The following is a 72,089-nucleotide window of genomic DNA, read 5'->3' as shown; positions in this document are numbered from 1 at the left end:
CTAAGTGTATCTGCTGTAAACTTTTGGTAGCTATTCCTCCGGCTGTTGTTTGTATTAATTGTCATGACAAACTTGTTAATGCAGATAATATTTCCTTTAGTAAAGTACCATTGCCTGTTGCAGTTCCTTCAACATCTAAGGTGCAGAATGTTCCTGATAACATAAGAGATTTTGTTTCTGAATCCATCAAGAAGGCTATGTCTGTTATTTCTCCTTCTAGTAAACATAAAAAATCTTTTAAAACTTCTCTCCCTACAGATGAATTTTTAAATGAACATCATCATTCTGATTCTGATGACTCTTCTGGTTCAGAGGATTCTGTCTCAGAGATTGATGCTGATAAATCTTCATATTTATTTAAAATGGAATTTATTCGTTCTTTACTTAAAGAAGTACTAATTGCTTTAGAAATAGAGGATTCTGGTCCTCTTGATACTAATTCTAAATGTTTAGATAAGGTATTTAAATCTCCTGTGGTTATTCCAGAAGTTTTTCCTGTTCCTAATGCTATTTCTGAAGTAATTTCCAAAGAATGGGATAAATTGGGTAATTCATTTACTCCTTCTAAACGTTTTAAGCAATTATATCCTGTCCCGTCTGACAGATTAGAATTTTGAGACAAAATCCCTAGAGTTGATGGGGCTATTTCTACCCTTGCTAAACGTACTACTATTCCTACGTCAGATGGTACTTCGTTTAAGGATCCTTTAGATAGGAAAATTGAATCCTTTCTAAGAAAAGCTTATCTGTGTTCAGGTAATCTTCTTAGACCTGCTATATCATTGGCTGATGTTGCTGCAGCTTCAACTTTTTGGTTGGAAACTTTAGCGCAACAAGTAACAGATCATGATTCTCATAATATTATTATTCTTCTTCAGCATGCTAATAATTTTATCTGTGATGCCATTTTTTATATTATTAGAGTTGATGTCAGGTTTATGTCTCTAGCTATTTTAGCTAGAAGAGCTTTATGGCTTAAGACTTGGAATGCTGATATGGCTTCTAAATCAACTCTACTTTCTATTTCTTTCCAGGGTAACAAATTATTTGGTTCTCAGTTGGATTCTATTATCTCAACTGTTACTGGTGGGAAAGGAACTTTTTTACCACAGGATAAAAAATCTAAGGGTAAAAACAGGGATAATAATCGTTTTCGTTCCTTTCGTTTCAACAAAGAACAAAAGCCTGATCCTTCATCCTCAGGAGCAGTTTCAGTTTGGAAACCATCTCCAGTCTGGAATAAATCCAAGCCTGCTAGAAAGGCAAAGCCTGCTTCTAAGTCCACATGAAGGTGCGGCCCTCATTCCAGCTCAGCTGGTAGGGGGCAGGTTACGTTTTTTCAAAGAAATTTGGATCAATTCTGTTCACAATCTTTGGATTCAGAACATTGTTTCAGAAGGGTACAGAATTGGTTTCAAGATGAGACCTCCTGCAAAGAGATTTTTTCTTTCCCGTGTCCCAGTAAATCCAGTGAAAGCTCAAGCATTTCTGAATTGTGTTTCAGATCTAGAGTTGGCTGGAGTAATTATGCCAGTTCCAGTTCCGGAACAGGGGATGGGGTTTTATTCAAATCTCTTCATTGTACCAAAGAAGGAGAATACCTTCAGACCAGTTCTGGATCTAAAAATATTGAATCGTTATGTAAGGATACCAACGTTCAAAATGGTAACTGTAAGGACTATCTTGCCTTTTGTTCAGCAAGGGCATTATATGTCCACAATAGATTTACAGGATGCATATCTGCATATTCCGATTCATGCAGATCATTATCAGTTCCTGAGATTCTCTTTTCTGGACAAGCATTACCAGTTTGTGGCTCTGCCGTTTGGCCTAGCTACAGCTCCAAGAATTTTTACAAAGGTTCTCGGTGCCCTTCTGTCTGTAATCAGAGAACAGGGTATTGTGGTATTTCCTTATTTGGACGATATCTTGGTACTTGCTCAGTCTTTACATTTAGCAGAATCTCATACGAATCGACTTGTGTTGTTTCTTCAAGATCATGGTTGGAGGATCAATTTACCAAAAAGTTCATTGATTCCTCAGACAAGGGTGACCTTTCTGGGTTTCCAGATAGATTCAGTGTCCATGACTCTGTCTTTAACAGACAAGAGACGTCTAAAATTGATTTCAGCTTGTCAAAACCTTCAGTCACAATCATTCCCTTCGGTAGCCTTATGCATGGAAATTCTAGGTCTTATGACTGCTGCATCGGACGCGATCCCCTTTGCTCGTTTTCACATGCGACCTCTTCAGCTCTGTATGCTGAATCAATGGTGCAAGGATTACACAAAGATATCTCAATTAATATCTTTAAAACCGATTGTACGACACTCTCTAATGTGGTGGACAGATCACCATCGTTTAATTCAGGGGGCTTCTTTTGTGCTTCCGACCTGGACTGTAATTTCAACAGATGCAAGTCTCACGGGTTGGGGAGCTGTGTGGGGATCTCTGACGGCACAAGGAGTTTGGGAATCTCAGGAGGTGAGATTACCGATCAATATTTTGGAACTCCGTGCAATTTTCAGAGCTCTTCAGTTTTGGCCTCTTCTGAAGAGAGAATCGTTCATTTGTTTTCAGACAGACAATGTCACAACTGTGGCATACATCAATCATCAAGGAGGGACTCACAGTCCTCTGGCTATGAAAGAAGTATCTCGAATTTTGGTTTGGGCGGAATCCAGCTCCTGTCTAATCTCTGCGGTTCATATCCCAGGTATAGACAATTGGGAAGCGGATTATCTCAGTCGCCAAACATTGCATCCGGGCGAATGGTCTCTTCACCCAGAGGTATTTCTTCAGATTGTTCAAATGTGGGAACTTCCAGAAATAGATCTGATGGCGTCTCATCTAAACAAGAAACTTCCCAGGTATCTGTCCAGATCCCGGGATCCTCAGGCGGAGGCAGTGGATGCATTATCACTTCCTTGGAAGTATCATCCTGCCTATATCTTTCCGCCTCTAGTTCTTCTTCCAAGAGTAATCTCCAAGATTCTGAAGGAATGCTCGTTTGTTCTGCTGGTAGCTCCGGCATGGCCTCACAGGTTTTGGTATGCGGATCTGGTCCGGATGGCCTCTTGCCAACCGTGGACTCTTCCGTTAAGATCAGACCTTCTGTCGCAAGGTCCTTTTTTCCATCAGGATCTGAAATCCTTAAATTTAAAGGTATGGAGATTGAACGCTTGATTCTTGGTCAAAGAGGTTTCTCTGACTCTGTGATTAATACTATGTTACAGGCGCGTAAATCTGTATCTAGAGAGATATATTATAGAGTCTGGAAGACTTATATTTCTTGGTGTCTTTCTCATCATTTTTCTTGGCATTCTTTTAGAATACCGAGAATTTTACAGTTTCTTCAGGATGGTTTAGATAAGGGTTTGTCCGCAAGTTCCTTGAAAGGTCAAATCTCTGCTCTTTCTGTTCTTTTTCACAGAAAGATTGCTATTCTTCCTGATATTCATTGTTTTGTACAAGCTTTGGTTCGTATAAAACCTGTCATTAAGTCAATTTCTCCTCCTTGGAGTTTAAATTTGGTTCTGGGGGCTCTTCAAGCTCCTCCGTTTGAACCTATGCATTCATTGGACATTAAATTACTTTCTTGGAAAGTTTTGTTCCTTTTGGCAATCTCTTCTGCCAGAAGAGTTTCTGAATTATCTGCTCTTTCTTGTGAGTCTCCTTTTCTGATTTTTCATCAGGATAAGGCGGTGTTGCGAACTTCTTTTGAATTTTTACCTAAAGTTGTGAATTCCAACAACATTAGTAGAGAAATTGTGGTTCCTTCATTATGTCCTAATCCTAAGAATTCTAAGGAGAAATCGTTGCATTCTTTGGATGTTGTTAGAGCTTTGAAATATTATGTTGAAGCTACTTAGTCTTTCCGAAAGACTTCTAGTCTATTTGTTATCTTTTCTGGTTCTAGAAAAGGCCAGAAAGCTTCTGCCATTTCTTTGGCATCTTGGTTGAAATCTTTAATTCATCTTGCCTATGTTGAGTCGGGTAAAACTCCGCCTCAGAGGATTACAGCTCATTCTTCTAGGTCAGTTTCTACTTCCTGGGCGTTTAGGAATGAAGCTTCAATTGATCAGATTTGCAAAGCAGCAACTTGGTCCTCTTTGCATACTTTTACTAAATTCTACCATTTTGATGTATTTTCTTCTTCTGAAGCAGTTTTTGGTAGAAAAGGCAGCGGTTTCAGTTTGAATCTTCTGCTTATGTTTTTCATTAAACTTTATTTTGGGTGTGGATTATTTTCAGCAGGAATTGGCTGTCTTTATTTTATCCCTCCCTCTCTAGTGACTCTTGTGTGGAAAGATCCACATCTTGGGTAATCATTATCCCATACGTCACTAGCTCATGGACTCTTGCTAATTACATGAAAGAAAACATAATTTATGTAAGAACTTACCTGATAAATTCATTTCTTTCATATTAGCAAGAGTCCATGAGGCCCGCCCTTTTTTTGTGGTGGTTATGATTTTTTTATAAAGCACAATTATTCCAATTCCTTATTTTATATGCTTTCGCACTTTTTTATCACCCCACTTCTTGGCTATTCGTTAAACTGAATTGTGGGTGTGGTGAGGGGTGTATTTATAGGCATTTTGAGGTTTGGGAAACTTTGCCCCTCCTGGTAGGAATGTATATCCCATACGTCACTAGCTCATGGACTCTTGCTAATATGAAAGAAATGAATTTATCAGGTAAGTTCTTACATAAATTATGTTTTTTAGTGCAGCCCCAGTTCCTGCTGCAGAAATCCTGCCTTCCTTGGTGCTCCTGCGAGAAAAAAACAACTTGTTTTTCCAAGATGACATTTTGTTTTCCTGAGATAATAAATTTGTTTTCCTGAGATAACAAACTTGTTTTCTAGACATGTGGTTTTGTGACGGAACAGGAATATTTGTTTTTCCATTAAACAAATATCCGAACAAATTAACCCAAAAATTAAAAATAAAACAAATAAATACTGATGAAATTCATTAGTATTCATTTCCTTTAAATGGTTACAATACTTCTATTAGTGTACGCCTGGAGAACCGCCATGCTAAGCATCCCATTAGTGCCTCCGGGGCTCTGTGAAGAAGAGGACCGGGTTAGCACAGCTCTTCATCACACTTAAAGGGACAGTATAGACCAATTTTAATTTAACTGCATGTAATAGACACTACTATAAAGAATAATATGCACAGATACTGATATAAAAATCGAGTATAATTTTTTTTTAAACTTACTCAGAAGCTCCCAATTTAGCACTGTTGATATAATTAGTCATGAACACCTGCTGAAAGGGGCTGAGAGCAGACCCTCCCCTGCATATGGATAGACTCATTATACAAAGAGAAGCAATGTGAAGTCTGTATATACATCAGTATACATCTACAACTTTGGGGCTTGGTTAGGAGTCTGAAAATCAGCACAATGTTATTTAAAAATAAGCAAAACTATACATTGTTACAAAAATACACCCATATAGGCTATATAAATGGATCATCTACAACACACTTATGCAAAGAAAAATCTAGTGTACAATGTCCCTTTAAGAAATGTATAAAGCTACATACTGTATGAACTGTTTCACCTGTAACTTTGGAAAATTTAGATTTGTTTTAAGAAAAATTAATGTAAATGTTTTAAGAATTTTTAGTATTAGTTTTGTTTAAAACAAAACAAATACTGAATAGTACAGCCAAGGAATATTTTTGGGGAAACTAATTTCCCTGAATATTTGTTCTGAAAAAAAATTCAACAAACTTGTTTTCACAAGAATACAAAATGTTTTTCAAAGAAAATTGAGACTTGTTTACCTGAGATAACATTTTTTTTCCTTAGATTAAAACTTGCTTACCTTAGATAACAGGTTGTTTCACAAAGTTATGTTGCTTTGTTGTGATAACAAACTTGTTTTCTTGAGATAAACTTTTTTTTCAAGATAATAAGCTCAGTGTTTTCACTAGAACCTTTTAAGCGGGTGCACCTTCCGGCTGATTTTACTGATCAAACGGATACAATTTTAGCTAATAGACGGCTAGATTTAGAGTTCTGCGGCCAAAGGGGTGCGTTAGCTACGCTGGCTTTTTTTCTCCCGCACCTTTTAAATACCGCTGGTATTTAGAGTTAACAGAAGGGCTGCGTTAGGCTCCAAAAAGGGAGCGTAGAGCATATTTACTGCCACTGCAACTCTAAATTCCAGCGGTGCTTACGGACGCGGCCAGCTTCAAAAACGTGCTCGTGCACGATTCCCCCATAGGAAACAATGGGACTGTTTGAGCTGAAAAAAAACCTAACACCTGCAAAAAAGCAGTGTTCAGCTCCTAACGCAGCTACATTGTTTCCTATGGGGAACACTTCCTATGTCTGCACCTAACACCCTAACATGTACCCCGAGTCTAAACACCCCTAACCTTACACTTATTAACCCCTAATCTGCCGCCCTCACTATTGCTGACCCCTGCATATTATTATTAACCCCTAATCTGCCGCTCCGTACACCGCCGCCACCTACATTATCCCTATTTACCCCTAATCTCCTGCCCCTAACACCGCCGACCCCTATATTATATTTATTAACCCCTAATCTGCCGCCCCCAACGTCGCCTCCACCTACCTACACTTATTAACCCCTAATCTGCCGACCGGATCTTGCCGCTACTATTGGATGATCGGAACAGCCAATAGAATGCGATCTCAATCTGATTGGCTGATTGGATCAGCTAATCAGATTGAACTTGAATCTGATTGGCTGATTCCATCAGCCAATCAGAATTTTCCTACCTTAATTCCGATTGGCTGATAGAATCCTATCATTCGTCGGGAAGTCGTCGGTGAATATGGATGGATCCGCGCTGGAGGTCTTGAAGATCAGCCGGTCGTCATCGAATTGAAGAACATAGAAGATGCGGCTTGGATGAAGATGTTTGCTGGTCCGGATGTCTTCTTCTGCCTGCTTGGATCAAGACTTCAGCCGGAGGATGGACGTCACTCTTCAGCCCCCGCTTGGGCTTGGATCAAGATTTCGGAGGCCTGGATCAAGACTTCGGTGGACGGATCGGTGAACCTGGCATGGTAAAGATAAGGTAGGAAGATCTTCAGGGGCTTAGTGTTAGGTTAGATTAGGGGTATGTGGGTGGTGGGTTGTATGGGGGTATTGTATGTTTTTTTACATTCAAAAGAGCTGAATTATTTTGGCATGCCCCGCAAATGGCCCTTTTCAGGGCTGGTAAGGTAAAAGAGCTTTGAACTTTTTAATTTAGAATAGGGTAGGGCATTTTTTTATTTTGGGGGTCTTTGTTATTTTATTAGGGGGCTTAGAGTAGGTGTAATTAGTTTAAAATTGTTGTAATACTTTTCTAATGTTTGTAAATATTTTTTTATTTTTTGTAACTTAGTTCTTTTTTATTTTTTGTACTTTAGTTAGTTTATTTAATTGTATTTATTTGTAGGTATTGTATTTAATTAATTTATTGATAGTGTAGTGTTAGGTTTAATTGTAACTTAGGTTAGGATTTATTTTACAGGTAATTTTGTAATTATTTTAACTATTTTAGCTATTAAATAGTTATTAACTATTTAATAGCTATTGTACCTGGTTAAAATAAATACAAAGTTGCCTGTAAAATAAGATTAGGGGTTAATAAATATAATATAGGGGTCGGCGGTGTTGGGGGCAGCAGATTAGGTGTACATAGGGATAATGTAGGTTGCGGCAGTGTACGGAGCGGCATATTGGGGGTTAAAAAAAATATGCAGGGGTCAGCGATAGCGGGGTCGGCAGATTAGGGGTTAATAAGTGTAAGGTTAGGGGTGTTTAGACTCGGGGTACATGTTAGGGTGTTAGGTGCAGACTTAGGAAGTGTTTCCCCATAGGAAACAATGTAGCTGCGTTAGGAGCTGAACGCTGCTTTTTTGCAGGTGTTAGGTTTTTTTTTCAGCTCAAACAGCCCCATTGTTTCCTATGGGGGAATCGTGCACGAGCACGTTTTTGAAGCTGGCCGCGTCCGTAAGCAACGCTGGTATTGAGAGTTGCAGTGGTGGTAAATTATGCTCTACGCTCCCTTTTTGGAGCCTAACGCAGCCATTCTGTGAACTTTAAATACCAGCGGTATTTAAAAGGTGCGGGAGAAAAAAAGCACGCGTAGCTAACATACCCCTTTGGCCACAGAACTCTAAATCTAGCCGTATGTTTATAACTCCAACTAAGTGCCCCATGTATTAAGCGGCATGCAAATAAGCTTTTCAACTTGAGAATATGGGGCCGAATTATCAAGCTCCGAATGGAGTTTGATGCCCCTGTCTCCGCGGGAGCCTTTAGGCTTGACGGAAACAGCAGTTATTAAGCAGCGGTCTTAAGACCGCTGCTCCATAACCGGTCCGTATGCTCTGAGGCTGAGGACATCAATCTGCCCGATCCTATACGATCGGGCTGATTGACACCCCCTGCTAGTGGCCCCTTAGCTGCAAATCTGCAGGGGGCGGCATTGCACAAGCAGTTCTGGTGAACTGCTTGTGCAATGATAAATGCAGACAGCGTATGCTGTCAGCATTCATCAATGTCTGTCAGACAGATCATGTCGGACAGACCAATGATAAATTGGCCCCTTTTCTGTATACAGGCAGTGGATCTGTGTCCACTGGCCTGTATGCATCATTACATACTCCAATGAATGTGTAATGCCCGCCCCTTCTCTTAGGCAACCAATTGCATGAGAGAAGGGCCTGTCAATCACCCCGAGCGGGGGTTTAAATTAAAAAAAATGTCACCCACAAAAGAAGGAGCAATGCCCCACTTGCAATATATATTTTAAAGCTACAATACAACTATTAAAAAAATTAAACTAGTAAAGAAAATTTATAAATCCCTGGTTCTCAGAGTGAAATAAAAAGAATGTATAGTTGCACTGCACTGCACGAAGAAATCTCATTCTGCACACAAAGGGGTAGATTTACCAATGTCTGTCCGACATAATGCGCTGTAGCGTATCATATACAACAGACAACGCTGAATGTCGACAGATTATGCTGTCTGTTTCTATAATTGCACAAGCAGTTCACCAGAACTGCTTGTGCAATGCCGCCCCCTGCAGATTTGCCAGTTGTAGGGGGTGTCAATCAGCCTGATCGTATAGGATAGGGTGGATTGAAGACTGCAGCCTCAGAGGCAGCGGATCAGTTATGGAGCAGCGGTCTTTAGACCGCTGCTTCATAACTGTTGTTTCCAGTGAGCAAGGTCCATTTGGCCCTTATTAAATTGACCCCAAAGGGTTTGTTTCCAACAAAAAAAACAACAACAAAAAACAGCTGACAGAGACACACACAATGGCACTGTTCAAAAGCTAAAAGTGATTAAAGGGCCATAATACACAAATGTTTAAACACTTGAAAGTGATGCAGCATAGCTGTAAAAAGCTGACTAGAAAATATCACCTGAACATCTCTATGTAAAAAAGAAAGATATTTTACCTCAAAAGTTCCTCAGTAGCCACATCTCATTGTAATGGACTTCTAAGCAGCAAATCAGTATGTCTGTCCCGGGACAGCAGAAGGAGCGAGCTTTCGTGCACACTCATGTTATTTCCCTATTCAGTGTAAGAAAGTTTACAATGACATCTCATGAGAGTTAAGTGAAATCTCATGAGATCCCAGTAAAAGAGTTCATGACCTCAGCACTGCTGATGCTGTTTGGCTGGTATTCATTTCTTCATTTTTTAATTTTTTTTTTTACCTGCAGCTGGGAGCAGCTGAGTAAAGTTTTTACACAGAACTTACTCTGCCGAGCTGAGGAGATTGTGAGGTAAAATATCTTCCATTTTACATAGGGATGCTCAGGTGATATTTTCCTGTCAGATTTTTACAGTTATACTGCATCAGTTTCAAGTGATTTAGCATATGAGTATTATGTCCCTTTAAAGATGGCCGATGTTCACTAAGACTACCGCCTCCCTATCCTAGGTTAAAAAATGGATTGGACATGCCCGATTGGCATTTAATGACTGACTTGATGGCCCTGAAATCAATAATTTATTATTGCTCTGTCAGGATTGGATAAGGGAAATTCTACACATGAATGGTCAGGCCCCCTCACATCACTGCAAATAAAAAAGCTGATTTGTTAAACAATCTCAGCTCCTTCCTCCCTCCCTGTGTTCTCTGACTGTTTTTTTGGCACAGAAAGTGGCGAATGAAAAAAATTGAGATGGAACAAACAAAAATGAAAAATATTGTTAGTCTCCCATTTCAGTCCCTGGTCTATTCGTCTTTTTAAAAAGTTGGACGAATACATATTCTCCTGAAGCTGAATTCACATCTTTTACCTATGACAATATTGCAAAATTAAATGGAAATGAAACCCAATATTTCTCTTTCATGATTTAGACACAAGAATTCAACTTTACACAACTTTCCAATTTGCTTCTGTTACTTATGTGCCTCATTCTCTTGGTATCCTTTGTCGCTGAAGCAGCAATGCACTACTGGAAGTTAGCTGAATGCATTGGGTGAGCCAACAACTTGAGGCAAATATGTGCAGCCACCCATCAGCAGCTCAAGTCTACCTAGATTTATTTTTCAACAAAGGATATTAATAGAACAAAACTAATTAGATAAAAGAAGTTAAGTTATTTAAAATCACATGCCCTATCTGAATCATGAAAAATGTGGGGTTTTTATGTCCCTTTAACAGTCACTATCACAAAAATCTGTTTTATAAAAAAAAATAGTATTGACCATTACTCCTGTTAACAACCATTGGAGGTGTATGATTTTTAGATTGTGATCCTGTTGTAAAAAAATCAAATTTAATTGCCAACTTTTAAAACCAATATCTTCTGAAAAAGAGAGCTGTATTGTAATCAAGTCCATAGTTACAGACATTGTTTTCAGAGCTATAGTTAGAGGCAAAGATAGGGCCGGTTCAAGGTATTGTGCAGCCTTGGTCATAAAACTACACCCCCAACTCCCCTTCCACTAGAAATAAAACCCCAAGCACAACAATGCATTATATAACAAAGCACAAAGACAAAGTAGACATAAGTTGATGGCAATGAAATAAAAATTTAGTTTAAATGAAATAGCAAAATACAACAGCTTATACTAACATTTTATGCCTATATGGATAAAAGATTTACTTTTATTTTTATTTCAGAGGCACTACTCTCACACTGGTTCCTACAAAGGAATCAAGGGCCACAACCCAAAAAGCTGCTCTTTGACTCGGTCTGCTGTGAGCACCTCAATGATGGACAGCTGACACAGATGTGGAGGACAGTTGTGTACAGCTGCTGCCACAAGGAGTTCCAGCTACCTTCAACTCCTGCTCTTTTGCCCCCTCCTTAAACTACAACTGTGCCTTTGTATCTCACTCACTCTTAGGACTAGCCTCTCCTGGCACATTATCAAGCTACTATTATGGATTGCCAACTTGCCTTTAATTCTTGGATCACATATGGTGGGTAAGACATACTCTGGGGTGCTGTCCTGCATTTCTTCCATGCAACCTTTCAATTCCTCCTTTGGGCTCTTCACGAGTTTAGCCATCTCTGCATACACTCTCTCACCAGGTAAAGGCTTGATGTTGTCCAGAAAACCATCTCTTTTTTTTTTGTATAAGGTTAGTGAATAAAGTTTTTACCTGAATAGTTTAAAGACTGTCATTATCTGGCCTGTTGCTGTCAATTCCTCTATACCCAGTGGGCATGTCACCCCTATTTTCTGTAATGAGGACAGGAAGTGTTATACTCTCTGCTGCTCAAAGATACACTCCATCAGCTACAAGTTTTAGTTTCACCAAATCACAACATCTTGTTGGAGATGGTGCTGGGGTTGGCCTTCCTTGCTGCTCCCTCAGGATGAGAGCTACTGAAATTCTATTGGCTGTTCAAATCAGCCAATCAGAATTAAGGTATAAAAAATCATTTTGGCTGATGCAATTGGAACAGCCAATAGAATGTGAGCTCAATCAGGATCAGCCAATAGAATTGAACTTCAATCATTTTGGCTGATTGCATCAGCCAATAGGATTTTTTCTACCTTAATTCCAATTGGCTGATAGAATTCTATCAGCCAATCAGAATCTAAGGGACGCCATCTTTGATGACGTCACTTAAAGGTACCTTCATTCAGTAAGAAGACTCATGATGAAGAGGATGCTCCGCGTCAGATGTCTTAAAGATGGACCACTCCACTTCGGATGGATGAAGATAGAAGATGCCGTCTGGATGAAGACTTCTGCCCGTCTGGAGGACCACTTCTCCCAGCTTCATTGAGGACTTTGGCCCGGATTGGATGAAGACGTCTCCCGGTAAGTCGATCTTCTGGGGTTAGTGTTAGGTTTTTTTAAGGTTGTATTGGGTGGGTTTTATTTTTAGGTTAGGGACTTTGGGCTGCAATAGAGCTAACTGCCCTTTTAAGGGCAATGCCCATCCAAATGCCATTTTCAGGGCAATGGGGAGCTTAGGTTTTTTTAGATAGTTTTTTATTTGGGGGGTTGGTTGTGTGGGTGGTGGGTTTTACTGTTGGGGGGGTTGTTTGTATTTTTCTTTCAGGTAAAAGAGCTGATTACTTTGGGGCAATGCCCCACAAAAGGCCCTTTTAAGGGCTATTGGTAGTTTAGTTTAGGCTAGGGTTTTTTATTTTGGGTTTTTTATTTTATTTTTATAGAGCTATTAGATTAGGTGTAATTAGTTTAAATATCTGTAATTTGTTTATTTTCTTTAGCTAATTTAATTTAATTGAGGTAATTGCATTTGATTTAGTTAATTCATTTAATTATAGTGTAGTGTTAGGTGTTCATGTAACTTAGGTTAGGTTTTATTTTACAGGTACTTTTGTATTTATTTTAGCTAGGTAGTTATTAAATAGTTAATAACTATTTAGTAACTATTCTACCTAGTTAAAATAAATACAAACTTGCCTGTAAAATAAAAAATAAACCGTAAGCTAGATACAATGTAACTATTAGTTATATTGTAGCTAGCTTAGGGTTCATTTTATAGGTAAGTATTTAGTTTTAAATAGGAATTATTTAGCTAATGATAGCAATTTTATTTTGATTTATTTTAATTATATTTAAGTTAGGGGGTGTTAGGGTTAGGGTTAGACTTAGGTTTAGGGGTTTATAACTTTAATATAGTAGCGGTGACGTTGGGGGCGGCAGATTAGGGGTTCATAAATGTAGGTATGTTGCGGCGACATTGGGGGCGGCAGATTATGGGTTAATAAATAGTATGTAGGTGTTTGCGATGTTGGGGCAGCAGATTAGGAGCTAATACATATAATGTAGGTGGCGGCGGTGTCCGGAGTGGCAGATTCGGGTTTAATAATTATAATGTAGGTGTCGGCGATGTCGGGGGCGGCAGGTTAGAGGTTAATAAGTGTAAGATTAGGGGTGTTAGGTGTAGACATAAATTAGGGGTGTTAGGTGTAGACATAAATTTTATTTCCCCATCGGAATCAATGGGTCTGCGTTAAGGAGTTTTACGCTGCTTTTTTGCAGGTGTTAGACTTTTTTTCAGCCGGCTCTCCCCGTTGATTCCTATGGGGAAATCATGCAGGAGCATGTACAACCAGCTCACTGCTGACTTAAGCAGCGCTGGTATTGTAATGCGGTATAGGAGCAAAATTTTGCTCAATGCTCACTTCTTGTCTTTTAACGACGAGTTTCTGAAAACTCGCAATACCAGCGCTGGTGGTAAGTGAGCGGTGAGGGAAAACTGCTCGTTAGCACCGCATAGCCTCTAACGCAAAACTCGTACTCTAAGTGTTAGTTTTTTAAATTAATGGTTATTTTAATTTTAGTATAATAGTTTAGTATAATAGTTATGTTAGGTTAATTGTTAGTTTAAACTTATTTTTTTTTAATTTCACAGTTAAGTTTTTACTTATTTTAAGATAAGGATATTGTAATTTTAATATAAAGTTAGGGGGTTGTTAGGTTTAGGGGTTAATAGTTTAATTTCTTTTTTACGATGTGGGGGGCTGGCGGTTTAGTGGTTAATAGGTTTATTTAGTGGCGGTGATGTGGGAGGCCAGAGGTTTAGGGGTTAATACATTTATTATAGTGGCGGCGTTGTTGGGGAGCAGCGGAATAGGGGCTAATAACTTTTATTAGTGGTGGCGATGTCGGGAGCAGCAGATTAGGGGTTAATAACCTTTATTTAGGTGTCGGCGATGTCAGGGGCAGCAGACTAGGGGTGTTTAGACTTGGGGTTTATGTTAGGGTGTTAGGTTTAAACATAACTTTTTTTCCCCATAGACATCAATGGGGTTGCGTTACAGAGAATTTTCATTCCGTGTTTTTTTTCTAACACTCTTTCCCCATCGATGTCTATGGGGAAAGCGTACACGAGCACGTATTCTCAGCCCTTGGATTTTGTGCAGCTTAACGCCACCATATCACATGCTAAGGAGAGTTTTCCGAAACTTGTAATAGCAGCGCTATGGGGGTGAAATAACGCAACTTTTGTTGTGTTCATTTCACACCCGCTATAGCGCAAAACTCGTAATCCAAGCGATAGAGAGCAGTTTAAATTTAGTTTGTTAATCCTCCCTGCAGTAAAAACCATTGTAAGTATGATATATACAGTGAAATACAGCACCAGTCCTCACAACTGTCTCTATTTGAGAGGGACAGTCCCTGATTCTGAGCTCTGTCCCGCTGGAAAAAGCCATATGTCTCTTTTTACGGAAATTTCACTTAGCCCCACCCACATAACAACCAGAAACACCCACAAACTGCCATGACACAACACAGACCACCCAGAAACATCCATTACCCCACCCACTAACAACCCATGATCCTTCCCAACATGGCTCCACCCACAAAATGGTGATGGCTCCTATTAACCTCCTGTATGCGGTACATTTAGTAGATTTATAAGACAAGACATGTTTTCACCCTATTTAGCTTATTTAGAGTAGGCTACAACTAGTACTTCTGACATTTTTATCTTAAAATTACTTTTCTCAACCCTACAAATGCCTCTATTTTCAAACTGTAAAATCCAAACTGTCTCTTTAAGTAAAATTTCTTACGTGTATAGAAATATATTTAGCATCTAACATTTTACTTTAACTTCTTGTCTGCCACTATATGTTGATTTGCTTTAATGAACTGAAAAATATTGAGAAGTTTTAAAAGCATTTTTTTTAAAGTTGATTAAATCTTGGCCTATTAATTAACTAAGAAATATATAGGGGGATATTTATCAAGCTGTCATTATGTTGCATTCGCTCGCCTAACATCGACAAGCATTGCGGCCGCGGATCTCAATACGATCTCCATATTTATAAAAAAAGCAGTCAAAAACACGTGCACCAAGTACGGGGTGATGAGCATTGGACTGTTCTTAGCTAACAGTCATAGATGACGCTGCAATTCGTGTTTTTCCCAACTTTATTTATAACATGTCACTGAACGCTGCCACTATACTAAAATGTTTAACCCCTTTCCCGCCGCTCCCCGACATCGCCGCAACCTAAATAAACATATTAACTTCTAAACCCCTGGCCTCCCACATCACCACCACTAACTAAACCTATTAACCCCTAAACTGTCAGCCCCCCACATCTCAAAAACCTAAATTAAGCTATTAACCCCTAAACCTAACAACCCACTATCTTTAAATTAAAATTACAGCATCCCTATCTTCAAATAAATTAAAACTTACCTGTAGAATTAAAATAAACTAATTTAAACTATTAATAAACCTACCCTAACTATTATACTACAATTAAATTAAACTACCAATAAAATAAAATAAATTACATATTAAAAAAATCTAACCCTACTAAAATTATTTGAATATACAATTAAACATTATTAAAAGTACTACATTACAAAAAAACCCCCACTAAGTTACAAAAAAATAAACACTAAATTCCGAGAAAAAAACAACAAATTATCAAAAATAAAAAAAATTACACCTTATCTAATATCAAAATAAAAAAGCCCCCCAAAATAAAAAAAAAAACCCTAACCTACAATAAACTACCAATGGCCCTTAACCCCTTAAGGACACGGCCATTTTTCAATTTCTTTCCCTGAAGGACCAGGGCTTTTTTTAAATTTCTGCAGTGTTTGTGTTTAGCTGTAATTTTCCTCTTACTCATTTACTGTACCCACACATATTATATACCGTTTTTCTCGCCATTAAATGGACTTTCTAAAGATACCATTATTTTTATCATATCTTAACATTTACTTTAAAAAAATGATAAAATATGAGGAAAAAATGGAAAAAAACACACTTTTTCTAACTTTGACCCCCACAATCTGTTACACATCTACAACCACCAAAAAACACCCATGCTAAATAGTTTCTAAATTTTGTCCTGAGTTTAGAAATACCCAATGTTTACATGTTCTTTGCTTTTTTTGCAAGTTATAGGGCCATAAATACAAGTAGCACTTTGCTATTTCCAAACCACTTTTTTTTCAAAATTAGCGCTAGTTACATTGGAACACTGATATCTTTCAGGAATACCTGAATATCCCTTTACATGTATATATTTTTTTTTAGAAGACATCCCAAAGTATTGATGTAGGCCCATTTTGGTATATTTCATGCCACCATTTCACCACCAAATGCAATCAAATAAAAAAAATTGTTCACTTTTTCCCAAATATTTTCACAAACTTTAGGTTCCTCACTGAAATTATTTACAAACAACTTGTGCAATTATGGCATAAATGGTTGTAAATGCTTCTCTGGGATCCCCTTTGTTCAGAAATAGCAGACATATATGACTTTGGCGTTGCTTTTTGGTAATTAGAAGGCCGCTAAATGCCACTGCGCATCACACGTGTATTATGCCCAGCAGTGAAGGGGTTAATTAGGGAGCATGTAGGGAGCGTCTAGGGTTAATTTTAGCTTTAGTTTAGTGTAGTAGACAACCCCAAGTATTGATCTAGGCCCATCTTGGTATATTTCATGCTACCATTTCAGCGCTAAATGCGATTAAATAAAAAAAAACGTAAAATTTTTCACAATTTTAGGTTTCTCACTGAAATTATTTACAAACAACTTTTGCAAGCATGGCATAAATGATTGTAAATACTTCTCTGGGATCCCCTTTGTTCAGAAATAGCAGACATATATGGCTTTGGCGTTGCTTTTTGGTAATTATAAGACCGCTAAATGCCGCTGCGCACCACACGTGTATTATGCCCAGCAGTGCAGGGGTTAATTAGGTCATTTGTAGGTAGCGTGCAGGGTTAATTTTAGCTTTAGCGTAGAGATCAGCCTCCCACCTGACACATCCCACCCCCTGATCCCTCCCAAACAGCTCCCTTCCCTCCCCCACCCCACAATTGCCCCCGCCATCTTAAGTACTGGCAGAAAGTCTGCCAGTACTAAAATAAAAGGTGTATTTAAAAAATAAAAATAAAATTGTATAGCATATTTACATATGCAGCTGTGTAGGATCCCCCCTTAGCCCCCAACCTCCCTGATCCCCCCCAAACAGCTCTCTACCCTCCACCTCTAACTTACTGGGAGCCATCTTGGGTACTGGCAGCTGTCTGCCAGTACCCAGTTTGCAAATAAAAATGTATTTTTTTTATTTCTTTTCCTTTTTTCTGTAGTTTAGTGTAGCTTCCCCCCCCACCATTCCCCCACCTGCTCCCAGATCCCTTAGATTAACTTTTATTAGGGATTTTATCCCCCCTTACTGCCACTTCTGTACAATGTCTTTTTCTGTAGTGAAGCGGTTCCCACCCGCTCCCTCCCCGTGCACGCGCCCGCCCGCCGCCCGCCGCCCCCCGTGCACGCGCGCGCTCCGGTGCGCACTCCCGACAACCCCGCCCGCGATCCTGCCCTCCTCTCTCTTCAGCCTTTCATCGATGGCCGCCCACCCGCCTCCCACGTCAGCTCCCACCCACCAACGATTGCGGCCATCGATGCCGGTGCAGAGAGGGCCACAGAGTGGCTCTCTCTGCATCGGATGGGGGAAAAATGTTATTGCAGGATGCCTCGATATCGAGGCATCACTGCAATAACTGTAAAGCGGCTGGAAGCGATCAGGATCGCTTCCAGCCGCTTTAATCCCCAAAGTCGTACAGGGTACGTCGCTGGTCTTTAAAGACCAGGTTGTGTGCGACGTACCCTGTACGACTCGTGTCGTTAAGGGGTTAAAAGGGCCTTTTGTGGGGAATTGCCCCAAAGATATCAGCTCTTTTACCTGTAAAAATAAATACAAACACCCCCCAACAGTAAAACCCACCACCCAACCAACCTAAGCTACCCATTTCCCTGAAAAGGGCATTTGTATGGGCATTGCCCTTAAAAGGGCACTTAGCTCTTTTACTGCCCAGACTCTAATCTAAAAATAAAAGCCACCCAAAAAAAAACTTAAAAAAGCCAAACACTAACCCCGAAGATCCACTTACAGTTCTTGAAGTACCGCTTGAAGGATACATCCAGCGGCAAGAAGTCTTCATCCAGATGGCATCTTCTATCTTCATCCAGCCGGCGAAGTCCTTATCCAGGCGGCAAGAAGTCTTCATCCAGATGGCATCTTCAATCTTCATCCATCCGTGCGGAGCGGGTCCATCCTGAAGACATCCGGCACGGAGCATCCTCTTCATACGGTCGCCGCCACTGGAACTTGAATGCAAGTGACGCAATCCAAGATGGCGTCCCTTGCATTCCTATTGGCTGAAAGATTTCAATCAGCCAATAGGAATTAGAGCTGTTAAAATCCTATTGTCTGTTCCAATCAGCCAATAGGATTGAGCTCTCATTCTATTGGCTTATTGGAACATTGTAGTTTAAACAGAAATAGGAACTAATACAGCAGTACAAGTTGTGTGCTTCCTACTAATGCTTATAGAAACTTCCTATTTTTCCACATTGGCTGACAGTCACTTCCTGCTTACGATCATTGGTACATTGAGCCATTTGTAGGAAGTACCTATAAGCAGGCATGTGCATTCGATTTGTTACAAATACATATTAGTGATGAAAATACAAATATTTGTTTTGTTTTAATGAAATTAATATCCAAATGAATGCACAAACTAATTTAAAGGAAACAAATATATACTAACTAAATACATTTATTCAATTAATTTAAATTAGCTTTAAAAGTATGTGTTGATCCAGATGCCTTAATAGTCTTCAGATTATGGCTAGGTTACGAGTGGAGCGGTACTTTGCCCTCCTGTTCACTCATTAACTTTGCTAGATGGAGGCTTTTTGTGCTCGTCAAGTAGTGCATGTATTACAAGTTGAAAGTAAAATATTTTAACATGACCGCTAACCTGGCGTGCTCAAAATGCAGAAATTGGAATATCGTTAATGTATTCCCCCTTAGACTTCAATGGAGCGTGAAAAAAACTAACACCCTTACTTGCGTGCAAACCTGATCACGATTAACCCATAAGCATGGTCTGGAGATGGTCAGGAGAATCCTGATACAGAATGAACAGTATACAGGCCCACCAATATAGTTTTTGATACACCTGATGAAGTTCTGTCTGGAGAAGAATTATTTTCGCTTTGAGAACAACTTTTATTTGCAGACTTTGGGCATGGCGATGGGGTCTAATTTGGCTCCATCCTATGCCAATATTTACATGTCAGTGTTTGAACAAGAGTATATTCTTCCCCAGAATCAACACTCCATCAGGTTTTATCACTATTACATCGACGATAATTTTTTAATCTGGAGGGGGTGGTATGGCTACATTAATGCAGTGGTTTAACCATCTAAATATACTGGAGTCTACTGTTCACTTCAAATTAGAAAGTGATTTGGTTAAAATTCACTTCTTGTATGTAGAAATATATCAAGTTGAAGCACATATGGGTTGGAGGTTAAATACTACACTATACAGTAAACCCACTGATAAGAATTCTTTACTACATTACTCTAGTTTCCATCCTACACAAAAACTGGGGTCAGCTCCTCACAGCTCCTGCGAGTAGTCCAGAATAACACAGAGGATGCCTACAAGAAGACCCAATTGGACGAGATATCCCAACGCTTACTAGACAGGGGCTATCCTATAACACTGATCCACCAACAATGTGATAAAGCCCATGGTTTGATACAGAGTGATCTATTTCAGAGACAACCAAAACCAGTAGATACCGGACTCAACATTATCACCACACACACACCAGCCTCAGGTGCCATTCAGAAGATCATCAAACAGAATTGGCCAATAGTTGCTTTGGATACACATTACATCTTGTTGTTGTTACTCATGGATAATCTACGATCACAGCTATAAATGTGGGGCTAAGATGTAATGCGTTTGGTTGCTATGGTCTAAAACTTTGTTTATATTGTGGTTGATACATACCAGCTGGGACTTATATGTAACATTAACTTTCACGATCTTAAACATTATGACATATCATATAGTCTGCGATGTTCTACTGCTTTATGTTACTTATCTGACGTTTCTCATGCCCCCATGGGCAGATGCTAAATGACTGGCTGTTGTTAACTCTGCACCCACACCAGCAAGTAGCACACACTTCCTCTGGCTTACCAATAACTAGCTAACATAGGATATTTTTTTGAGACATACTGTATGCTTGATATACTGTAGGGCTATCAGGGGTAAGGTGTTCTTTATGTTTTTGCTTTATGAGGACTGCAATGTTTCACATTGGATACTTTTACTATTAGAAATGGTTGGATACGCCCCTTATAGGTGCGTGACTGAACTGACAATATCAACAGAAATCACGGATTTGTCTTTGATAATAGTTATTCACACCATCATGGGCAGCTGTAATGCGATTGGTTGCTGTGTCCTTATGTTTTGTTTACATTGCTGTTGATCACAGACAATCTATGATCACAGCTAAAAAATGCTTTTCCTTAAACGTTGGACCTTTGGATAGCTCAGATCTGGGGCTAAGAAGGAGTTTCTTTTTGGGCATGTTAGGAGCTTATTCACTTTTAAATGAAGAATTTTGATAGTTAGTCTCATTGCACACGTTCCTTGCTTTTGCACACCATGTTTTGTGATTGGTTCTTTTACAGGGGGAGTGTTTTGTCTACCCTATTTAAGTTACTTGTTTGTCTGAAGAAGGGATAGGTTATATCCCAAAACGTCACTACTGAAATAAAGAAAGATTACTTTAACCAAGCTGACTACAGACCAGTGAGTGCTTATTACGAACTTCTACATTAATCTTATAGCCCCCTGGAAGTTGATGTGAACTGGTGCGAGTGAAAAAACGTCACTGCTCTCTCTCTATAATCAATATTTGGTATTGATTATATATCGGTATAGATATATATATAGATATCTGAAATAGGAGAATTTATTTAAAAATATAAATATAAAAACATTTAAATGTGACATATTTACAGTAAATACATAGTTAAAAACTATATTAAATATGATTATTGCATAAATTTGGTTATTCATGTTTTCATCTACTTAACTGCAAAGGATTTTAGTGCATGCACACACACACACATATATAAATATATATATATATATATATATATATATATATATATATAATATATATATGTGTGTACATATGTATGTATGTGTTTATATGTGTATATATATATATCTGTAAATACATATATACACATATAAATAGATATGTACACTCATATAAACACAAACACACACACACATATATATTTATATATATATATATACACAGTTGTAATCAAAATTATTCAACCCCCATCACAAATCAGGTTTACTGTCAAAATTTAAAGACATTCAGCTGTTTGCAAAGAACAGATCAAGCAAAAGCAATTGAAATAGCTCAACACAAAGAATGTTTTAAGTGATTTCCCCAAATTCAACAGAAACTGCAACTTTTAATGAATTCTGCAGGCCCCAAATTTTTCAACCCCTTCATGGCAAGCACCTTTAGTACTTAGTAGAGCAATTATCTAGAGGTAGGAAGTGAATATTGAAATATTTCAATATCTGCATTTAAACCTCTGGGATATAGGCAATCTTTATAAAAAATCCATTTGGCTTCAGCCTGTAATAGATTGTTGCCATAATCCCCACCTCTCCATTGTTTCATTATTTTACAAATACCCATATATTTAGACTGGCATTATTACCTCCATGTTTTTCTTTAAAATGTGTATACAAAGGTACATTGCCCCTATTATGTTAAATAGCTAGGAGAAGTTCAAAAATTCTATCTTTTATGTTGCGTGAGGTCTGACCAACATACTGGAGGCCACAGCCACACTCGATCAAATAAATTACCCCCTTGTCAACGGATGGTATAATTTATCCTGAAAATCTCTTTATTATTCTTAGATGAGAAAGTTTCACTCTTAGTCCCATGTTGGCACACTTTACACCATCCACATGGAAAAAAAGCCTTTTAGTCTCTTCCCTTTGATGTTTGATTCAAAGATCTTTGGTTTTGTCTTTTGTATACTAGGGGCCAGTATGTACTTTAGATTTTCAGTTTTTCGATAGATAAATTGTGGGACATCTCTTAACTTCTCACCTAAGATATTATCATGTTTCAAAAGGTGCCAGTTCCTTTTGATAATATTTTCAATCAAATCATTATAAATGGAGCATTGATCTCATCTTTACTTTGGATTTGTTTATCTTTATATACTAAGAGAGATTCTCTTTTCTCTATCTATCTTTCTGACAGTTTGTTTCAATGGTACTATTTATTGTTTCCTCTGGGTACCCTCTTTCTAGAAAAATAGTTTTTTAGAAGTTGTAACTGTTCTATCCATTTATCATCCTTACCTTAGAGCAGTTTTTCTTAATTCTGAGTAGTTGTCCTTTTGGTATATTTGATTTCCAAACATGATGATGGCAACTTGATTGATGGGTGTAATTATTACAGTCAACTTTTTTTAAAAAGGTTAAAGTTTCTACTTTACCATTTTTTAATCTCAATCTTAAAATCTAGAAATGTAATGTTGGTATGACTGTATTCGTAAATGAATCTGAGGTTATGTTAATTTTGATTCATAACATCTATTGTGAATTTGAGATCTTCCTCATCGCCTTTCCATATCATAAATATATCATTGATATATCTATGGTAGAGGACCAGATCTGTGCTCGCTGCCATTTTCCCATATATAGATTTGCGTAACTTGGCGCAAATCTGGTCCCCATTGCTGTTCCACATTACTGTTTATAGAATTTGTCATCAAAATTAAAATAATTATGGGTTAGTTTGTACATAATGCCATCAAGGATAAAATCATTTTGGGTTTCTGCCATTCTATTATCTTTATTAAGGAAAAATTGAACAGCTTATATTCCTTTTTTTGTGGGCTATGCTAGTATATAAAGACGTCACATCACAAGTTACAAAAATATATTGTTTATCCCAAGTCATTTGGTTTAGTATATTTAGTAACTGTATGGAATCTTTAACTTAAGGTAAGAGGATAGGGAGATAACATATTTTTGTAAATTTCTGTCGATACATTGTGACAGATTGTAAAAAAAAAAATATTGTAATAATTATTTCTATTTTCATCATTGTATATTTTTAATAACTTACTTATTTTTAATAACTTCCTTATATGCTGTATATTTGATAATAGTCATATTTTTTTCGAATGTTTTAGGCTTTCAATTGTCTTAGGATGTTTAGACTTTTAAATTGTTTTAAATTATTTTAGACTGATTTAAAATATATCATTATATTTTACTATATTGCCTAATAATACACATGTATATTGATTATACACCTAGAGTTTCGAGAATATTACATTATAAGATTTTTATACGTATCATTTTCATATTTTAACAAATTTGCTTAGGATATACCTTTATTAAGTGCTCTAATTAGAGCACTTTCAGTCAACCACCTATTTCCCCAGTAAGTTTCAATAACTACAATTCCCATACACCACTAGCGGTATAACCGGAAGTGACTAAGAGATATATCCGAAGTGACGTAGTGGCACAACTGGAAGTGACGTTGCATAACCAGAAGTAACGTCACAAGGTTGTTGCGAACATTCATTCTGACCACACTTAAGCTATGTATCTCCATTTCTATTGAGGGCAATGAACATACAATTGCATTCAATGTATAGAGAATACATAAGGGCATGTTTTCTGACCGGAAAAGGTGGTTTGTTGATTGGCCTCTAACGGCTATTTAAACTTGAATACTATGAGCAATTGATATTCTTGAAAAAGGCATGTGTCAGGGCCGATATGCGTCAATCAAATAGGAGTCACTGCTTGAGTCTTAAACATAGGGTAAGCCTGGTTTTATTAGGGCTATCAGTCACTTATTTTACAATATTTGTGCTATGTGATTTTTATTTTCACAGGTTATAATATATCTATCTATATATATATATATATATATATATATATATTATAGTTATGCTATCTGTTTTGGACCCCATAAGGAGATTTATTCATTTAATTTTTATTTTTTCCTTTTTGACTTTTTGCACTTTATCTGGGGACTTTATTCCAGGACATCATCCATTTGGGAATTATATCATTTTGGACATCTACACAGAGGACATTTATCACTACTTTATACTTTGTAACTTTATGTGTGTAAACGAGATACATAGCCACCAGCTTCTGGAAGCGTTCCTGAGGAATCTTAGCCCATTCTTCATGAGCAATGGCCTCCAGTTCAGTAATATTCTTTGGTTTGTGTGCTGCAACCACCTTCTTCAAATCTCACCAGAGATTTTTTTATGGGGTTCAAGTCAGGTGACTTTTATGGCCACTGTAGAATTTTCCAGGACTTCTGAAACCAAGCCTTGGTGGAATTTGAGGTATGCTTTTGATCATTGTCCTGTTGGAAGGTCCAATGATGCCTAAGCTTCAGCTTCCTCATAGACGGCATGACATTTTCTCCTATGATTTCTTGATACTTTTATGTATCTATCTTGCCTTCCACACACTGCAGGTTTCCAGTGCTAGAGGATGCAAAGCAGCCCCAGAGCCTCACCGAGCCACCACCAAGCTTAACTGTAGGCAGAGTGTTCTTTTCAGTGTATGCTTCATTCTTCTTCCTCCAAACATACAGCTGATTCATCTAGCTGAAAAGTTCCAGTTTTGTGTCATCGCTCCGAAGAACAGAATCCAAAAACTTCTGTGGTTTATTTATTTTATTTTTGAGAATATTGTATCGGACCTTTCTTGTGCTTCTGGGTTAGTAACATAGTAACATAGTAGATAAGGTTGAAAAAAGACTGAAGTCCATCGAGTTCAACCTATACAAATCTAAAATACTTACAAAAAGCTCCAGTTAAGCTTAAATAACCCCATTAAAATGTGACCCATTTAATACTAGCAATCATATCCATGAATTTTGTTTATATACAGAAATTTATCCAGACTGTTTTTAAATGTATCTATGGTATTGGCATTCACTACCTCCTTTGGTAATGAGTTCCACAATTTTATTGCTCTTACAGTGAAAAAACGTTTCCGTTGCAGGAGATTAAATCTCCTTTCCTCCAACCTTAAATTATGACCTCTTGTCAGAACCAATTTTCTTGGAATAAAAAGAGCTTCTGCCATCTCTGTATATGGGCCTTGAATATATTTATATAAAGTAATCATGTCACCTCTCAAGCGCCTTTTTTCTAAAGAGAACAGACCCAGTTTGGTGTAAGAATTGAAATTTTGCTATTGAAACCTTCTGCATTTAGTATGCGCCTTACTGTGAAAACTGAAACCTCAGTGGCTGTTCCCACCAACTCTTTCTGCAGGTCTTTTGCAGTCAATCAAGGGTTTTTCTCAACTTGCCTTCTCAGAAATCTGGTTGCAGCTGTTGATAGCTTCCCTTTTCTGCCCTGTCTAGGTAGTGTAACCACTGTTCCTTTAACTTTGAACTTGCAAACTATGCTTCCAATATATACTATACTTTTTGGACCATTCTTTTGACTTAGCCATATTTCTAACATGCAGTCAAACGTGACACTCGGCAAACCCCTAGCCAGTTCAGGTAGTTCATGTGCTTTAGATCAAGCACACCTGGTACGACTAATGAAGCCCTTGATTAGTTGCATCAGGTGTGCTTGAGACAATATTTGTACTGTTGTGAGAAATTCTATTCAGGGGTTGAATAATTTTGAGACTGCAGAATTCAATAAAAGTTGCATTTCAGTTGAATTTGGTGAAACCACTTGAAGCATTTGCTGTGTTGAGCTATTTCAATTGCTTTTGTTTGATTTGTTTATTGCAAACAGCTGAAAGTCTGTAAATTTTGACAATAAACCTGATTTGCTTGTAACTCTAGTTTTAAATCTTATTTTGATGTGTTCTGTGCCACTTTTTTGTCTGTATATTTCCCCTTAAATTAAATATTAATATATCTCTCTAAATAATGTAATGTCACTGTATAAAACACATACTCATGCATTCTTTGTTTAAATGTTATATCCAAATATAGACATAGGTATGAAATGATGCAAAAAAAATATAATAGACAATAGCTCATCACATCATGTTCTCTGAGTTAAAAGAAAACAAGAGATAATCAATTTGTCATGTGTATTTTTAGTAAACTAAATTATGAGCTTAGAACAAAGTCTACCAACCTACAGACATACATGAATAACTGAATATACAAAGAAAATAACAAACTGTAATTCAAAAAAAATAAGGGGGTTTAACTGAGGGCCCCACAAATGTGTCTTGCCCCAGGACCAGAAAAAGCTAAAGGCGTCCTTAAAGGGACAGTCTACACTAAAATTGTTATTGTTTAAAAAAATAGATAATGACTTTACTACCCATTTCCCAGCTTTGCACAACCAACATTGTTAAATTAATAAACTTTATAACATTTAAACCTCTAAATGTCTGCCTGTTTCAAATGCTCTATAGACAGCCTCTTAATTACATGCTTTTTTAATTAGCTTTTCACTACAGGAGACTGTTAGTTCATGTGGGCCATATTTATAACATTGTGTTCACGCCCAAGGAGTTACTTAAGAGTTAGCACAATACAGTATTAACTGCAAATCAATAGATAATAAATAAATAGACGTGATCAGAAGATGCTTAGATACAAGGTAATCATATAGATAAAAAGTATATTAATATAACAGTGTTGGTTATGAAAAACTGGGGAATGGGTAATAAAGGGATTATCTATCTTTTAAAACAATAACAATTCTATTGTAGACTGTCTCTTTAACTATGTTATTATGATACATTAGAAAGAAGAAAGGCAACGGCTTGCTCCAAGGTTGAAATAAAAAAGCTTCTTTATTGTTTCAATTAAAAATCCAGGACGACACAAGTAACGGAATGAGCGTAGCACCACCGGCTTACGTGTTTCGGCTGAGAGCCGTAATCATAGCCATAAGGTGCTACGCTGTATACACATATTAAAAGGTAAATGACTCCTTTCTATTGGATTAAAAAATACATGATACGCCCATTCCTCAGGTGCCATGGCAAGTTAACTCAAATGAACATTCTGAAAGTGAACTAATATAAATATATACAAAATAAATGAATACTATATACAAATAACATATCAAGGACACTCAAAGCATGATAATCAATAGACTCAATCATAACTTATGCATATCAAAAATAGCTATATGTTTAGGGTATTAACAAATTCTAAGTGAATGAATGCATAGACATCACATGCTTGATAGATGTATAGGTAGAAAGAATATAGATAGAAAAAATACAATGCATAATATCATTATTAAATGCTATAATTAATTGGCCTGCAAGTAAAGTTGATGGATAGCCCTAAACAGATATAATATTTGACACTTCTGCAAATATACAAGAAAAAACAACAATACATTATTAATCCTAACCATATTTCCGATGTCTCGCATAATACTCAGAACAAACCTGTTTGCATTCACTGGTATCCTACTTATCAAAGGATATCTGCAGCATTATACAACTTTATCATGAGTGTTAAAAAAGGGCTCCAAAAATTACATGAGTTAAATCAGTTAGCATAACCCACACACACCAATACATATGGTTATTCAGAAATAAAGGTCATGATAGAATGAAAAAGGATACAGCAAGTGATGGCAAATATTCATTCCCAAAAATTAATGAGATCATATCTCAAATTCAAGCCAGAAGGGATCCTAGTCCCTAAACAAAATATCCAAAACATCTCTCTTTTTGCCAATAAGTGATCCATATCACCCCCTCTAATAGGTGTCCTGACTTTCTCTATAACACACCATTTCAGAGTATTAAGAGTACTATCATGATATCTCGCAAAATGTTGAACCAAAAGGGTTGAGGATTTACCTTTGGTAATGATGGAAAAATGTTCCCTTATACGTGAATTTATGTCTCTACTAGTGAGACCCACATACTGAATTTTGCACAGGGTGCAAGTCAGGAGGTAAATCACACCAATAGCAGTACAATTAAGGCACAATTTGATATCAAATACCTCCCCTGTAACTTCTGACTTGAAACTCATGGTCACTTTAACAAAATCACAGGGTTTGCATTTACGGTATCCACACCTAAACATGCCCACATGTCTTAGCCATGAACTTGAACCTTCTCCAATTGAACTCAATTGGGTAGGAGAGAGGATGGATGCGAGGGTACGACATTTTCTATATGAAAATCGTATACCCTTAGAAACAGCAGATTGTAACGCATCATCAGCTGCCAAAATAGAAAAATGTTTCTTGACTATACTACAAATATCAGAATATTGTGTACTGAAGGTAGTTACAAAATTCGTACCCTCGAAACCATCCCCTCTATCAGTCCTACTCTTAAAGAAATTGTCTCTAGGTTTTGACTGAACACAAGCTCTTGCTCGTTTAATATCCTTTATTGGATAGCCCCTGTCCTTAAGTTTATTATCAAGAAGGTTGGCCTCAATCTCAAAATCAGCTTGCTCACTATAGTTCCTCCTAAGTCTTGTGTATTGCCAAAGGGGTGATATGGATCACTTATTGGCAAAAAGAGAGATGTTTTGGATATTTTGTTTAGGGACTAGGATCCCTTCTGGCTTGAATTCGAGATATGATCTCATTAATTTTTGGGAATGAATATTTGCCATCACTTGCTGTATCCTTTTTCATTCTATCATGACCTTTATTTCTGAATAACCATATGTATTGGTGTGTGTGGGTTATGCTAACTGATTTAACTCATGTAATTTTTGGAGCCCTTTTTTAACACTCATGATACAGTTGTATAATGCTGCAGATATCCTTTGATAAGTAGGATACCAGTGAATGCAAACAGGTTTGTTCTGAGTATTATGTGAGACATCTGAAATATGGTTAGGAATAATAATGTATTGTTGTTTTTTCTTGTATATTTGCAGAAGTGTCAAATATTATATCTGTTTATGGCTATCCATCAACTTTACTTGCAGGCCAATTAATTATAGCATTTAATAATGATATTATGCATTGTATTTTTTCTATCTATATTCTTTCTACCTATACATCTATCAAGCATGTGATGTCTATGCATTCATTCACTTAGAATTTGTTAATACCCTAAACATATAGCTATTTTTGATATGCATAAGTTATGATTGAGTCTATTGATTATCATGCTTTGAGTCCTCTTGATATGTTATTTGTATATAGTATTAATTTATTTTGTATATATTTATATTAGTTCACTTTCAAAATGTTCATTTGAGTTAACTTGCCATGGCACCTGAGGAATGGGCGTATCATGTATTTTTTTAATCCAATAGAAAGGAGTCATTTACCTTTTAAGCTGTGTGTACAGCGTAGCACCTTATGGCTATGATTACGGCTCTCAGCCGAAACGTGTAAGCCGGTGGTGCTAGGCTCATTCCGTTACTTGTGTCCTCCTGGATTTTTTATGGAAACAATAAAGAAGTTTTTTTATTTCAACCTTGGAGCAAGCTGTTGCCTTTCTTCTTTCTATGTTTTTCACCAGTCAGTCTTAGCTCCCAGCACGAAGGATATCAGCTGTGTTTCAGTTACTGCTGTGATCCTCTCCGTACAGCCTGAGTAACCAGCCCCCATAGTGACGTCATCCGCGTCATCCGCATCGACCAGGAAAGTAGTTTCAGCCTATCGACCGGAGAAGGTGAGAGATGCCGACGGATTTGGCAAAAGAGATCTGAGTGGTCCTTGTTTAAGTCTCCTGTCCCGGTAAGGCCAACGTGAACTATTGGATATCTATTGGGGTATAGTGTTATGTGGAAGGTGTACGTAAGAGAGGTGGCAGAGGTTCACTCACAGCTATACATATTGTGATTATAACACATTGTTTGGAGACGTAATATCCAGGAACTTTATAGTGCCTTATCTACTATCTTTGTACTTTTATATTATGATACATTAAACATGAAACTAAAAATTAAACTTTCATGATTCAAATACAGTGTGCAATTCTTTTTGATAGGTCCTTTCTTGAAACTATTTAAAGAGCTTACTGAGGTGGGCTTGAGAATGTGTTAAGAAGAATAGGGCAACAATATTTGGAACTGTGTAACAATATTATACACATAATTCACAAGGTGTGTGCATGCACCTGAGTCTGTCTCAGTATGCTCTTGTGAAAGTGAGTTTCAAGAAATAAAAAAAAAAATATAATCAAAAAGCAGCAAAGTTTCAACAAGTTATACAACAAGAAATATGTACATTTGATATTAAAAGTTTTTTTTTTTTAATTATACTTTTTTTTGTTTGAATTATTAGTTTATTTTAGGCTTTCCTATCCTATTAAGGGTTAGATTACAAGAACAGTGCAAAATATCGATTTTGCGAGGGTGATATTTGCGCTCCACTAAGTAATACCAGCACACCCAAATGTGCACTGGTATTACAAGTTAGCCGTGTTCGCATTGCATGGAAGTTTGCAATGGGAGCGTCATTCTCTTGCCGTGAGACACGGCATGAGAACCTATCGATGTGAAGGGGGTAAGTCAAGCAGCGATGGGCAGCAGATTTAAATATATGAATATATACATATATATTTATGTGTTTATATGTGTATATACATATGTATTTATGTGTTTATATGTGTATATACATATATATTTATGTGTTTATATGTGTATAAACATTTATATTTATGTGTTTATATGTGTATATACATATATATGTATGTGTTTCTATGTGTATAAACATTTATATTTATGTGTTTATATGTGTATATACATATATATTTTTGTGTTTATATGTGTATATACATATATATTTATGTGTTTATATGTGTATAAACATATATATTTTTGTGTTTATATGTGTATATACATATATATTTATGTGTTTATATGTGTATAAACATATATATTTATGTGTTTATATGTGTATATACATTTATATTTATGTGTTTATATGTGTATATACATATATATTTATGTGTTTATATGTGTATAAACATATATATTTATGTGTTTATATGTGTATATACATATATATTTATGTGTTTATATGTGTATAAACATATATATTTATGTGTTTATATGTGTATATACATATATATTTATGTGTTTATATGTGTATATACATATATATTTATGTGTTTATATGTGTATATACATTTATATTTATGTGTTTATATGTGTATATACATATATATTTATGTGTTTATATGCGTATATACATATATATTTATGTGTTTATATGTGTATATACATTTATATTTATGTGTTTATATGTGTATATACATATATATTTACAGGGAACACACAGTTTCCCATAGACCACAATGAAAAGGCACTTTTCAGTGACATTTTTTTTCTAACACCCCACACCGCCAAATTAAATCCCTAAAAATGGCTTTGTGCAGTTGTTTTTTATTAAAAAAACAAAAACCCTACTTTTTTTAAATATAAAACAACAATATTTTTTAATATCGGGCCAATTGGGGCACTTTTTGAAAATTAACGAAAGATCTGGGGCGCGATCCAATATAGAGCTAGAAGGGATGATGGGAGGGTAGATGCCCGAGAGCCCCAGAGACCAGGCACATCTAGAAGAGGGACAGAGGGTGCACATGGGGACAGAAGGGGGGAGGAGGGAGAGGATAGGGAGGAACCCACACCAGGGACATCACAGGGCGCACGCCAGGTGTCCACAGAGGATGAGAGGATGAGATGTCCAAACTTCTCATTCAATGAAAATGTTGCCCTAGTCCAGGCCATCATGGACAATTACAGTGCCCTCTCTGGGCAGGATAAGGGCAAAGGCAGTGCCAAAAGGCATAAAACAGCATGGTTGGCGGTAGAGGATGCCGTCAACAGTGTGGCCCCACAGAGGAGGACTGTTTAGGGCCTTAAAAAGCGGTGGAATGACTGCAAGAGGCGGTGAAAGAAAAGATGGGGCAGGAAGTTATGCACCAGAGCGGAACAGGCGGTGGTCCACCCCTGGACATAGAATACAACACCTGGCAGGAGATGATACGCAGGTCCCTGAGTATCACAGCAGTCCGTGGACTTCCAGGGGCTCGTGACTCAGGGGCTGCAACCACAGCACATCTTGCTGGTGAGTAACATCCCACACACCAGTATTATATGTATTTGAGATATAACATCCTTTAATGTCACACATTCATGTACACAATGAGGAGCATGGTATTTGGCCTACTAACAAAAACATCTACAATTATATTTGACATTAATGCTACTTAACACAATGCAATTCATGATATGAGGTGGAATAGTGCAATACTAACATGTCTCAGAGTAACACAGGCCACAAGCCACATGTAGAGTTTTCAGTCAATGGACACTATAGCCATCACAATACTTTTAGCTCAAGAAAGCAGGTTCAGTGCCTACATCAGGCTAAAGTAAATTGTGTGACCATTGTGTCACTTAAAGAACACATTTTCTCCATCATTGACATGTACGCATAACTATTGTATGAAACACATACCTGTATACTGCGCATATTAATATCCTTCATATCACAAATCACAATGTGCACATGCATGTTATAGAGTTTGACATGAGAATCAGTATAGGCCCTAGCATGTATCAATGTACATTGTATTCCCACATGGACATATATATGACTGTACTAATCCCTCTCATCATTTGACTCCTCCACAGAACCTCCTGTCACGAGGATACAAACAGGCATGCCGCCACCACCACCAGTCACAGGCATGCAGCATCCACCACCAGTCACAGGCTGTAACATATCCCAGCCTAATGTCACTATCCCTTTAAGACTTCCTTCCCTGACTGCTGGTTTTGGGCAGTATTCACATTCAGCTTGCTTGCCTGCCTGATTAATCATTCATGCACCTGATTACCTCAGCCTCTTTTTAAGCCTTCTCAGGTCTAATGTGCTTTGCATTAACATTGAAGTGTGATCCTGAACAACAGAGGCTTGTGTCAGTTTCCTGCTTGAACTTACCAACTATTCCAAGATACAGCATTTTCTATTACCTATGCTAAATATCATCAAATCCGCAAGTATCAAAAATATCTCCATTCTGTTTCCTGGACACAGCTACTTAACAATCTCTGAACTTTATTATAAATCAACTATGCTTTTGCTTACCATCACTCTCTAATCACAATAACATCATCTTACTCAGAACTTTATAACTATTTCTGTGCTTCTAGTTGTCATTGCTGAAATAACCTGCAACAAACCTAGTTTGATCACACAGTAATTAATGCCTGAGACTTGTAACTTGTCTATCACTTGTGCTGCTCTGATTATACTGATATACAGCTTTACATAATATAATGAACTGTGAACCTGCAACAAACCTTGGTTTGCATATATATGCACAAAACAGTAATTAATGCCTAAGACTTACAACTTGTCTCATTTGTGTTACTCTGCTTATACTGATATACAGATCTACATAATATTATGAACTGTGAACCTGCAACAAACCTTGGTTTGCATATATATGCACAAAACAGTAATTAAGGCTTAAGACTTGCAACCTGTTTATCACTTGTGCTGCTGTGTTTAACCCTGACATACAACCTTATAAAACATTATGTACTGTGAACCTACAACAAACCTTAGTTTGCATCTAAGTATCAAACTTCTACCTGCTTACTCTGGAGCCTGAACATTGCTATATATTTCTCTCAATGAATCCTGCAGCTACTCCTGTTAACTAATTATAACCCACAGTGAAGCCAGAATATATTGTAAACAAATATTGCACCCTCCATTAATTCTTCAATAACTTCTAGCAACTATGAATCACAGAATATCATCTATCCACGTCCAGGATACTCTTCCCCGGGTCAGGGGTCGGTGTCTTCAAATCCCTACCACTGCCCTGAGGGTCTGTTTCCTGAGCGCATGTACACCGGATCATGACAGAATGTTAATGCCTATAAAAAGGGATCCGCAGTGGTAGTGGATGCACCGACCCTCAAAGGAAAATAAAAAATTACAACGTAACTCAGACCCAAGCAATCCCTAAAGGAAAAACAGAAGATTTTCAAACTTTTAAAAATTTAAAGACACAGTACTCCCATTCTAGACAATCCTCTACTCTTGTTCGTGGTTACCATTTTGGTGAAACTGATCCTGAATCTGACTATGAAAATGAAGAGGATTTAACCATAGCTTCAGCAGAAAAAATTCAGATTTTTAAAGATTTAAAGAGACAGAACCACTTTTCTAAAATGTCATATGTTCCTCAATTTCGTGCTTACCATTTTGGTGAAACTGATCCTGAATCTGACTATGAAAATGAAGAGGATTTAACCATAGCTTCAGCAGAAAAAATTCAGACTTTCAAAGATTTAAAGAGACAGAACCACTTTTCTAAAATGTCATCTGTTCCTCATGATCGTGATTACCATGTTGGTGAAACAGAGTCTGACTATGTAACTGAAGAGGATGCATTCATAGATTCAGCAGAAAAAAAATCAGACCTTTAAAGATTTAAAGAGACAGGACTACTGTTCCAGATTACCATCTAATCCTCCTGTTTGTGATTCCTATCCTGGTGATACTGATTCTGAGTCTGAATATGTCAACAGGGAGGATGACTTCACGGATCCAGCTGAACTGGCATTAGACTGGTATGAGCGCAAGTGTAATTTGCCACAGACTCAGACAAAATCTCAATCTATTGTTTATAATGACATGCTTGGTTGTTATATTTATGAAACAGACAGCTCCCATCAAGAAACCTCTCATGGAAATACAAATCTTCCTATTTCTGATACTCCCATGGATTCGTTGGATTGGACAGATTCAGAGCCGGAAGAAAAAACATCTGGTTTACAGACCGCTGTTTGGAGAAAAAGTTCCCTCAACTACTATGCTGATTTATTACATCAGAATTATGCATCCAGCGATGAAGAGGATTTCTGTTCTCAACCTGATATAAGGTACTACAAGCCACAATGGCAGCAACCTAAGAAGCCTCATACCGGGAAGAAATATCAGTTATCCAAGCTCTCTAAGAAAAAGAAGAAGAAGAAGAAGAAGAAGAAGAAAATCTTTCTGCCTACAGAAAATCAGAAGTGCAAAGAGGAAACTCAGCCTGAATCTCCTGTTTTAGTTTCTGTTGTATCAGACTCTCTCTTGCCTCATGACACTGTCAACACCAAGCTGGATGATGTCTCTAGTCACCATCTGTCTGTTCTTAAAGCATCTAATGGTATCTCTTCTCAGACTCTACAACAACTACAAAAACTGTTTCCAACTATTGATTTCTTGCATCCCTCTCATGCTGCCTCAATACCTGTAAACCCTGTGCTAGAAGCAAAAGATAATTCTGATCCAGATATACAACCTTTCAGTTTATCAGAGATAATCCCTGGAGAATTTAGCTCTAAAATTCAAACTCAAATAAGCATGTCTGCTGAACTCCAGATAACTTCTCAGTCAGAATCTGGTGTCACAATTCCTCCGCATCTACCTGAGTGTGGCATATTTCAGTACATTTCACCTTCTCAAAATTCTTCTGTTACTGCATCTAAGAAATTGTTTCCCTTGGGAGATACTTTGCATCAACCTACATTTTCTACTACATCAGTTTCCTGTACAGGAATTACTGATACTGATTCCTGTGAGGACAACTTTGAACCAAGTTCGCAAGTGGACATTCTTGACCCTGAAACTTGTACAAAAGTCCTTCAAGAAGATTCCCCAGTGCCCATTCCTGTTCTTGTTTTCCATGATTATACTACTAAACCTGACATCAAGGTGGACTCTCCTGTTTTTGACCCTGGTATGGGTATTCCTTTGTTTAACCCAGAAATGGGTATAATAATACTTGATCCTGAAGATAGCCATGCCCTCTACTCAGAAGCGAGTATGGTTCTTGGCTCTAAAGTGGGTCTTGTCAATTCTTTGTTTATGAACCCTGAAGAAAGCCTTGCCCTCTGCTCAGAAGAGAGTATGGTTCCTGGCTCTAAAGTGGGTTCTTTTTCTTTCTCTATAGTTGAACCTTGCCCTGGCATGCGCATTCCTTCACCCGATCCTACTGAGGATATTCCTGAACCTTGCCCTGGTGAGGGCATTCCTACACTTGATCCTATTGAGGATATTCCTGAACCTTGCCCAGATGTGGGTACTTCCGAACCTTGCCCTGGCATGGGCATTCCTTCACCTGATCCTACTGAGGATATGACTGAACCTTGCCCAGATGTGGGTATTCCTGAACCTTGCCCTGGTGTGGACATTCATATACCTGTTCTTAGTGAGGACACTTTTGATTCTGAGTCCAGTAAGGAGACATTTCATATTGAATTAGAAGATGGAAAGAACTGGACAAATCTTGCACTCTACACTCCTATCTCCTACTTTGAAGAAAACCCTGCTATTGCGTTAGAAGTGGCTATAGCTTTTTCTTTTGGAGTATATCTAATCCTCAGCCAAGAGGTTAATTCTGAGGATACTCAAATCTCTGACCCAAAGGAGGTTAATCTGCTTATCAATCCGGAATGCTGCATCTCTATTTCTGAAGCTGAGGAAAGCCTATTCATATCTCTAGGACTGGCTGCCTTTTCATTGGCTATGTACATGGTCATCTATAATGAAGAACATCCGCCTATCTACCCTCAGGATGATTCTGTTGTAGGAAGCTCATTGTATGTTACGTTCATGCATTCTCACGATGACTACAAAAAAGTTGACTTCAAGTTTTGCTCTCATCATTGTCAAGATCTTTTAATACCTGAATTACATGGCCTTTACTTCATCATTCAACTTTTTCAAGAGATCTCCAACCCTCCTTTCTTGATTTCCGATTGGACTCACTACCTCCATACACCTACTACCGGTTCTCCATATCATTTTTGTTCTCTCTCCTTTAGGATTGTGTTGGGCACCCGGAGGTCGCCTTTGAGGAGGGGGATCTGTAACATATCTCAGCCTAATGTCACTATCCCTTTAAGACTTCCTTCCCTGACTGCTGGTTTTGGGCAGTATTCACATTCAGCTTGCTTGCCTGCCTGATTAATCATTCATGCACCTGATTACCTCAGCCTCTTTTTAAGCCTTCTCAGGTCTAATGTGCTTTGCATTAACATTGAAGTGTGATCCTGAACAACAGAGGCTTGTGTCAGTTTCCTGCTTGAACTTACCAACTATTCCAAGATACAGCATTTTCTATTACCTATGCTAAATATCATCAAATCCGCAAGTATCAAAAATATCTCCATTCTGTTTCCTGGACACAGCTACTTAACAATCTCTGAACTTTATTATAAATCAGCTATGCTTTTGCTTACCATCACTCTCTAATCACAATAACATCATCTTACTCAGAACTTTATAACTATTTCTGTGCTTCTAGTTGTCATTGCTGAAATAACCTGCAACAAACCTAGTTTGATCAAACAGTAATTAATGCCTGAGACTTGTAACTTGTCTATCACTTGTGCTGCTCTGATTATACTGATATACAGCTTTACATAATATAATGAACTGTGAACCTGCAACAAACCTTGGTTTGCATATATATGCACAAAACAGTAATTAATGCCTAAGACTTACAACTTGTCTCATTTGTGTTACTCTGCTTATACTGATATACAGCTCTACATAATATTATGAACTGTGAACCTGCAACAAACCTTGGTTTGCATATATATGCACAAAACAGTAATTAATGCCTAAGACTTGCAACCTGTTTATCACTTGTGCTGCTGTGTTTAACCCTGACATACAACCTTATAAAACAGTATGTACTGTGAACCTACAACAAACCTTAGTTTGCATCTAAGTATCAAACTTCTACCTGCTTACTCTGGAGCCTGAACATTGCTATATATTTCTCTCAATGAATCCTGCAGCTACTCCTGTTAACTAATTATAACCCACAGTGAAGCCAGAATATATTGTAAACAAATATTGCACCCTCCATTAATTCTTCAATAACTTCTAGCAACTATGAATCACAGAATATCATCTATCCACGTCCAGGATACTCTTCCCCGGGTCAGGGGTCGGTGTCTTCAAATCCCTACCACTGCCCCGAGGGTCTGTTTCCTGAGCGCATGTACACCGGATCATGACACAGGCATGCAGCCACCACCACCAGTCTTCAGGCAAAAACATGAACAGTATGCTCCCAGGCATGAGCATGGTTGGATGGCTTCAGTTGAGGACCCGGGAGTGATACCACCACCATTGCCATATGACCCCTGGCAAGATTCCTGGCCAGAGGAATATTCTCCTTTTGGATTTGAGGGGGAGCCAAGACAGCCACAAAGGGTCCATGCATTTATACCCCCAACACAATCTCAGGGCAGTCATGGCTTTTACACACAGAGTATGTCACAAGAAGTGCCAACTGGACAGGCTGAGTGGTCACACACTGGTCATCAGTGGGACTATCAATCCACCCTGAGAGCTCCACCATCCTTATCACTTGGGAGAGCTCCACCATCCTCATCACTTGGGAGAGCTCCACCATCCTCATCACTTCGGAGAGCTCCACCATCTGCAGATGAAAATATAGCTGAAAGTACTCAAGCACCAGCAGATGCAGCTGAACCTGTCCCAACAGAACCAGCAGATGCAGCTGAACCTGTCCCAACAGCACCAGCAGATGCAGCTGAACCTGCACCTCAGGCAACAGCAGATGCAGGTGACCCTGCCCCACAAGCACATAGAAGCCTTGCTGCTCAAGAGCCTGTGGATGCATTGTATTCACCCCTGGGTGAGGAATACATTGCACTCCAGAGGAGGCTCATAACAAGCACAGAGAACATACAAAGAGGCCAAGAGAGGTTCTTCAGGAGCCAACAGAGGAGACAACAACGTAGCATAGAGCTACAGAGGGACATAGCACCATTGTTAAGTGCAAGTGTTCATAACCAATCACACGATGATGTGAATTCTGTCTGATATGCAGATGCAAATGGACAATAGATGGAGAGAACAAAATCAACTCTTGGGTGTGTTGGTTGAGCACTTTACACACCAGCAGGACACTGCCTCCAGCCTATCATCTGTGGCCAGCACACCAGCAGAATCTTCTCAAACCAGGAGAACAAGGCAATCCACTACAGCCACCTCAGCTCCCTCATCCAAGAAGCCAAAAAAGAAATAAATATTCTTATAGTTCACCATAAATCTTGCCCTCTGTTATTTACCATATAATTGTCATTCACATCCATGTGAGGTGTGTTTTAGTACACTAATATTGTTAAAACATATAATATGACCTGTATGGAAATGGCAAACAAATATAATATTATCATGTTTATGACATATTCATGTTCTATAAAACACATCACATAGTTGTGTATGAAGGGTACATATAGTAATATTCACTTATATACTTGTAAATCAAGGTTTCTCACATTCAATATAAATTGACACATGGGTATATATATATATATATATATATATATATATATATATATATATATATATATATATATATATAAATAATAATGTATTTACAAAAGGTGTGAACATAAGGTATAAACATCCATTTTCATTCTTATTAATGATAGTCAATAAATCATAGTGACCTAAACATGAATTAAACAAATGAGACATTTTCAGTAATTAGGGTGGTTAAGAGAAGGGGGGTGGGATGTAGTAGTTTCACTTACATGCAGTGGAAATCCGCAGTATGTAATTCTGCAAGACATGATATATACACATGCAATGGTTGGTGAGGTACATTCAAACATCATAATACATGTGAATGTTACGGTTTACTGTACTTATGAACAAGTAACTTACAGGTGAAGTATTCACGGATGTCAAAGTCACTCACTTCATTCCCCCTCAGTGTCCCCCTGTCCACATCCTCAGGTACAGGAACCAGCTGCTGATTTTGTTCTGGTTCTATGTCCCCCAATATACGTGTGTCCACAGCAATGTTATGTAGAATACAACATGCATTGACAATGGAACACATTTTGTTGGGGTTATACTGTAAAGCTCCACCTGAATCTGGTTTTCAGTAGGCCAAAGCTCTTTCTATTACATTTCTGGTCCGTATGTGGGCCTCCTGGTGCCTGAGTTGTGGCTCTGTAAGGGGGTGTGCCAAGGGGGTTAACAGCCATGGTCTGCAGCCGTACCCTGCGTCACCTGTCATGTAACATATGTATTATGATTACTACAGGTTCATCATGTGCTTAAAGGGACATGTGCTTAAAATATATATTTTACAAAAACATTAAAGGGACATACAACTCACATTTTTTCTTTCATGATTCAAACAGAGTATGCAATTTTAATCCAAAATCTTTTTTTTTTATTGAAATATTTTCCAAAATAGTTAACATGTTTTGTAAAAGCAAAAGAAATATCGAGACAGATTATTCAATGGCATTTACAATAAACAGGTTTGCAGTGTCTAAAGAGTACTGATAGGACCAAAATAAATGCATAGCAATTAAGAAACAAAACAAAATAGCAATAATAATAAGAAAAATAAATAAAAAGAAAGTAAAATATAACAACAACAACAACAATAAAGAAAAAAAAAAAGAAAGAAGGCCAATCAGGCCTAGATAATGCCTCAACCATGTCATTATAGCAGAAATACCGAGATATTTCACAAAAAGACAGAACTTAATAATGTTTCAACGTCTCCACGTCCCAGGAGGGCTAAGTAAAGGGTAAAAATTGAATGGTAAGAGTTGATGACGAACTCAGACCGGGTTAATATATTGGTCCCACATATCTTTAGCAGTAATAAATACGTCTCTGGAGTCTAGTCTAAAAAATCTATATTCTTCCAATTCTAGGAAGTCTGTCACTTTATTTCTCCACATGACTAGGTCTGGGGGTTCCTGTGCTTTCCAGTTTTTGGTGATCAAAGATTTGGCGCTGTTTAAAAAAATACGGAAAAGGATATTGTGGGCTTTGTAAGGGAGTTTAATGTACTTGTTAAGGAGAAAGACTACTGGGTCAAAAGGCAGTAGCCTCTGAAAAATTGTCTCTATCTCTGTGATTATAGATCTCCAGAACTGGTTCACTCCACCACACCACCACCACATATGACCCATGCCACTTCCCACATGACCACAGCGCCAGCATCGGTTTCCTGATGAGGGGTAAAATTTATGCAAGCGTCGTGGGGTAAAATACCAGCTATGGAGGATTTTATAGTTCAATTCTAGTACACCCGCCGAAACGGATGATGATTTAGTGTTTGTAAAAATAGATATGGCTGTCTGGGGTAGGATGGTGACTCCAAGTTCCCTCTCCCAGGATTCGAGTGAGCGGGTGAGAAAACCAGGGGGGGGTTGGGTTAGAATTGAGTAGATTTTAGATAAGGTGTGGTCAAGAGGAGTGGTGGAGGACAATAGTTTTTCTAGATTTGTCATTGGTCTCACCATGTTAAGATAATGTTCATGGGTTGAGATATAATGGCGGACTCTTCTATAGTTATACCAGTTATGGGCCCAAGTAAACCCCAACTCAGTCAGTTTTTCGTGTGAATGTATCTGTTCAATATCAACCAAGTGGTGTAGAGAAACGTCGGGGGAGAGTTTTGGGTCGAAGTAGCACATTCTTAGGTCTTTCAGGGTAAATTCAGTATTGTAAATTAAAGAGGTAAGCGGGGATGGGGTAGAGGAAAGGTAAGGGTTATTTCTATTAACTATGCCCCATTGGGTCAGGGTCTCCTGAGTGAGCGGATTCTTAATTTCTTTGGCCGGCCCCTCCCCCGGGGTGACCAACAAACGGAATGTAGGTTTAAGTCTCTATTGAGCTGTTCCTCAAGGAAGACCCACCTCTTCTGACTCTTATGGGTCCTCCAGTCCAGGATTCTTTGAATGAAGATAGCTTGTCTGTAAAGATCTAGGTTGGGGACCCCCAAGCCCCCATGGGTACGGGGTGTCAACTTGGTCTTTTTATTGATTCTGGCGGGGCCGCCCCTCCAGATATAAGAAAGGTATAGTCTTTGGATATTGGGGAGGAATCGGGGGGGAAGGGGTATAGGGAGGGCTTGTAAGAGATATAAAAGTCTGGGAAATGCAGTAATTTTTATTGAATTAATTCTACCAATCCAAGAGAGATGCCCTGAGTGCCATGAAGAAAGTTCTCGTTCTAGGGAGATCTTGGCAGGGATATAATTTAGCTTGAACAGTGAGTCAAAATCGTCTGATAGGTATGTGCCTAGGTATTTGAGAGAGGATTTACATTGACGAAAGGGACAAATTAGCTCAATCTGTCGGGAAAAAGTGGGGGTCATGGAGACCCCTAGGAATTCTGATTTCGAATGATTAATGAGGAAGTTCGTCAGTTTGTTAAAGAGGGCCAGTTCTTCTAAGAGGGGAGGGATTGACCTAATTGGATTAGTGAGAGAGAATAGTATGTCATCTGCAAACAGAGATAATTTGTAGGTCTGATCATCTATCCGAATTCCCTCAACTTCTGAGTTATGCCTAATTCTGGTGGCAAAGGTTTCCAAGAGACAAACAAACAACAAAGGGGACAGGGGACACCCCTGTCTGGTGCCGTTCGTAATCTGGAAGGGCGGAGAGAGGATGCCATTTAGTGAGATGCGAGCGCTGGGGCTGTTATAGAGAGCAAAGATCCTATGCAGCATAGAATCTCCGAGGCCCATGGTCTGAAGGTGTCAGGGATTTGATCATTACAAGCCTGTCCCTTTAAATCTTACTCCTTGTACCCTATTTAAGGGCCCTCCTCTCTATGCTCCCTGCTTGGTAATTTTATATTAGTTGCTATACGTGACTCCTGCCTAAGAAACCTAGCCCATTCCTCTGACTAGGGGGATTTCTTACCTGATTCTATGGAACTCTGCTGAGTACTGCCATCTCAGCTTCTCTGTGCCGGTATAACCGAATCTGCTCCTGCAGACATACCGGAACCAAACCGGAACCAAAAGTTCAGCTACAGTTTCCCCATTGTGCTACTCCGGGTGTGTATGACGTCACACCCGGCATCTCAGCGTTCTTCCAGCGCGTGTACCGCGCTCTCTCTCTCTCCATCAAGGGTAATGGTCTCAACAGCATCTGCTGACACGCTGTTCCTGAAATACAACTTGGATTTGGTCTGTATAAGCTAACTACCTTTGCTGGATATTTGATTGACTCTCATGCTTGTTATTCTATCACCGCTACGCTAATTGACTGTTTGTTACCTCCATACAGTATAATATATTTACCTGCCATACTCATTGCATACTACTATGGATCTCTGCATGTCATTGTAACGTTTGCTGTTTGATTTCATCTAACTTAAGTGATTATTCTTGCTTATTAACTCTTCAGCCTGCCATATCATTTACTATCTGCATATCCCAATATAACTACCTGTTTATCGCCATCACCTCAAGTGTTGCATTTATATACAGTAACTTCATTAACAACTTTGGACAAGGTTTTGTTATCAGCTCTATCTAATTCATACTGTGGTTGTGCTTAGTACTTCATGTTGTCTCAATACTCACTCCTCCTTAAACATTACTAGTCTAGCATTCTCTCAAATTACATTGGGGTTTTATTCTGTGCCTATGCTACACTATGGTATTTGCATAACTGAGTGTGTGTGACTTCTACATATATTACCTGCCTACTGTGTATGTGTGACTCTTCTATCATATTTACATACATTTGTAACCCTGTGGTATACTCATTATATCTATCATTAGATACATTTCTATCATATTTATCTGGTGATATCTATCTATCATATATTTGGTTGTGTGACAGCTCCGTTTTCACTCTGTACCCTGCAGTAGTGACCCTCAGTTCAATGAGCATAACCGGATTCCTATAAGTTAGATCTGTGTGAATCCAAGGTTTGGTGTGAGGCTGAGTGGTCCTACAATAGTGGATACTAGGTACCAGAACTTTATTACACCATCTGTTCTAACATACAACACGTATCATTACATATTACCAAGCCTCTTATAGTACCTCTATCCTCTATCATGGAGCTAAGTGAGCTTTCTAACAGAGTGGGTTCTCTAGCCCAAAGTATGGACAATATGTTACAGGGCTTAAGAGAGATACATATTGAGAACCAAAACATTAGGAAATTTATTAATCAACATATGGCAAATAAATCTTCTACTTCTGAGACCACACCTTAGCCTGTCGTAAGCCCCCCTGAGAAATTCTCTGGGGATAGGTCTATGTTTAGAGACTTTAGAAATTCTTGCACTCTCATGTTTACTTTGAAACCAAAGTCTTATCCTACTGACAGAATACGTGTCTTGACTGTAATTTCCTTCTTGCGTGGAGAGGCTAGATCCTGGGCCAACGCCTTCTATGAAACTGATGACCCCATACTAAATTCCCTTGATTCTTTCTTCACCGCAATGTCCCTTCTATATGAGGATCATAACAAGCAGAATACGGCTGAAACTGCTCTAAGATCCTTATGCCAAGGGAAAAGGATGGTAGAGGAGTACATAACGGACTTCAAGAGGTGGGCTCCTGACACCTTGTGGAACAATCCGGCCTTGAAGAATCAATTTCGTTTGGGTCTGAGTGATTCCTTAAAAGATGAACTAGCCAGAGGTATAATTCCAGACAACCTCGAGGCTCTAATGACTTTGTGTATTGGTATTGACCAAAGACTCAGGAAACGGAAGTTTGAGAAGTCCACAGCAGATAATACGTCTAGGAAATACACCCCGTATCACTCCAATCTTCCTTCCCATTCTACCAGGAGTGTCGACGAACCCATGGATGTTGCTGTGATTAGAGGGCCACTAAAGGCCGAAGAGAAAGCTCGATGCAAACTGCTGAACCTGTGTCTGTATTGCGCTGAAAAAGATCATGGCGTAAGGGATTGCCCATCTCTCCTTCGTCAAAAGAAGGGTAAGAGATCAAGTAAAAGTCACACAGTGAATTTGGTTAACAATAGTTCACCCCATTTATCAATCCCTCTCTCATTACAGTGGGATCACCAGAAGACAGACGTACAGGCCGTAATTGACTCTGGAGCATCTGGGAATTTCATAGATTTAGTTTTTGTTGTTAAGCACAAAATACCACTAATAAAAAAGAGTGTTGCACTAGCCATTCGTTTGGTTGACGGTTCTTTTTTTAGTTCAGGCCCTATTTCACACCACACAGTTCCACTTACTGTTACCTCAGCTTCTGGGCATACAGAACTGATGTCTTTTGATGTCTTGCCAAGTTCTGTCTACCCTATGATACGTGGTATTCAGTGGTTGTCTAAACATAATCCCACTATATCCTGGACAGAAGCGACAGTAGTTTTTGATTCTCAGTTTTGTAAGCAATCTTGTACTGACTCTCATACATTTTGTCATATAACTGTAGACACACTACCAGATTGTTATAAGGAATATGCAGATGTTTTTGATGTAGCTGAGGCAGCCACACTTCCACCACACAGAAGTTACGATTGCCCTATTGATCTGATTCCTAATTGTTCCATTCCTTATGGTCATATATATCCTCTATCTCAGCCAGAATTGACTCACCTCAAGGAATATTTGGATGAAAATCTAAAAAAAGGGTTTATACGACCATCTACTTCTTCAGCGGGCGCTGCTATGTTTTTTGTGAAAAACAAGGATGGCAGTTTACGCCCCATTATAGACTATAGACAATTGAATAAATGCACTAAGAAAAACAGATACCCCCTGCCTCTCATTCCTGAACTAATTGAACGTTTGCAAGGTGCCACCATCTACACCAAGCTTGATCTTAGAGGCGCTTACAATTTGATCAGGATGAGAGCAGGGGATGAGTGGTTAACGGCTTTCCGTACAGGTTACGGTCTATATGAATATACTGTGATGCCGTTTGGGCTTTGTAACGCCCCAGCCACTTTCCAGTGCTTTATAAATGATGTGTTCCATGACCTTTTGGACGTCTGTATTGTTATCTATCTGGATGACATTCTTGTTTATTCAGACACTTATACAAACCATCTATCACATGTAAAACAAGTCCTATCTCGTTTAAGGCATCATCATCTTTATGCCAAATTAGAGAAGTGTATATTTAATACCAACACTATATCCTTTTTGGGTTATTGTATCTCCCCCTGTGGGATTACCATGGAAACCAGTAAAGTAGAAGCCATACTCAAATGGCCAGCACCCAGTTGCAAAAAAGATGTCCAGAGATTCCTTGGATTTGCGAATTTTTATAGAAAATTCATTAAAGATTTTTCACACATTGTCAGACCTCTAACTAGTCTAACTAGAAAACATATGAAGTTTTCATGGGATAGTAAAGCTGAAGATTCTTTTACTACCCTTAAGAACAAATTTACTTCAGCCCCCATACTGCAATTCCCAGATCCCAGTTGTCATTTTACGCTTGAGGTTGATGCTTCTGAATTTGCAATTGGGGCTGTTCTGTCCCAGAGGGTCTCCCAAAAAGAGCCTTTACACCCAGTTTCCTTCTATTCTCGTGTAATGAGTTTAGCTGAGATTAACTATGGCATTGGAGATAAGGAATTGCTTGCCATCAAATCCGCATTGGAATTCTGGAGGCACATTTTAGAAGGTACAAAATATCCCATCACTATTTATACTGATCATCATAACTTGGAGTACTTGAAGACAAATAAGACCCTGACTTCTCGCCAAGTCCGTTGGAGCCTTTTCTTCTCACGTTTTGTTTACGTGATCACTTACCGTCCAGGCTCAAAAAATCTCAAGGCTGATACCCTTTCTCGTTTACCTTCTAAACCACAAAATCATCTGGCTCCTGCCGCTGTGATACCTGCGGATAGGATTATTTGTGTAACAAATGATTTTTTGGAAACACTAAAGCTACAACAGAAGGAGGATTCTTCAATAAGACATCTCAATTTAGATAAACATTCTGATGAGCTGTTCTATCATCATAATCTACTTTATGTACCTATGGCTCTTAGGAATCAGGTATTGGCAGCAGCCCATGACTCAACATTAGCAGGTCATCCTGGGGTACATAGGACTCTTCATATTCTTTCAAGGAACTATTGGTGGCCCAAAATGTCTGATACGGTCAGTCAATATATCAACACTTGTTTTTTTTGCACTACTAAAAAACATCAACATAAACGTCCCTATGGATATCTTCTTTCTCTTCCCATACCTGAAAGACCTTGGGCGGACATTGCCATGGACTATATTGTTGATCTCCCACCTTCCGCAAACTTTAACACTATTTTGGTGGTCGTTGATCTCTTTTCTAAGATGGCCCATTTCTTGCTGCATAGAGGTCTACCCACAGCTTCTGAAACAGCTACTCTCTTCATAGATCATGTGGTCAAACTACATGGTTTACCGAATTCCATCACTACAGACAGAGGTTCACAGTTTACTTCTAGGTTTTGGAATCATCTTTGTCAATCCCTTAATATCTCTAGAAAGCTTAGTACAGCCTTCCACCCTCAAACCAAGGGGCAAACTGAGAGAACAAATCAAGCTTTGGAGCAGTATCTCCGTTGTTATTGTTCCCTAGAACAAGACAATTGGCATTCACTCCTGTCTACTGCTGAATTCGCTCATAACAACATGCTAAATTCCTCCACTAAAATGACTCCATTTTTCCTTAACTATGGATTTCATCCTTCTTATGATATTCAGAGTTCTAAAAACTCACCCATACCAATTGTTAATGACAAAGTCAACACCCTGGCTAAAGGCTTCGCCATTGTAAAACAAATACTACATGATGCTCAAGCTGCTCAAAAACGTCATTACGACCTACGACGTTCCAAACCTCCTGAATATAGGGTGGGTGACAAAGTTTGGTTGGGCACTAAGAATTTAAGATTACAGGTTCCATCCAAGAAACTTGCATCTCTCTATTTGGGTCCTTTTGAAATTAAGAAGGTTGTTAATGTTAATGCAGTTACGCTCCTATTACCTTCTTCCATGAGAATACATCCAACGTTTCACGTCTCACTTCTCAAACCCTACGCTTCTATCAGGGCTACACCTACAATGGGTGCTTCTCAAACTCATGTGGCAGATGAGATGGAGTATGAGATTGAGTCCATCCAGGATTCTCGATACTTTCGGAAGCACCTCCAGTATCTGGTCAGTTGGAAGGGTTATGGTCCTGAAGAAGATTCCTGGGAGCCTGCTACGAATGTCACGACTCCGCGCCTTCTTTCCTTATTCCATCAAAGGAATCCCCACCGTCCAGGTCCTTGATCCGCTGAGCAGCTCCTTGAGGGGGGTGTTCTGTCAGGGATTTGATCATTACAAGCCTGTCCCTTTAAATCTTACTCCTTGTACCCTATTTAAGGCCCCTCCTCTCTATGCTCCCTGCTTGGTAATTTTGTATTAGTTGCTATATGTGACTCCTGCCTAAGAAACCTAGCCCATTCCTCTGACTAGGGGGATTTCTTACCTGATTCTGTGGAACTCTGCTGAGTACTGCCATCTCAGCTTCTCTGTGCCGGTATAACCGAATCTGCTCCTGCAGACATACCGGAACCAAACCGGAACCAAAAGTTCAGCTACAGTTTCCCCATTGTGCTACTCCGGGTGTGTATGACGTCACACCCGGCATCTCAGCGTTCTTCCAGCGCGTGTACCGCACTCTCTCTCTCTCTCTCTCTCCATCAAGGGTAATGGTCTCAACAGCATCTGCTGACACACTGTTCCTGAAATACAACTTGGATTTGGTCTGTATAAGCTAACTACCTTTGTTGGATATTTGATTGACTCTCATGCTTGTTATTCTATCACCGCTACGCTAATTGACTGTTTGTTACCTGCATACAGTATAATATATTTACCTGCCATACTCATTGCATACTACTATGGATCTCTGCATGTCATTGTAACGTTTGCTGTTTGATTTCATCTAACCTAAGTGACTGTTCTTGCTTATTAACTCTTCAGCCTGCCATATCATTTACTATCTGCATATCCCAATATAACTACCTGTTTATCGCCATCACCTCAAGTGTTGCATTTATATACAGTAACTTCATTAACAACTTTGGACAAGGTTTTGTTATCAGCTCTATCTAATTCATACTGTGGTTGTGCTTAGTACTTCATGTTGTCTCAATACTCACTCCTCCTTAAACATTACTAGTCTAGCATTCTCTCAAATTACATTGGGGTTTATGCTGTGCCTATGCTACACTATGGTATTTGCATAACTGAGTGTGTGTGACTTCTACATATATTACCTGCCTACTGTGTATGTATGACTCTTCTATCCTATTTACATACATTTGTAACCCTGTGGTATACTCATTATATCTATCATTAGATACATTTCTATCATATTTATCTGGTGATATCTATCTATCATATATTTGGTTGCGTGACAGCTCCGTTTTCACTCTGTACCCTGCAGTAGTGAACCTCAGTTCAATGAGCATAACCAGATTCCTATAAGTTAGATCTGTGTGAATCCAAGGTTTGGTGTGAGGCTGAGTGGTCCTACAATAGTGGATACTAGGTACCAGAACTTTATTACACCATCTGTTCTAACATACAACACGTATCATTACAGAAGGGTAGCTCTGAGGAAGGACCACCTAACACGATCAAAGGCCTTCTCCACGTCGGTGGAAAGCCAGACTGCGGGAAGGCATTGCTCTCTAGAGTGACACATAAGGTGAAGATTATGAACCGTGTTGTCCCTCACCTCTCTATGAGGGACAAACCCGACCTGGTCCTTGTGAATCAGAAGAGGGAGGAATTGGTTAAGTCTAATGGAGATCATTTTGGCAAATATTTTAATGTCGGCGTTTAGTAGGGAAATCGGTCTGTAGTTGGGGATGAGGTCAGGGGATTTGTTTGGCTTTGGGATTACGGTGATATGGTCTTGTAGAGATTGTGGGGAAAAATATTTATTATTATCAATGTCAGAGAAGTGAGCTAGTAAGGGGGGAGCTAAGATATCAATAAATTTAGAGTAGTAAGCGTGGCCAAAACCATCTGGTCCTGGAGCCTTGCCAGAGGGGAAGGATAGGATGGCCGTTTGGAGCTCTTTTAGTGTAAAGGGTGACTCTAGGTTAGATCTCTGTTCAGCAGTCAGGGAAGGGAGTTGAAGTGTGGCCAAGTAATTTGAAATGTCGGTAGGCGAGGGAGGGGTGGAAGTTCTATCTAGGTTGTACAGATCCTCATAGTAAGTCCTAAAACTATTGGCTATGTCCTGAGAAGTGAACCGGGTCTTGCCCCTATTATCTTTAATTGACGTGATATAGTGTTTAGAAGTTCTACTACGTAGGAGTCTCGCCAGTAGTCTCCCCTGCTTATTACCCCCCTCATAGAATCGTCTCCTGAGAAAGAGAGCTCTGCGTTTGGCCTCGAGGCCCAAAATGAGGGCTAGCTGGCTTTGTTTATGTTGTATTTGGTCCAGTAAGGATTGGGCCTTAGGGTATCTCTTATGGATATCCTGCAATTTATCTAATTCTTCTAATAGGTTTTTAAGAACTATTGAATTTTGTCTATCCCTGGCTACCTTAATCGCTATGAAGTCTCCTCTCACAACACATTTATGAGCCTCCCATATCGAGAGTGGGGACATGTTAGGGGTGGCGTTAGTTGCGAAATAAGATTCGAGGTTGCCTTGGATCTGAATTTTGATCAGGGGGTCAGATAATAGTGATTCATCCAGTCTCCAGATGTGTTCCCGTCTAGGGGATGTAGGCCAATTAACCCTGCAGCTAATCATGGCGTGGTCGGACCAAGTTATGGGCATAATTTCAGTAGACTGAACTAAGGCTAAACTAGTTACATCAATCATGAGATAATCAATACGGGAGTATAGTCGGTGTGGGTAGGAGTAGAATGTATAATCTTTAACTAGTGGGTGAAAAATTCTCCAGGTGTCGTGCAGATTTAATTTGGATATATGTGACCTAACTAGTTTTAGATTTTTCTGAGGTATCGCAGAGCTCCCTGAGGAGCAATCTAAAGTGGGATCGAGAGCTAAGTTAAAATCTCCCCCCATGATCAGGGCCCCCCTGACCATTTCTGATACAATGTTACAGGACTGAGAAAAAAACTGGGCATGATTCGAATTGGGGGCGTAAAGATTAGCTATGGTGATAACTTTATTAAAAAGTCTGCCAGTAATAACTATAAGTCTGCCTTCACCATCTCTGAAAATGTTGGTAAGGTGGAAAGGGATTTGTTTCCGTATAAGGATACCTACCCCATTATGTTTTGAGGAATGAGAGGCAAGATAAACCTGGCCAAACCTTCTCAAGGACTGAAGGGGCTCCCTACCTTTCTTAAAATGGGTCTCTTGAAGTAAAATAATGTCACATTTGAGTTTCTGGTAGTCTCTCATAGCCTTACTTCTCTTTTGGGGAATATTTAGCCCTTTGACGTTGTGGGAAAGGATTTTTAAAGACCCAGAGTTATCAGCCATGACCAATGGATGAGTGTATGATTAGGGTCTGGTGAAACGAATACATCTGTGGGTGGGTAAGCTGAACTGTCAGGAGGCATTCCCAAACCCCTGAAAAAGCCTGGATAACTAAGCTAAAAACATACAGTAAACATTTATGCTCAGGATGAAAGTAAGGGGAACCGATTAATGTACATGGTGTCCGTGGAGGCGTGACCATCAGGTGACCAGCAATATTGTAAGAAAGACTGTCTCTAGACATAAAAATACCATAGGTAAAGACATTAAGGCAATTAGTGAATTTAAAGTATATAGTAACAATACATTCAACAATGGGTGAAGCAATTCTTTTGAACATGGATATAATGAACAGCATAAAAACAAAACAATAACCAAAATAAGATCCTCTGTACATACAAGGTATGCGTGAGAGAGTCTTTAAGAACCTCAACTGGAGGAAAGAATGATGCTGGGATACTCATAAGGCGTACTTCAAGTTGAGAGATAAATACTTGGCATAACATGGAGGGCCAAATAGGGTTCAGTTCAGATAAATGAGCGATAGGGGGAAACATAGGAAATAAACAACACATATAGGAGTCAATGTCATACCACTTGAACAGCGGATCAAGCAACAAACTTCAGTCCCGCCAGCAAGATGGAGAGGCAGCAGGTTGTGTGAGGGAGGGTGAGACAAGGCTTTCATCCCCGGATCAGGGGTGGAAAAGAGTATGCAATTTTAAACAACTTTCTCATTTACTTCTATTATCTAATTTGCTTCAATCTCTTGATATTCTTTGCTGAAAAGCATATCTAGATAGGCTCAGTAGCTGCTGATTGGGCGCTGTACATAGATGCCTCATGTGATTGGCTTACACATGTGCATTGCTATTTCTTCAACAAAGTATATCTAAAGAATGAAGCAAATTAGATAATAGAAGTAAATTGGAATGTTTTTTAAAATTGTATTCTCTACCTGAAGCATGAAAACATTTTTAGGTTTAGTGTCCCTTTAAATTGGTGCATTGTAAGCAATTTACTTTTATGCCAGGATTAGTCTAGACAAAATTCTATTTTCATGATTCAGATAGAACATGCCATTTTAAGAAAATGTCCTTTTAAGTGAAAAACTATTTATAGTATACTGTCCCTTTAAAGGGACATGAAACACGCGTTTCTTATTTCATGAGAATAAGAACCTGCAATTTTATTCAACTTTATAATTTACTTCTATTATGTATTTTGCTCTATTCTATTGATATCATTTGCTGACAAGCATACTAGATATGCTCTAGCTGCTGATTGGTGGCTGCACATCAATGCCTCATGTGATTGGCTCATCTATGTGCATTGCTATTTCTTAAACAAAGGATATCTAAAGAATGAATCAAATGAGATAATAGAAGTAAATTGTAATGTTGTTTAACATTGTATTCTCTATCTGAAACATGACATAATTATTTTGTGTTTAGTGTCCCTTTAGTAGAAATATACAGACAGAATGAAGGTAGTGCATACTCACCAAGCAGCTAACCTCTCGAGAGTGTTCCAGAATCAAAAAGCTGGAATAAGGAGGTCTGGCGCAGGATGTAGGAATCATGGGCACTCCCTGGAAAGCCTGCATACACATGTGTGAATTTCAGAGTGGTATCACAGACCATCTGGCAATTCAAGGAGTAAAACCCTTTCCTGTTAATATAGAGGAATGGCTCCTCATGTGGGGCCACGATACGCACATGTGTGCAATCAATTGACCCCATGACATTGGGAATACCCCCCAGTCGATAGAAGCCTTGTTTAAGACTGTTCCATTACTGGGGGGTACGGGGGAAATTAATGTATTGCTGTGTCTGGTTATCTAGAGCAGTCAAAACCTCCCCTAGGAGCCTGGAGAAGGTGGACTGTGCTAGGCCAGACACAAGGCCCTCTGTTGACTGGAATGAGCCGGATGCCAGGAAGTGTACAACACACAACAACGTCTGCATACCAGTCAGAGCTTGGTTCCTATTCGCTTGAAGGTCAATATCATCCTTCAAGACCTCATATAGGTCAATGAGGCTTGCAGAAGTCAAGCGATACTTTTCCCTGACCTCCACTTCTGTCATTCCAAACAGGGTGACCCTAACCCTGTGTATCCTTGGTGCCCTTGCTCTTCCCCTCTGCTGATGCCGACGTCTTATAGGCCCTGCTGGCCTATGGCCAGCTGCAGCAACAACAGCAGCAGGGGCAGCACCAGGAACAGGAACAGCAGCAGCAGGAGCAGGGATGGCTACAGCACCATGACCAGGGACCTCAGCAGCAACTATAACACCAGCAGGTATATCCTCCACAACAGGGGCTTGTAGAGCTTCCAGCACCCCTTGTGCCCCATGATGCTGTCTCTCTATGTGTTGTAAGTAAAGCAGGGGAAACATGGTGGCTAATGAGGGTGTGCATTGCCAGGTGTTTTAAGGATGCAGGTGAGAGGTTGTGCTGTTTGTGATTGGTTTGACACACTTGCAGGGGCAAGTGTTAGGCCTTCAGAAAGTTACGTTGTTTTTTTAGTCAGTGCAAGGGTTGCTGCGCCTGCAATTTGTGGCGAGATGAGAATGGAGTAGATTTTCTGAATTCTGCGCGCGTAAGTCCTTACGCTGTATATTGGATACCAAATTGCGCGTCTGTTCTATGTTAGTCTATGACTAAAAAAAATACGGGCGAAGGGTGAAAAATACCCGCGTAACTTGTATGCTACACCGTATATGTAATACCAAAATCGAGCAAAATCTGGCGTTGCCGGCTCATTGCGGGTGACGCTGCATATGTGATCGAGGCCCTGATCTTTTTCAGAGCGCTAATTGCTGATTATTTATCGCCCGCCTGTAAACGGGAAAATTTGCCCGATTACGGCCGTTCAATAAATTAGCGCTCCACTTGTAATCTAGCCCTAAATATACTATAAAAGTGTTTGTTTAACCTTACATAGAGAGAGAAAATTGTAGAACTGATTAATATTTTTGATATAGAAATAGTAATAGTAAAAAATTCATGTAATTGTTTTATTTGATTATGGATAAATCAAAGTGTTTTTAAAGAACAGTCAACATTACAGGGATAAGGTAAAAAAAAAAATGGCCGTACCCTTCCTTCACATATAGTTTGAGTAAATAGGGTTCACTGTTTCTCATAACAAAAATGCTACCTTCACGTGCTACCAACGTTAAATTCTTGCCCCTTCTATTAGTTTGGTAGCTTGAAATTTCCCCTTGATGGTACTCTTTTAATTCAGCAGTTCTTATTGGTTATAGTGATGGGCTGTTTGTATATACCGCTGCTGCTAATGGGGAGGTACAGTTCCAAGTGTTTATACTGCTGTTGTTTTCACATTTATCTATGCGCGGACATTTGGCGCTGGCTTTATAGCTCTGGCGGTTACTTAAACACTTACCGCCTAATCCTCCTTCCCTCCCGCAGCCTATGTTGCTTACTGTGCCTTATATGAGGTGTCCTCCATTAATATGGTTTTATGGCCTCTGATCGAGTGAAGCGTGCATCGCCAAGCCACGTGGTCTTCCGGCTTTCCTCGCCGCTCTGTATATTATGCGGCTCCTCTGAGACAGAGCGTTACCGTTCACAGCTGCATCATTTTGTTCAGGATCTGTGATCCATGGTATCCGATCCTCACTTTAGTGCTCTAACTGCTTGCCAATTGCTTTCCTGACACTTTGATAGCCGTCTTAAACTTTACACTGCCTGGAGCTCCACAATTATGCGGCCATTCCTTAGCTCCACCAGGCTCCGCCTCCCCCAAACACTGGCCAAGAACAGTCAACATTAAAGGGACATTAAACACTTTGAGATTATAATAGGAAATGATAAATCATATATATTTAAAAAACTCTGTAATATACTTTCGTTGTTTATGTTGTCCACTTTACCTGTAATTCCATTCTGAAATTGTGAGCTTTTCAGTTCCTGTTAGAAATGGAAGTGCAGAACACTGTTATATTCTACACAGCCATTGGCTGCACACTCTAGTGACCTATTTATAACTGTCCCTAATTGGCTACAGCAGAGAAGGTAACCTAAGTTACAACATGGCAGCTCCCATTGTTTTATAGACACTAACACGTTACACCTATTTTGTAAATATTTAAACAGCTAATGAAAGTTTAAAAATACATCAACATGTTATCTCAGACTAATCTTTTCTTTAAATGCGTCATTCTATCCAGCATTTATTTAGTGTTTAATGTCCCTTTAATCAGTTAACAATTCTCAAAATTAGCCACTTGCAACATCATTATACCCAGTTATAATTGAAGCTCTCAATATGTATGTAATTCTTGTAAATGTTCTTAATAGATTTCATAAGTCTCTTGATCAATGTGAATACTGTCATTTTAGGATCTGTGTTAAATCATTCTCTGAATAGTCATACTAAGTAGCTGTCAGCAGGAGATGATGAAAATACTTTAAGCAGGACAGATGTGGCATGATGTGTTACTGTCAGTGAGAATTTTATATCCATTCTACTATCAAAGAACTAGTGTAGATAAAAGAATGCCTAAGGAAAAAATAAATAAATATATATATATATATATATATATATAAAATAAAGTCAGAGAAGCAAAGTTCCTGACGGAGGTGCGCCCAGGATGGTGAAAATGGAGGTCTGTCCAGATAATCCAATAGGGAGGCCGCTCTTCTATAGCGTGTGTCTACGATGAAAGAATCTGTAGTAGGGAAAAAGGAAGGCGCCAATAGGGTAATAACGCTAAAACCCTGAGAAACAAGTAGAGAAGGAAGAGACCAATACTCACAAACCAAACGGCACTAAGACGTGCCTAGCAACGCAGACCGGGACCTCAACGTCGCCCGGAAGACAAACAAAGGCAGCGGCTGATCCTCGAGCCAGGCCGGGTTCCGTAAGGCCAATCAGGATCTCTGGATACTGACACACCTTCCTCCTTGTGTGCCGATGATCTGTACACTAACGGAGGGACAGGTGAATAGCGGTAAACAGTGTTTAAAGCTCCACTTTGCCGAAAAAATAGCACAGTCCACTACTGGAAAGAGGAGAGAGCAAACTCCAGCAGAGTAGAATAAAACAGTTTTATTAAAATGTTTTAAAAACAAAGTATCAAAGCAACGCGTTTCTCGGCTACACAGAGCCGTTTCATGAGGCTGTTATACATATTCTCAAAAGCCTGCTGCTTAAAAACCTCCTCTAACCAATCGTATCCCTTGCAATTTACCCACCCCTAACCCAGCAGCTTGCGTCTCAATCACAGCTGACCGGCTCACATAGAAAATGTATGTGCGTTCCACTTGGAATCCATAATAACAAACTGGTGGCATTTAATATTTAAAACTAAGAAACATCACCTACAAAATTATTTTAGTGACTAATTAAATTCATATTAAATTTTCAGTCGTATGATACATTAGATCAGTTACGGTTCTAAAAGTTATTTAAAGTCACACCGTGAATTTTATATGCTATATAGGTGATCATAGATAAACATTCACTTAAAAACCTTACATACACAATTCATCCTAGATGTTACAATTCATATGACCCATAATAATCAAATATATACTGCCATATTTGGTCGACTAAATATTAGTGGATAATACTAATTTGTATATAGACTTTTGAATCTAGCTGACTGACTCAAGCGATCATAAACAATGTGTATACTCTTTTGACAGACAAATGAACCTTCAATCAAGATTAACAACTAATGCAAAATAACAATAAAATCTTAGATGGTAATAATAAATAAATAAATACATACTAGATAGATATTTAAAAATCAGGCTCCTTACACAGTAAATGAACCAATAATATTATACATTAATAAACTATCTATACATAAATTAATATCTTCATAAAACAATAATAACATAATAAAATATTATTATTAAATCAATTACCAATACTAATACTAAAACTATAATAAATTAATTGTGGAAAGCTGCTAGATCGATATTTGATTGTTGGTAAGCCTGCCCAGAGGACAGTCTATATGTTGTAAATACAAAAAAATAGAACTACAAAAAAAAAAAAAAGACATTATCCAAAATAAAAAACTAAACCTAATCCCTATGAAAATAAAAAAGCCCCCCAAAAAATAAAAACACCCCCTAATCTAATGCTTTACTACCAATAGCCCTTAAAAGGGCTTTTTGTAGGGCATTGCCCTAAGTTAAACAGCTCTTTTACATTAAAAATAAACAAAGTCCCCCCTAACAGTAAAACCCCCCACCCGCCAAACCCCCCAAAATAAACAAAACTAACACTAAAAAAACCTAAACTACCCATTGCCCTGAAAAGGGCATTTGTATGGGCATTGCCCTTAAGAAAGCTTAAAAAAAACCTAAGTTAAAGGATTAAAAAAAAACATTTTTTTTAAAAAAGAAACCTAACACTAAAGCCCCAAATAGGTACTCACAGTTTCAGAAGTCTGGCGGAGCGGTCTTCCCAGATGTGGCGATCCTCGACTGTCCTCCACACTGGCGGTCCTCGGCTACATGGAGGCTCCTCTTCATCCAATCGTCCGTGGTATACTGAAGAAAGAATGCAAGATACCGCAATCAATTTGGGGTACCTTGCATTCCTATTGGCTGAATTTTTCAAAACAGCCAATAGAATTAGAGCTACTAAAATACTATTTGTTGTTCAAATCAGCCAATAAGATTTCAGTAGCTCTCATTCTATTGGTTGCTGAATTTTTCAAAACATCCAATAGAATGAGAGCTACTGAAATCCTATTGGCTGTTCAAATCATCCAATAAGATTTCAGTAGCTCTCATCCTATTGGCTGATTTTGAAAATTTCCGCCAATAGGAATTCAAGGTACCTCAATAAATATGGGGTACCTTGAATTATTTCTTCAGTGTACGGCGGACGATCACATGAAGAGGAACCTCCACGCCTTTGCCGAGGAGCGCCACCGCCGCTACCAAGAGAAAAAAGCAAATTTGATGATAAAAGTAAATTGGAAAGCTGTTTAAAATTACATTACCTATCTGAATCATGAAAGTTTAAGTTTGACTAGACTGTCCCTTTAAATAAAATATATAGATAGGTAGTTAGCATTTGCTGTCATACAGAGGCAAGAGACATGTGTTTGGGGCTGGACCATTTAAAGTACAGCATAGGAAATAGTGTGTCTGGGACTGGCACACTTCAGCTACAGCATGGGCTGGCATACAGAGGTAATTGAAAACCAATGATAACTACTGGAACCGATGATGGCACTGAAAGGGTATTTCCCCTCATTACTCATTGTAAGTTTATTTTAATGTATTTATGTTGTGTTAGGTGCACATTTTTTAAAACCCTTAAAGGGATATGAAAGTCTAAATTAAACTTGCATGTTTCAGATAGAACATATAATTTAATGACACTTTTAAATTCACTTCCATTTTCAAATTTGCATTGTTCTCTTGGTATCCCTTGTTGAAAAATAATACACACATATCCTATTCTAGTGGGAGCTAGCTACTGATTGGTGCCTGCCTACATTTATCTCTTGTGATTGGTTGACTTGATGTGTTTGTCTAGCTGTCTTTAGTGCAATGCTGTTCCTTCAGCAAATGATAACAACAGAATTAAGCTAATTTATTAATAGAAGTAAATTGGAAAGTTGTTTAAAATTGTATGTTCTATCCACATAATGAAAAAACATTTGGGGGTTTCCTGTCCCTTTTAACCTTTACGTGAGATCTTCAGTCGCGCTAACCCAAGGAGCATGGAATTTTTTTGCGCTTGAGTGAACGCGTTTACTTTCAATTTGTAATACGGGAACAATATGTTAATCTATTGTAATAATATTCAGACAAGGGGGCCGATTTATGAAAGTGCGTGCGGACATGATATGATGTAGAGTATCATGTCCGCCGCACATCGATAATTCTTGTGAACTGCTTGTGCAATGCCACCCCCTGCAGATTCGGGGCCAATCGGCCGCTAGCAGGGGGTGTCAATCCGCCCGATCGTATAGGATCGGGCAGATTGATGTCTGCAGCCTCAGAGCAGGAGGACAAGTTATGGAGTAGTGGTCTTTATTCGGAGCTTGATAATTCTTAACCCCTTAATGACCGTGACGTACCATGAACGTCAGTGATTGCTAAGAGTTTTCATGTTTCTAATAGCTATTATATCCTCCCTCCTCCCTTCTGGTCACAGGAAATAGCAGTGAGACCGCACTATTAATAACACAATCCCCATAGAAAAACCAGTGACGTCCTTAAGGTATTGAATATAAATAGGGTAATTTTATTTTGTGTTATGTTTGTTTCTTTTATATTTTATTTTTTTCTTAAGAAGATATGTCAGTGCTAAAAAATAAACATTGGTTGCATAAAGTCCCTTAACAATGGGTTGTGGCTATCTAGGAAATTGAAATAATTTTTTTCTTTATTTACATGGAGTTGTTAATGAGGTATATTCTGGTCAGCTGTTAAGAGATATGCTGCATCACTTTCAAGTGTCTCAGTATTTGGGTATCATGTCTTTTAAAAAGTGTTTTCATGGAACAATTTAAACAGTGATCTTTCATAAGCATAATAGAAAGTTATTGAGTTTAAAGTGAATGTCAAGTTACTAATAGTGCCCAAGGCAATGGATAGACTTTTAAAAACTAACAAGGGTTCAATTCATGAAATCTTTTATATGTATATATTTTGCAGAATTGTTACTTATTTACCTCTGCGACGATAAGCGCAGCTCTCCCGTTCGCCATTTTGTCAAATTGATTGATAGATGACGATTCATAAAAGAACCAATCCTTGTTTCCCCCGGGCCGTGATGTTTACGCAAAGGGGCTGAACGCCCTGGGCGGGACAAGGATTAGTTATTTTACAAATCGTCATCTGTCAATCAATTTGACAATATGGCGGGCGGGAGAGCTGTGCTTATTGTCACAGCGGTAAAAATGTAAAAATTCTGAAAAATATATACATATAAAAGATTTCATGAATTAAACCCTTGTTCATTTTAAAAGTCTATCCAATGCACTATTAGTAACTGGACATTCACTTTAACTGTATTGCAAAATATCAATTTAAAGGCATTAAAAAGTGTAATTTAATTAAGAAAATTTGCTTTATTTTACAACGCAGGAACATACCCCTTGAATTCTTCTTGAGCACTTCTTATTATTTCTCCTTTCCTGGGGTCAATTAGAGACACATATAAATCTCCCTCTGAATGGATTAAGCAAGCACTGTTTAGAATGATGCGCAGTCCGTGATTTAAAATATACAGGATGCAGCTCAGCTATAATTATAAGTAAAATTACAAGAACATGCTATACAATAAATAATGAAAGTATATTGCAAAGTTCTTTTTTACTATCCATAATTAAATATGTTAAGGACATTTCCCTTAGTTTAATTTCTTTTTTAATGTGAACAAGTATGTATTTTAAATATAAAAGCAGTTCAGCAAGCTGATAATGATAAATAGTTAATAACAATGATTATAATGCTGGCAGACTAAAATTATGATGAGGACTTTAAAATGTATAACATTGCCATTACAATATTAAATTATACTTTACAGTTGACAACCTCGCTGAGTGACTAAGCCAGGAGTTAAAAGGTTATTTAAGGTAGGTGAGACAGGAAATATAAATTTTCCTCTTCAGATGTTCAAATCCATCACGTCCCTGTTGTTTTTCATTGGCTGCATGTGGGTACTTTGGTTCTACTCTGTGTTTTGTACTTGCAGATATAGGGATGGGTAAATGTGTTTATATTCAAATTTGAATGTTAGAACAAATGTTGTTGTAATTTGATTTATATAATCAAATATTGATAAGAACGAATATTCTAAAAATTCTATAATTGAATGCTTTTTACAGTTTTCGAATGTCGCTTTCAAATTTGAATGTTTATACTTAGATTGAATGCCCACATTCGAAATTTCAAATTTAACATTCGATTTAACAAATACTATTAAGAAGTTCAATAGTTCATGTGGTAGGGAATTTAGTATTGATAAAAAATAGACAAAAATATATCAATTTGAATGTTTCTATTTTGAATAGTGCATAATTTGAATATTACTTTAATAGAAAGCATTAGAAATACTATTACAAATATATAAATTCAAATTTTTCAAATTTAAATATTGCATAATTTGAATCAAATTATTGGAAAATTACATTCAAATATTACATTTAAAGTGAAGGTAAACTTTGGTGAACAAAAGCCCGTTTTTTTAAAAAATACTATTAAAAACAGGGACACTTTCATTCATCAAAGTTTACAAAGCAGCCGTTTTGTTAAAAAAAAAAACTTTTTTTTTCTTTTCACAGCTAGAGCAGCTTCCCCCACCTAGAGATCCTCTATTCACAAGTCAGCAATGACTAATCCTGTTTCCTCCAATCACAGCATGACCTCAGGCAATGACTACCCTGGGGGGAAAGCTGTGATTGGAGGAAGCAGGATTAGTCATTGCTGATGTGTGAATAGAGGATCTCTAGGTGGGGGAAGCTGTTCTAGCTGTGAAAATAAAAAAAGGTAATTTTTTAACAAAACGGCTGCTTTGTAAACTTTGATGAATGAAAGTGCCCCTGTTTTTAATAGTATTTTTAAAAAATGGGCTTTCATTAACCAAAGTTTACCTTCACTTTAAAGAAAGCATTAGAAAAACTATTACATTAAACGAATGTTAGAATGTTGTGCAAACATTCGAAATGAACGAACAAACTAATATGTTAAAATTAGTTTCATTTTTCGAATGTTGCGATACATTCTCCCATCCCTAGTATGGTAAAACAGAGGAGGAACAGAGATTAGGTATGCTGGCTGAATAGTTTGCCTTTGAACCCATTGCTGGTTAGTCAGTTGTTCCAAAGGAAATTGTAAGGTAATATAGAAACTATATGGTTTGAAGACTGGAACCACCTCTGCAGATGATGTGTTGTGGGCCCTGAGCAGGTCTGGACTTGATATAACTTCTGCTAGACTGCAGCAAAAACAGTCAGATCCACTACCAAAATATCAAAATGGATTATCAGTAACAATAGTCAAAATACAGTTACAAGGATCTTTAACCAATGAGTTAGTAGTTCAAAGTACAGGCAGGGATTAGACAGTAGACTTTAACCAGGAAACACACCAGTGTCAGAACAAAATGGACAGGAAATAAACAGGAATACCAGGATCTCCATAGGAATAACCAAGCACTGAATAAGTTTTAACACCTCCCTTTCAGTTTTGGAGACAGGAAACTGCACAGAACCCATAAATAGCGCTATTTTTAGCAAACTCACATCAACGAATTGTAATATGGGGTTAAATAGTGCACCAGCACTGCTAGACATGGTAATCAATAGATCATTTAGCTGGCTTCCGGTGGACGATATCATGCACGCTGGTAGCGTGATGAGGAGTGCTTGCTAGCACAAACAAGCCACCACCTGCACAATCTCTAGGCAAGGCTGGAAACCATTGCTGGGAAGTAACCATCCGAAAGGGCATGACTAGACCGAGCGGAAGCCACACACTGCAAGAGTAGCAGGCTTGTTCCTTTGGCAATTCGTCATACCCAGCAGCAGACCTGAATGCGTTGAGGCCCACAAGGTGAAAGGTACACTCGCTAATGACCTAAAGGGAAAACACAGCTCCAGGTTATACCTCCTGTAGAGTCAATCTGCAGAGGCTATCGGTCTCTGGGGTAGGAGCGGCAGTACCTGAGTAACCGACGTTACTGGAGCAGTCTAAAGAGCTACCAGATGGAAGTTTCCACAAAAAGGTAGGACTGTACCTGTTCATATCGGCATTATACCTACATGGCGCATTCTCAAAAGCTTAAGATCACAGGCTGGTTGATAAAACAGAAAGCAACCTGATTATTATTCTCGCTAAAAGCATTGCTGGAATCACAAGCAAGTGAGGAGGGGGAAAAAAGGCTAAACCTCTTTGGCATAATTTTGTGGGGGTTTTCAGATTATAACTCTATCAAAGTATTAAAGGGACTGTATACACTCATTTTCATATAACTGCATGTAATAGACACTACTATAAAGAATAAGATGCACAGAAGCTGATATAAAAAACCAATATAAAATTGTTTACAAACCTACTTAGAAGCTCTCAGTTTAGCTCTGTTAAAAAGGTAGCTGGAAAGCCCACTGCAAGTGGCAAATAAGATATTCTCCCCCTTCTTTTGCATATGAAAATACCCTTTACACAAACAGGAGCAAGCTGGAGTAGGTAGCTGACGATATTCTCATAAAACTTTTAGGCTTGGTTAGGAGTCTGAAAATCAGAGCAATTTTATTTAAAAATAAGCAAAACTATACATTTTTAAAAAAAATAATAATTTATGGGCTATATTAATAGATCATCTACAAAACATTTTTTTCAAAGAAAAAATGAGCGTATAATGTCCCTTTAAGTTCAAGTCTAAACCTAAATAAAATGAGCTCTGAGGATGTGGGCTTGTACGAAAGTGTAACACCTTGCTTTAACAAGGCTCATCTAGAAACTGTTTTGAGGAGTGATTTGAATCTCTTAAAGAGACAGACACAAGATTTAAGGCAACCTCTTGATTAATTAAAATAACTTTCTGTGGAGAGAAACAACACCACTGACTCACAATTGAGTACAGGAGTACACATCATGGGCAATAACTATCTCTGTATATAAACTCTCCTTAAACCAATTAAACCCGGAACGCTCCACTAAGGGCATTTCTAACTCAAACTATCCGGTATCTCAAGCTACTAAAGACACTAGCGGAGACAAATACATTATGTGATACTGCTTAATATTGTGTAGCCTAATATTTGGTGTAAAGAGTATACTAATGATTGCCTAAATTCTATAAGGTATATATATAGAATAAGTGGGGCCGCAGCCTATATAAGGAGAAATTAGTATTGTTGACTATTGTACCATGTATAGGCCTCACTTTGTAAGCATTGGTTTTCTTCTACAAAGAAAGTCCTCTATATGCCTATAGGATAATTATAACTGGTCACATGTTCTATATTATACCTCTTTTCTTATTTTCATTTAAGCTTCTATATATAAGTACTGACTGAGTGTTACTCACTCCGAATTATTGCCTATACATTGAACAAATACATTGCTAGAAATAAGCATATTTTTATTGTTCTGCACAAAATTTTCTATTCTGAAGTGACTTAGGTAACTTGAAGTATTTCAAGGCACAGGTATTACATATGTTATATTCTTTATTTATTCCCTTAGACAACATGAGGGGTATATACACTGCTAACTACTCACTAATGGTTAGTATCAAATAATTTTTAAAAGTTATATAAGTCTAAATTATATGGTATCATATACTATATACCACCCACAAAGATCTTTTCTTGCTGTCCACTTGCTTCTAAATAATCAGTAGATAAAAAGTCTAGCTAAATATCCCAATTGCTGGGTTCCTGTATCACAGAGAGTATTACTCTTCACTAGAACATTTTAAGGGTCAATATTTTGGTATATATACATATCTGTTTAAGAATTACAGCACACCTCTATAGGAAATTGTTTTTTTATATAAACTTCAAATAGGCAATGTAGCAGTCACAATTGTATACATTGCTCTAGGCTACTCTAAGCTTGGTAAATATTATGTATTGATTTAAATCCTTAAGTAGCAGAAACTCTATCAGAAATGCACTAATAAATGTAATAAGCAAACAAATAGTAGTTTCACTGGGTGTAAGCAGCGTACGGACTGGGCCTTAAGCCTCACAAAAGTCCATTGATTGTATAGTACTAACCCCTTCTGGAGTTACGCACAATTAAAGATAAACCAACCATAAACGCTATATAAAAGTAAAAGCTGGCCGTAGTATTCTGGTCAGATTGAATACAGGCCAAAAGTAAAGTGTAAAAGATAAGTACCTTATATCGTTATATGTGTAGCGGTACCTCTGAATGCCAGTTAGTATGGAAAACCGTGTCTCAACCAAGTTCCACTGAATGTGCGGAAAGCACTAAAAGCCCGTCCGGCTTACTGTATTAGGGTACTTTACTCTGCGATGTAGCTGGATTGGTTGAAAGAGGTCAAGTGACCTATCCTGGAGGCCCGGCACAGAGGACCAGAGGATATGTGGGAGTTGCCACATATCCCTGACGAAGTGCCAGACGGCATGAAACGCGTAGGTTTTTTCTAGCATGTTTGGCTCTTGTATACGTTTTTGCACCATGTAGGAATAAAGGTGTCTTTCACATTTTACCACCTACCAGGATCGTCTATTTGTTCTCTCACTGATAAATTTATTATCCTCCCCTCCCTTCACAAACACACATATCCCTATTATAAAAAATAAAAGAGTACACCATTCACCAGATAGTTACTGTCGATTGTTTTGTTTGTTTTTGTTTTTTTAAATGACTCACGCTTACACTTTAGGGTATTTTGATTATTTATCATTTTTCTCCAGGAGTATATCTCCCTCATTGAATTAACTCACATCTTATTCACCAGCTCACTAGTCATTATATAGGGAAAGATATTTCCCTAACAAATCACCTGCAATTCCTGTTAAAAATAAAGACAAAAAGATAACTAGGAACAGCCTAGAGACTAGCACAGAAATCAGGATGGATGCAGGCAACTCAGTCATAAGATCTGTAGATATAACTGAAATATCGAAACAAGGTGCTGATTTACGATTACCATAATATGAACAGATAAGACAGGATGTAGCTCTATTGTACGCAGAAACCAAACAGTTTATAGGAAGATTAATGGAGGCTGAAACCAGGATATCAGACATAGAAGACACACAAGTCAAACAAGAACAAAGTATTCAAACACATAGTAACCAAATAATAGATATCCACAGGTAGATTGAGGAATTGGAGGACAGATCTCACAGGAATAACCTTAGGGTTAGAGGTCTTCCTGAGAGCGCTGCCTTCCAAGATTTGATGCTCTTTGCCTCTACTACACTACCGCAAGCATTAGATATAAACACTCAAGAAAGGGGCATTCCAATAGAGAGAGCACATAGAACAGGTCCAATGAAACCAATGATGGATAATACTGTACAGAGAAGACCTGTTATGATAAATTTCTTAAATTTCCAAGATAAGGTCTCTATTTTAAGAGCTTATAGAGGAAGCAATAGCTTGGAAATAGTGCAAAATAGAATCTTGTTATTCCATGACTTCTCTGCACAAACTTTGGATAAAACAAAAGAAATGGCTCCTTTTTGCACCAAACTAGTTAATGCAGGTCTCTTTGCTAGAATTATATATCCAGCAAATATTAAAGTCATCATAAATGATAAAATAACCATGTTAAAGGGGAATGGCAATACTCTTTCATCGCAATCTTGAATATCAAGTTGTACATAAAGATATAGATCCAAACGAGAGATATATTATAATTAAATTAGTCGTGGCCGGACTTTTGGCCGACGGACACTTGGCCGACGGACATTTGGCCAACGGACATTTGGCCGAAACACAAGTGGCTGTCACATAACAGTCCGGCCACGAGATAGATAGATTTGATAGATAGATAGATACATAGATTAGATAGATAGATCAATAGATGCAATAGATACATTTGATAGATACGATAGATAGATAGATTTGATAGATAAATAGATAGATTTGATAGATAGATATATAGTTTCCCAGACAGAGAATTACAAAACGTGCGGCCTGGGACCCATGGTAAGGTTCCCAGAGGCAGTTGCGGCGCCCGAGGCTCTGATTAGAACAGAGCACTCTGGAACGTATCTGCCCTCGGCCGAAATCGGAACATTCTTTAGCTTTCTGTCTGTCAGCCAAATGTCTGTCGGCCAAATGTCCGTCTGCCAAATGTCCTTCTTCCAAATGTCTTTCTGCATTTTGTCAGAGCACCAAATTAGTAATCAAGGATAAGGTATTTGTATTCTGCAATGTCTATGGCCCCAATAGGTTAGATGCAAATCTTTGGTCAGATCTCAAGAGTAAATTATATGAGTTCATGGACTCTAATTTAATAGTTGTTGGCAACTTCAACATGGTGTTTATTAACTTAGATGGATCACAATTTAGCAGAACCGGCAAAAAGAGGAAAATGAGGACAACAATAAAACCAATAAAAAAAATGTGTAATGCTTTAAATCTAAGTGACATGGCACCTTTTTCATTCAAATACGAGAGCACTTTCATGCAAATCTAAGAAATATAAATCCTTTTCTAGATTAGATTTCTTTTTTAACCTCAGACAGAGTCTTTAGCTTGAATCCAGAAGCAGAGATAGGGGACTTCACACTTTCAGATCACACAATAATCTCATTGAAAATGTCTTCGGGAGAGAAAATGAATGATATAATGAAAAGCTATAGATTTCCCAGGTTCCTCGCATCTAACTTTAAATTTAAGAACTGACTCATTAAAAAATGGTATAACTATAAAAAGATAATCAATCATATATACATAAACTTGAGTTTTTTTGGGAAGCAGCCAAAGCGGTCATTAGGAGGGGAAATAAGAACGTGTTATTTGAAATGGAGGAAAGAAGGTTAATAAAAAAGAACTATCTACTTCTAGGCATCTGAAAAATAGATATAACGCATATATTGGCTGCCCCAACAGGGAGAACTGGGACAGATATATGAATGCAAGAGCTGAGTGGGAAGTGATCTCTAAACAGAAAAACACCATAAATTACCTTAGAAAAAGAGCAAGATATTACAGATATAGAGGCCAATTTATTAAAGGTCTTGCGGACCTGATCCGACAGTGCAGATCAGGTCCGCAAGACCTCGCTGAATGCGGAGAGCAATACGCTCTCCATATTCAGCATTGCACCAGCAGCTCACAAGAGCTGCTGGTGCAACTCCGCCCCCTGCAGACTCGCGGCCAATGGGCCGCCAGCAGGGAGGTGTCAATCAACCCGATTGTACTTGATCGGGTTGATTTCCGGCGATGTCTGTCCGCCTGCTGAGAGCAGGCAGACAGGTTATGGAGCAGCGGTCTTTGTGACCACTGCTTCATAACTGCTGTTTCTGGCGAGTCTGAAGACTCGCCAGAAACACGGGCCGTCAAGCTCCGTTCGGAGCTTGATAGATAGGCCCCATGGAGACAAGATAGGTAAACTCTAGCTAAATGTGTCAATTCAAAGGAGAAACAGAATTCTATTAAAAGGATATAAGTGGGTGATAGCCTAATAATAAAGCCCCAAAACATCCAGGAATTTTTTTTTTATTTTTTCAAAAATTATATTCCTCCCCGGAGGTAGATCTTACAAATAAATCCATATTTTGGCAAGGGAACCCTTTCCCCTCTTAAATCCGAAAGTCTCCAATTTATAAATGCTCCAATATCTATTCTGGAAGTACAACAAGCTATAGATAATATTAAACTATAACATTTTAAAAGTAGATATAACCACTACTTTATCAGAACTATTTAATAGCTATTTAAGAAAAGGAGAAACCCCTTCTCGATATTTTGCAGATTCACTAGTAACTCTGATTCATAAAAAAGGGAAAAATCCTGAGTCTATGGACTTATATAGGCCCATCTCATTACTTAATTCTGATTATAAACTGTTAACTAGTATCTTTGCTAAAAGATTAAAAAAGTTATTGAGCCTTTGATAAATATAGATCAAACAGGATTTATGCCTAATCAAAATCCCTCTGTTAACTTGAGTAAAGTATTTTTAATATTAGATTCTTGCTGGAATCTCGGTAAAGAAGAGAAGAAGAAAGGGGCCTTACAAAATGCTGCTATATTAGCTATCAATGCATAAAAGGCATTCATTTCCATAATGTGGGATCACCTGTTCACTGCACTTAAACATTTCGGGAATTAAAATCGACCTCCAGATTTTATCAAATCAGTTTATAGCAAAGCATCCTCCTCCCTATTAATAAATGGATTAAGGACAGGCAGTTTTGAGCTAGCCAAAGGTACACATCAAGGATGCCCAATCTCACCTCTTCTATTTAATATGGCTATTGAGTCCTTAGCCATTAAACTTTAGAAAATTAGAGAGAATATCTATAGGTAAAAAGTACATTTAAATTACTAATATATGCAGATGATCTCCTTCTATTTATTAAAGACGTAAAATCAGAAGTACCTAAGTTATTAGATATATTTAGTTCAATCTCTGGTTGTCAGATTAATACTGTAAAATCTCAACTTCTATGGATATTTCAAGATCCTAATAGAAATGTAGAGACTCCCTTTAAAAAATTACATATTCAATTCACCTATCTTGGCATTAATATATGTTGCAACCCTAAACAGTGGTACAACATTAATTATGTTTCTATCATTAGTAAATTAAAACAAGATCTAGAAAATTGGTCGAGACTCCCATTATGCTTGACCACTAACATTAATTTAATCAAAATGATAGCTATCCCCAAATTTCTTTATCTTATGCACAGTATTCCTGTTATTATGCTCAAAAAATACATTAGGGCGGTACACAAAATCTTCAGACTTTATTATGGGGGAAAGGACGTAGAAGGATAGCACTAAGTTAATGCAGACAAAACACATGGGAGGGTTCGCCTTTCCTTCATTGTATATCCACAATAATATCTGCTTGGGGAAAGTGGTACTGGATTGGCTCACAGAAGGAAATTATAATGCATCTCTAGCGGCTGAGGAAAATATAGTATCTCCATTCTCTTTACAAGCTCTACTCCATTGTCATTTGGGGAAATTGCCAACAAAGGTGAAGAAACATATCTATATATATTTAATTATCAAAGCTCTATGTAAACTATTAGAAGCTGATCCCACAATCTCCAATCGCTTACCAATTGCTGGAAACCCATATTTCATTGAAGGAGTGCATAATAAAAAAATGTAAATTTGGACTAATAAAGGGTTAAAATATATCCAACAACTAAAGGATCCAGAATTGTAAGGACTGGAGATGTACTGTTCCTTTAAGTGACATCGCTAGCCGGTTACTCTTACCTTGTTACTTCCTAATCCTTGCACAAGATCAACTTACCTCTTGGATTCCCTAAAGTGATTGTTTCAGGATTTCTATCTCCCTGCTGCGTTCTTCCTCAATAATCTATCCTGCATAACTCCAAGTCCTGTGAGCCGCATACCGTTTTGCTGACGTCATCAGCTATGACCAAGTTGTGTCTCCCACAGTCTCATGCTACTATCTCGCTTTAGGGAGTTGCTGAACAGTTGCCGCACATAACCTCAGCGGCTCTCCGTTCCAAGGTAGTTGTCTCACAGCATTCTTACCATGCTGACCTCCACATCCTGACTCCTAAAGGCAACATCCGCTGCCAGGCTATGCTGTAAGTACTCTGTATTCAATTGGCGTACATACATGGACTTTCAATCCTGATAGAGGCTGGTGGTCTGTTGGTGTGCAGCGTGAAGGGAACAGACCACCAGCCTCTATCAGGATTGAAAGTCCATACTCTAAGAGGGGAAAGGCACATACTCTGAGAGGAGAAGAACACTACCACCTGACTTTACCACTACTGCCACACCAGGACAACGGAAGTTTCACACTTACAAGAGGCGGCAACTTACCTCATAAGATTGAGGTTTGTTCTAGTAAGTGTAATACCTACCAGATTTTCCTGTTCACTTTTTACCGGATATCTAGTCTCCATTAGATACTATCTAATTGACTGTTCATTTTTATGATTTTCTTGAATCACTTGTTATCATTGTTATTACTACCACTTCTAATACAGGTGACAGCACATTGTGATTCTATATTACTCGACAGAGTGTCCTGATATAATCATGTACACCTACATTTACTTATAAATATCTTACTATCACCACCAGTGAGAATAGGGATTATCACCTAGGATAAGCGCTGTTTCTCTCTCTTCCTTCTTGCAATATATATATATATATATATATATATGTGTGTGTGTGTGTGTGTATACATATGTATTTATGTGTTTTACATACTGTAAATATTTTACATTCCGTTGTTATTCACTTACAGGATAATATTATTTTATTACAGTACAGTACATAGGAATATAAAACATGTGTTTTGCATATCATGTTTCTCAATTTAGATCTTAACAAGGTCGGGTTAGCGCACATGAAAAGTTAGTAATCTTAATATTTTATTTAATGTTTTAATAATGAGCCTAAAAAAATACTAAGTTTTCATGTGCACTAACCCGACCACGTTAAGATCTAAATCAAGAAACACAATGCTCAAAATGCATATTTTACATACCTATTTTCTTCACATGGAAAATGTTGTACTTTTTATAATTAAATTAAATTATATATATATATATATATATATATATATATATACTAGTCCTAAAGCCTGTTCACACTGACCATTTTTTGCAGTACAGCGGTCCCACCCCTTGCTCTCTCTCTCCCCTCTCTTTTGTGCTCTCTCCCCCTCTCTTTTGCACTCTCTCTCGCTCCACCTCTCTTTTGCTCCCCTCTCCCCCCTCTCTTTTGCTCTCTCTCCCCCCTCTCTTTTGCTCTCTCTCCCCCTTCTCTTTTGATCTCTCTCTCCCCCCCTCTCTTTTGCTCTCTCTCCCC

This window comes from Bombina bombina, chromosome 11 (genome assembly GCF_027579735.1).
Source record: "Bombina bombina isolate aBomBom1 chromosome 11, aBomBom1.pri, whole genome shotgun sequence".
Classification (NCBI taxonomy): domain Eukaryota; kingdom Metazoa; phylum Chordata; class Amphibia; order Anura; family Bombinatoridae; genus Bombina; species Bombina bombina.
Note: the sequence above shows the minus strand (reverse complement) of the source record.